Consider the following 72,089-nt stretch of genomic DNA (forward strand, 5'->3'; position numbering starts at 1 on the left):
TCTTACAACCTGTAACAGGACTGGTGCGCTCTCACAGATCAGTGGAGAGCACACGTATACTCACAACCTGTAACAGGACTGGTACGCACTCACAGATCAATGGAGAGCACACGTATACTCACAAGCTGTAACAGGACTGGTGCACACTCACAGATCAGTGGAGAGCACACATATACTCACAAGCTGTAACTGGACTGGTGCGCACTCACAGATCAGTGGAGAGCACACCTATACTCACAAGCTGTAACAGGACTGGTGCGCACTCACAGATCAGTAGAGAGCACACGTATACTCACAACCTGTAACAGGACTGGTGCGCACTCACAGATCAGTGGAGAGCACACGTATTCTCACAAGCTGTAACAGGACTGGGGCGCACTCACAGATCAGTGGAGAGCACACGTATTATCACAACCTGTAACAGGACTGGTGCACACTCACAGATCAGTGGAGAGCACACGTATATTCACAAGCTGTAACAGGACTGGTGTGCACTCACAGATCAGTGGAAAGCACACATATACTCACAAGCTATAACAGGACTGGTGCGCACTCACAGATCAGTGGAGATCACACGTATTCTCACAACCTGTAACAGGACTGGTGCATACTCACAGATCAGTGGAGAGCACACGTATATTCACAAGCTGTAACAGGACTGGTGCGCACTCACAGATCAGTGGAGATCACACGTATTCTCACAACCTGTAACAGGACTGGTGCATACTCACAGATCAGTGGAGAGCACACGTATACTCACAAGCTGTAACAGGACTGGTGCACACTCACAGATCAGTGGACTGGTGCATACTCACAGATCAGTGGAGAGCACACATATACTCACAAGCTATAACAGGACTGTGGCACACTCACAGATCAGTGGAAAGCACAAGTATACTAACAACCTGTAACAGGACTGGTGCACACTCACAGATCAGTGGAAAGCACACGTATACTCACAACCTGTAACAGGACTGGTGCACACTCACAGATCAGTGGAGAGCACACGTATACTCACAAGCTGTAACAGGACTGGTGCACACTCACAGATCAGTGGAAAGCACACTTATACTCACAAGCTGTAACAGGACTGGTGCACACTCACAGATCAGTGGAAAGCACACGTATACTCACAACCTGTAACAGGACTGGTGCACACTCACAGATCAGTGGAAAGCACACATATACTCACAAGCTGTAACATACATTATAAGTAAATTGGAAAGTTGTTTAAAATTGTATGTTCTGGAATCATGAACGTCTATTTGTGACTTTACTGTTAAAATAAGAGAGTGGCTTTGAAGAAAGCTTCAGGCAGAGGAGAAAAGACAATACCTGGGGGGGGGTATGTAGCACAGTTAGCCTTGAAAAGCTTGCAGTTTGCATTTGCAGCTGCAAGAAATACAAATTCAGAGCTAAATTACATGCAGAGGGAGCAACATAATGGTAGTTTTTTTTTCTATAAATTTTATATTAAAGTCTCAAGGTATTGTCATTTCAAGTAGGTGTTCAGCCTGGTCAGTCAGGCAAAAGTGCGATATAACAAATCCTCTAATGAGTCTTTTATTTTTGCTTTCTCACTTTCAGCTGTGATAGTGAACTTTTTGAATCCCTTTGTTAGCATGAACCATTAAATACATAAAACACTTATAAAACTCCAAAGTTAAACAAGCAAACACAAAGTGCCATTTTGTTTAACAAACATAGAATTATAAACAAATACAACAATTTTTTTTTTTATTTTTTACAATATTTAAATGCCCAAATCATTCTGGAAATTGCTAATTCAATTGTGATCTGTGCATAAACAAAACTCCATTGCATGAGCCTTTGTATGTGAAATAAGCACATTGATACCCTGATGTAAACATTTATTGTTTGTGTTTTGTAAACATTAGTTTACACGAGTTTACAAAATACAACAATGTTTGTAGCAATCTATCTGCAGCGCTGCTGTGACGCTGGGGACTGAGCAAAGTCTAGGGGAGAATAGAGCTTTAAAATGTTATAAGTTACTGGGGACACAACCACCGCAACACTGTAATACTGATGTCAGACCCCAACTGAAGCCCCATATCAATTTTTATAGTGAAATAATGTAGTATGGCTGGGGAAAAAAATAAAATAACATGACATTGCACACACACACACATATATATAATCCCCTCCATATTTAACTTATCATTCAGTCACTGCTTCTATAAACTCAAATACTGAATTTCTTTTTAAAGGTGTATATAAAGACCCCCTACCACTCCCTAACCTAGTGCTGCCAACTACACCCCTACCACTCCCTAACCTAGTGCTGCCAACTACACCCCTACCACTCCCTAACCTAGTGCTACCAACTAGACCCCTACCACTCCCTAACCTAGTGCTGCAAACTACACCCCTACCACTCCCTAACCTAGTGCTGCCAACTACACCCCTACCACTCCCTAACCTAGTGCTGCCAACTACACCCCTACCACTCCCTAACCTAGTGCTGCCAACTACACCCCTACCACTCCCTAACCTAGTGCTGCCAACTACACCCCTACCACTCCCTAACCTAGTGCTGCCAACTACACCCCTACCACTCCCTAACCTAGTGCTACCAACTAGACCCCTACCACTCCCTAACCTAGTGCTGCAAACTACACCCCTACCACTCCCTAACCTAGTGCTGCCAACTACACCCCTACCACTCCCTAACCTAGTGCTACCAACTAGACCCCTACCACTCCCTAACCTAGTGCTGCAAACTACACCCCTACCACTCCCTAACCTAGTGCTGCCAACTACACCCCTACCACTCCCTAACCTAGTGCTGCCAACTACACCCCTACCACTCCCTAACCTAGTGCTGCAAACTACACCCCTACCACTCCCTAACCTAGTGCTGCCAACTACACCCCTACCACTCCCTAACCTAGTGCTGCCAACTACACCCCTACCACTCCCTAACCTAGTGCTGCCAACTACACCCCTACCACTCCCTAACCTAGTGCTGCCAACTACACCCCTACCACTCCCTAACCTAGTGCTGCCAACTACACCCCTACCACTCCCTAACCTAGTGCTGCAAACTACACCCCTACCACTCCCTAACCTAGTGCTGCCAACTACACCCCTACCACTCCCTAACCTAGTGCTGCCAACTACACCCCTACCAATCCCTGTCCTAATGCTGTCATATAGACCCCTACCACTCCCTAACCTAGTGCTGCCAACTACACCCCTACCACTCCCTAACCTAGTGCTCCCAACTACACCCCTACCAATCCCTGTCCTAATGCTGTCATATAGACCCCTACCACTCCCTAACCTAGTGCTGCCAACTACACCCCTACCACTCCCTAACCTAGTGCTGCCAACTACACCCCTACCACTCCCTAACCTAGTGCTGCCAACTTACACCCCTACCAATCCCTGTCCTAATGCTGTCATATAGACTCCTACCACTCCCTGCCCTAGAGCTGTCATCTACACCCCTACCACTCCCTGCCCTAGAGCTGTCATCTACACCCCTACCACTCCCTGCCCTAGTGATGTCATCTACAGCCCTCCACCCTCTGCCCTAGTGATGTCATCTACAGCCCTACCACCCTCTGCCCTAGTGATGTCATCTACACCCATACCACCCTCTGCAACAGTGCTGTCATCTACACCCCTACCATCCCCTGCAACAGTGCTGTCATCTACACCCCTACCATCCCCTGCCCTAGTTCTGTCATCTACACCCCTACCACCCCCTGCCCTAGTGATGTCATCTACAGCCCTACCATCCCCTGCCCTAGTTCTGTCATCTACACCCCTACTAACCCCTGCGCTAGTGCTGTCATCTACACCCCTACTAACCCCTGCGCTAGTGCTGTCATCTACACCCCTACCAAACCCTGCCCTAGTGCTGTCATATACACCTCTACCAACACCTGCCCTAGTGCTGTCATATACACCCCTACCAACACCTGCCCTAATGCTGTCATATACACCCCTACCAACACCTGCCCTAGTGCTGTCATATACACCCCTATCAACACCTGCCCTAGTGCTGTCAAATACACCCCTACCAACACCTTCCCTAGTGCTGTCATCTACACCCCTAACAACACCTGCCCTTGTGCTGTTATATACACCCCTACCAACCCCTGCCCTAGTGCTGTCATCTACACCCCTACCAACCCCTGCCCTAGTATTGTCATATACACCCCTACTAAACCCTGCCCTAGTGCTGTCATATACACCCCTACCACCCTCTGCCCCAGTGCTGTCATCTATACCCCTACCACCCCCTGCCCTAGTGCTGTCAATGTCATCTACACCCCTACCAAACCCTACCCTAATGCTGTCAAATACACCCCTACCAACCCCTGCCCTAGTATTGTCATATACACCCCTACCAACCTCTGCCCTAGTATTCTCATATACACCCCTACCACCCCCTGCCCTAGTATTCTCATATACACCCCTACCAACCTCTGCCCTAGTATTCTCATATACACCCCTACCACCCCCTGCCCTAGTATTCTCATATACACCCCTACCACCCCCTGCCCTATTGCTGTCATCTATACCCCCTACCACACCCTGTCCTAGTATTGTCATATACACCCCTACCACATCCACCCCTACAATTGTCATATACACCACTACGAACCCCTGCCCTAAAGCTGTGATCTACACCCTTACCAAGCCCTGCCCTAGTGCTGTCATCTACACCCCTGCCCTAGTGTTGTCATAGACACCCCTACCAGCCCATGCCCTAGTATTGTCATATACACCCCTACCAACCACTGTGATCTACACCCTACCATCTCTGACCTAGTATTGTCATATACACCCCTACCCTAGTGCTGTCATCTACACCCCTGCCCTAGTGCTGTCATATACACCCCTACCAACCCCTGCCCTAGTATTCTCATATACACCCCTACCACCCCTGCCCTAGTGCTGTCATCTATACCCCCTGCCCTAGTATTGTCATATACACTCCTACCACCCCTGCCCTAGTATTGTCATATACACTCCTACCACCCCTGCCCTAGTATTGTCATATACACTCCTACCACCCCTGCCCTAGTGTTGTCATATACAGCTTTACCAGCCCATGCCATAGAATTGTCATATACACCACTACAAACCCCTGCCCTAAAGCTGTGATCTATACCCCTACCAAGCCCTGCCCTAATGCTGTCATCTACACTCCTGCCCTAGTGCTGTCATATACACCCCTACCAGCCCATTCCCTAGTGCTGTTATCTACACCCCTGCCCTAATGCTGTCATATACACCCCTACCAAAGTATTCTCATATACACCCCTACCACCCCCTGCCCTAGTGCTGTCATCTATACCCCCTGTCCTAGTATTGTCATATACACTCCTACCACCCCTGCCCTAGTGCTGTCATCTACGCCCCTGCCCTAGTGCTGTCATATACACCCCTACCAACACCTTCCCTAGTGCTGTCATCTACACCCCTAACAACACCTGCCCTAGTGCTGTTATATACACCCCTACCAAACCCTGCCCTAGTGCTGTCATCTACACCCCTACCACCCTCTGCAATAGTGCTGTCATCTACACCAGTACCAACCACTGCCCTAGTATTGTCAAATACACCCCTACTAAACCCTGCCCTAGTGCTGTCATATACACCCCTACCACCCTCTGCCCCAGTGCTGTCATCTATACCCCTACCACCCCCCTGCCCTAGTGCTGTCAATGTCATCTACACCCCTACCAAACCCTACCCTAATGCTGTCAAATACACCCCTACCAACCCCTGCCCTAGTATTGTCATATACACCCCTACCACCCCCTGCCCTAGTATTCTCATATACACCCCTACCACCCCCTGCCCTATTGCTGTCATCTATACCCCCTACCACACCCTGTCCTAGTATTGTCATATACACCCCTACCACATCCACCCCTACAATTGTCATATACACCACTACGAACCCCTGCGATAAAGCTGTGATCTACACCCTTACCAAGCCCTGCCCTAGTGCTGTCATCTACACCCCTGCCCTAGTGTTGTCATATACAGCTTTACCAGCCCATGCCCTAGTATTGTCATATACACCCCTACCAACCACTGTGATCTACACCCTACCATCCCTGACCTAGTATTGTCATATACACCCCTACCCTAGTGCTGTCATCTACACCCCTGCCCCAGTGCTGTCATATACACCCCTACCAGCCCATTCCCTAGTGCTGTCATCTACACCCCTGCCCTAATGCTGTCATATACACCCCTACCAACCCCTGCCCTAGTATTCTCATATACACCCCTACCACCCCTGCCCTAGTGCTGTCATCTATACCCCCTGCCCTAGTATTGTCATATACACTCCTACCACCCCTGCCCTAGTATTGTCATATACACTCCTACCACCCCTGCCCTAGTATTGTCATATACACTCCTACCACCCCTGCCCTAGTGTTGTCATATACAGCTTTACCAGCCCATGCCATAGAATTGTCATATACACCACTACAAACCTCTGCCCTAAAGCTGTGATCTACACCCCTACCAAGCCCTGCCCTAATGCTGTCATCTACACTCCTGCCCTAATGCTGTCATATACACCCCTACCAGCCCATTCCCTAGTGCTGTCACCTACACCCCTGCCCTAATGCTGTCATATACACCCCTACCAAAGTATTCTCATATACACCCCTACCACCCCCTGCCCTAGTGCTGTCATCTATACCCCCTGCCCTAGTATTGTCATATACACTCCTACCACCCCTGCCCTAGTGTTGTCATATACACCCCTACCAGCCCATTCCCTAGTGCTGTTATCTACACCCCTGCCCTAATGCTGTCATATACACCCCTACCAAAGTATTCTCATATACACCCCTACCACCCCCTGCCCTAGTGCTGTCATCTATACCCCCTGTCCTAGTATTGTCATATACACTCCTACCACCCCTGCCCTAGTGCTGTCATCTACGCCCCTGCCCTAGTGCTGTCATATACACCCCTACCAACACCTTCCCTAGTGCTGTCATCTACACCCCTAACAACACCTGCCCTAGTGCTGTTATATACACCCCTACCAAACCCTGCCCTAGTGCTGTCATCTACACCCCTACCACCCTCTGCAATAGTGCTGTCATCTACACCAGTACCAACCACTGCCCTAGTATTGTCAAATACACCCCTACTAAACCCTGCCCTAGTGCTGTCATATACACCCCTACCACCCTCTGCCCCAGTGCTGTCATCTATACCCCTACCACCCCCTGCCCTAGTGCTGTCAATGTCATCTACACCCCTACCAAACCCTACCCTAATGCTGTCAAATACACCCCTACCAACCCCTGCCCTAGTATTGTCATATACACCCCTACCACCCCCTGCCCTAGTATTCTCATATACACCCCTACCACCCCCTGCCCTATTGCTGTCATCTATACCCCCTACCACACCCTGTCCTAGTATTGTCATATACACCCCTACCACATCCACCCCTACAATTGTCATATACACCACTACGAACCCCTGCGATAAAGCTGTGATCTACACCCTTACCAAGCCCTGCCCTAGTGCTGTCATCTACACCCCTGCCCTAGTGTTGTCATATACAGCTTTACCAGCCCATGCCCTAGTATTGTCATATACACCCCTACCAACCACTGTGATCTACACCCTACCATCCCTGACCTAGTATTGTCATATACACCCCTACCCTAGTGCTGTCATCTACACCCCTGCCCCAGTGCTGTCATATACACCCCTACCAGCCCATTCCCTAGTGCTGTCATCTACACCCCTGCCCTAATGCTGTCATATACACCCCTACCAACCCCTGCCCTAGTATTCTCATATACACCCCTACCACCCCTGCCCTAGTGCTGTCATCTATACCCCCTGCCCTAGTATTGTCATATACACTCCTACCACCCCTGCCCTAGTATTGTCATATACACTCCTACCACCCCTGCCCTAGTATTGTCATATACACTCCTACCACCCCTGCCCTAGTGTTGTCATATACAGCTTTACCAGCCCATGCCATAGAATTGTCATATACACCACTACAAACCTCTGCCCTAAAGCTGTGATCTACACCCCTACCAAGCCCTGCCCTAATGCTGTCATCTACACTCCTGCCCTAATGCTGTCATATACACCCCTACCAGCCCATTCCCTAGTGCTGTCACCTACACCCCTGCCCTAATGCTGTCATATACACCCCTACCAAAGTATTCTCATATACACCCCTACCACCCCCCTGCCCTAGTGCTGTCATCTATACCCCCTGCCCTAGTATTGTCATATACACTCCTACCACCCCTGCCCTAGTGTTGTCATATACAGCTTTACCAGCCCATGCCCTAGAATTGTCATATTCACCACTATGAACCCCTGCCCTAAAGCTGTGATCTACACCCCTACCAAGCCCTGCCCTAGTGCTGTCATCTACGCCCTTGCCCTAGTGCTGTCATATACACCCCTACCAAGCCCTGCCCTAGTGCTGTCATCTACACCCCTGCCCTAGTGCTGTCATATACACCCCTACCAAGCCCTGCCCTAGTGCTGTCATCTACACCCATTCCCTAGCATTGTCATATACACCCCTGCCCTAGTTCTGTCATATACACCCATGCCCTAGTGCTGTCATATACACCCCTACCACCCCTTGCCCTAGTGCTGTCATCTACACCCCTACCAAGCCCTGCCCTAGTGCTGTCATCTACACCCATGCCCTAGTGCTGTCATATACACCCCTACCACCCCCTGCCCTAGTGCTGTAATCTACACCCCTACCAAGCCCTGCCCTAGTGCTGTCATCTACACCCCTGCCCTAGTGCAGGGACCCCTGCCCTAGTGCATCACTCCACAGAGACAGCAATTGTTAAGGTTACCAACGACCTATTTACAGCAAAATCAAAAGGCCACTTCTCTCTGCTTATCCTCCTTGATCTGTCCGCAGCCTTTGACACTGTTGACGACCCTCTCTTGCTCCAAACCCTCCAATCCTTCGGCATATGTGACATAGCCCTCTTGTGGCTCTCTTTCTACCTGTCAAACCGTACCTTTAGTGTAGCCTTCTCTGGAGCCTCCTCTGCCCCGTCACCACTTTCTGTCGGAGTACCGCAAGGCTCTGTCCTCGGTCCCCTTCTCTTCTCAATCTACACGTCATCACTAGGTTCCCTAATAAAGTCCCACGGTTTACAATATCATTTGTATGCAGATGACACCCAAATCTACTTCTCTGCACCAGACCTTTCTCCTTCCTTGCTAACCCGTGTCACTAACTGTCTTTCTCACATCTCCAACTGGATGTCCTCTCACTACCTCAAGCTAAATCTTTCCAAAACTGAGCTCCTTATTTTCCCCCCTTCTTCTAAACTCTCCACCCCCAATCTCTCTATAATTGTCGACAACTCCATCATTACCCCTACCCCACATGCCCGATGTCTCTGGGTCACATTTGACTCTGATCTTTCTTTCACTCCTCACATTCAGTCATTGGCTAAAGACTGCCGCTTCCACCTTAAAAACATCTCTAAAATTAGAAACTTTCTTACACAAGACACAACTAAGATTTTAATCCACTCTCTCATTCTCTCCCCCCTCGATTACTGCAACTCTGTCCTCTCTGGTCTCCCCACCTACCGCCTAGCTCCTTTACAATCCATAATGAATGCCTCTGCCAGACTCATCTTCCTTACACGTCGCTCTTCATCTGCTGCACCTCTCTGCCAATCTCATCACTGGCTTCCTCTTGCCTCTAGGATCAAACACAAAATTCTCATTCTGACATACAAAGCCCTCAACTGCACTGCTCCCCCCTATATCTCAGACCTTGTCTCCAGATACTCTCCCTCCCGTCCCCTTTGCTCTGCTCACGACCTCCTCCTCTCTTGTCACCTCATCACACTCCCGTTTACAGGACTTCTCCAGACTGGCTCCCATCTTGTGGAACTATCTGCCTCGCTCCACAAGACTCTCTTCTAGTTTTAAAAGCTTCAAGTGCTCCCTTAAGACTCTACTGTTCAGGGATGCATACAACCTACGCTAACCTTTCTTTATACCAGTTCCTCTCCTCCATCACTATCCCCTGAACCCCCTTAGCATGTAAGCCTAAGAGCCCACCTGTTTGTTGATCACCTTCTTAAGAGCTGACTACAACAGTGCAACTCTTGGCAGGGCCCTCTACCCATTTGATCCCTATAATTATTTTGTTGTACTCCGCCTTTGTTAATAGCGCTGCGGAATCTGTTGGCGCTCTACAAATAACCGATAATAATAATAATAGTGCTGTCATATACACCCCTACCAACCCCTGCCCTAGTATTCTCGTATACACCCCTACCACCCCCTGCCCTAGTGCTGTCATCTATACCCCCTACCCTAGTATTGTCATATACACCCCTACCCTAGTGCTTTCATCTATACCCCCTACCACCCCCTGCCCTAGTATTGTCATATACACCCCTACCACCCCCTGCCCTAGTGCTGTCATTTATACCCCTACCAACCCCTGCCCTAGTATTGTCATATACACCCCTACCACCCCCTGCCCTAGTGCTGTCATTTATACCCCCTACCACCCCCTGCCCTAGTATTGTCATATACACCCCTACCAGCCCATGCCCTAGTGCTGTCATCTACACCCCTGCCCTAGTATTGTCATATACACCCCTACCAACCAATGCCCTAATGCTGTGATCTACACCCCTACCATCCCTGACCTAGTGCTGTGATCTACACCCCTACTATCCCTGACCTAGTATTGTCATATACACCCCTACCCTAGTGCTGTCATCTACACCCCTGCCCTAGTGCTGTCATCTACAACCCTACCAACCCATGCCCTAGTGCTGTCATCTACACCCCTACCACCCCTGTCCTAGTGCTGTCATCTACACCCCTACCACCCCTGCCCTAGTGCTGTCATCTACAACCCTACCAACCCCTGCCCTAGTGCTGTCATCTACACCCCTACCACCCCTGTCCTAGTGCTGTCATCTACACCCCTACCACCCCTGCCCTAGTGCTGTCATCTACAACCCTACCAACCCATGCCCTAGTGCTGTCATCTACACCCCTACCACCCCTGCCCTAGTGCTGTCATCTACACCCCTACCACCCCTTGCCCTAGTGCTGTCATCTACACCCCTACCACCCCTTGCCCTAGTGCTGTCATCTACACCCCTACCACCCCTGTCCTAGTGCTGTCATCTACACCCCTACCACCCCCTGCCCTAGTGCTGTCATCTACACCCCTACCACCCCCTGCCCTAGTGCTTTTATATACACCCGCCCCTTAGCCCCTATGCTAAAGTGTTGCATGTGACTGTATTAAATAAAGTGTATTTTCTCCATATGTAAAAAAAAAAAAAAGTCAACTCAATTACTTCAAACTTTCAGGGCTTGTATAAACTCACAATCTGTGCTACACTGTTATATGTGTACCATTTCAAACTTATAAATATTACAATGATAGTAACCATTGAAGGATGAAGGAAGAGTTGCATATTTATGAACATAGCTCATGCTTTTTACAAGTGTTATTATTTTAGGATGGTAAATTATTTTAACACATTTAGTTCATACTTTTTTGTGACTATTTTATGGCCAGCACGTTTCCTTCTCTACTTGCCCGGTCACTTCACACCGCGCCCGCAGCTCGCTAGCTGTGATTGGCGTACGCCCCCGTAACACACACACACCCTGTATCTGTATAATAATGCAATTGGTGTGATTACACCAGTGGCCAGCAGGGGACGCGGCCCATAGAATCCTGGGAGTTGTAGTTTAACATCTTAAACGCTACCCAGGAAGAAGAGAGCTGCTATTCTCGCGAAGCATGCCGGGTAGACGCATAGCTGGTAGGTTTGTTTATATGGTATGGTTTGTTAGTCTCTCTGTATTATACTCTGTCCCTCTGTGTCTGTATCAGCAGTCCCCTTTACACATTGAGCTTGGGGAAGCACATCTGCCTATCACCCCACCCACGTGCACACTAAATCTAGGGCAGCACACCTTTTACCCCCCCACGTACACACTGAGTCTGGGGGCAGCACATCTCCCTATTACCCCCCACTCACATCCGCACTGGTCCTGAGCGCAGCACATCTCCCTATTACCCCCACTCATATACAGACTGAACCTGGGGGCAACACATCTCCCTATTACCCCCACCCACATTCACACTGAACCTGGGGGCAGCACATCTCCCTATTACCCCCACTCATATACACACTGAGCCTGGGGGCAGCACATCTCCCTATTACCCCCACTCATATACACACTGAGCCTGGGGGCAGCACATATCCCTATTACCCCCACTCACATACACACTGAGCCTGGGGGCAGCACATCTCCCTATTACCCCCACTCACATACACACTGAGCCTGGGGGCAGCACATCTCCCTATTACCCCCACTCACATACACACTGAGCTTGGGGGCAGCACATCTCCCTATTACCCCCACTCACATACACACTGAGCCTGGGGGCAGCACATCTCCCTATTACCCCCACTCACATACACACTGAGCCTGGGGGCAGCACATCTCCCTATTACCCCCACTCACATACACACTGAACTTGGGGGCAGCACATCTCCCTATTACCCCCACTCACATACACACTGAGCCTGGGGGCAGCACATCTCCCTATTACCCCCACTCACATACACACTGAGCCTGGGGGCAGCACATCTCCCTATTACCCCCACACACATACATACTGAGCCTGGGGGCAGCACATCTCCCCTATTACCCCCACTCATATACACACTGAGCCTGGGGGCAGAACATCTCCCCTATTACCCCCACTCATATACACACTGAGCCTGGGGGCAGAACATCTCCCCTATTACCCCCACTCATATACACACTGAGCCTGGGGACAGCACATATCCCTATTACCCCCACTCACATACACACTGAGCCTGGGGGCAGCACATATCCCCATTACCCCCACCATACTTACACACTGAGCCAGGGGGCAGAACATCAAACTTTATCTGCCCACACTTTTATACATGCACTCACTGTGGCTCCCTCATATAAATGTAAGTTATCCCCATATGCAGACTGTACTTGTCCCCTGTCACTGCCCTGTCCTCTTCCTGTCTCCTGCAGGCACTACACAGCTCTGTAAGTTACCCCCATATGCTGACTGTACTTGTCCCCTGTCACTGCCCTGTCCTCTCCCTGTCTCCTGCAGGCACTACACAGCTCTGTGAGTTACCCCCATATGCAGACTGTACTGGTCCCCTGTCACTCACCTGTCCTCTCCCTGTCTCCTGCAGGCACTACACAGCTCTGTGAGTTACCCCCATATGCAGACTATACTGGTCCCCTGTCACTCTCCTGTCCTCTCCTTGTCTCCTGCTCGTACTACACAACCCTGTGAGTTACCCCCATATGCAGACTGTAATGGTCCCCTGTCACTCTCCTGGTCTCTCCCTGTCTCCTACTCGTACTACACAACCCTGTGAGTTACCCCCATATGCAGACTATACTGGTCCCCTGTCACTCTCCTGTCCTCTCCCTGTCTCCTGCTCGTACTACACAACCCTGTGAGTTACCCCCATATGCTGACTGTAATGGTCCCCTGTCACTCTCCTGGTCTCCTGCTTGTACTACACAGCTCTGTGAGTTACCCCCATATGCAGACTATACTGGTCCCCTGTCACTCTCCTGTCCTCTCCCTGTCTCCTGCTCGTACTACACAACCCTGTGAGTTACCCCCATATGCTGAATGTAATGGTCCCCTTTCAGTGCCCTGTTTCCTGCAGGCACTACACAGCTCTGTGAGTTACCCCATATGCAGACTATACTGGTCCACTGTTATTGCCCTGTCCTCTCTCTGTTTCCTGCAGGTACTACACAGCTCTGTGTTACCCCCATATGCAGACTATACTGGTCCCCTGTTATTGCCCTGTCCTCTCTCTGTTTCCTGCAGATACTACACAGCTCTGTGTTACCCCATATGCAGACTATACTGGTCCCCTGTCATTGCCCTGTCCTCTCCCTGTTTCCTGCAGACACTACACAGCTCTGTTACCCCATATGCAGACTGTACTGGTCCCCTCTCACTCTCCTGTCCTCTCCCGGTTTCCTGCAGGCACTACACAACTCTGGGAGTTACCCCATATGCAGACTATACTGGTCCCCTGTTATTGCCCTGTCCTCTCCCTGTTTCCTGCAGACACTACACAGCTCTGTTACCCCATATGCAGACTATACTGGTCCCCTGTCATTGCCCTGTCCTCTCCCTGTTTCCTGCAGACATACAGCTCTGTGTAACCCCATATGCAGACTGTACTGGTCCCATCTCACTCTCCTGTCCTCTCCCGGTTTCCTGCAGGCACTACGCAACTTTGTGAGTTACCCTTGGGCAGGAATAAGCCTCGCACACCTGGTACACGTGTATACAGTAAAAGGAAGTCATGTTTTCTGTAGTGATTGTAAAGGTAAGTGATGTGGGTAACGTAGATACATGTATGTCGTGTGCTGCTCATGTGCTTTTATTTGCTGATGAAAAGTTTTGGTGACTTCAATCTTTGGCAAATAATAGGGTCAGTCTATTATTAACAACATAGCTGCTAGAGAACTGTAAACTTCCTATCAAATAAATTGCAGACCTCTTGCAGGTGTATGTTGTTAGCTTGTCATTCAACGTGGTTTTTTTTTTTTAAATGAGAGCAACCTTGGTGTCCAAGTGACTTGAATCCAAGTGCTGTCCCATGGTGAACTGTGTCCTCCCATACTGTATGTCCGCGCACCCTGTGCCTTGCCGTATGACCTTGCACCCTGTGCCTAGCCCTTGCAATGTGACCGCGCACCCTGTGCCTTGCCATATTACTGCGCCTTGCCGTATGACTGGGCACCACCCTGTGCCTAGCCCTTGCAGTGTGACCGCGCACCCTGTGCCTTGCCGTATTACTGCGCCTTGCCGTATGACTGGGCACCACCCTGTGCCTAGCCCTTGGCGTATGTCTATAATAAAGATATGGTCAGAACTTGTGTCTTTGTTGTTTGTGTGCAAAGCAACAGGATCTCTGCAGGAATCCAAGTAACTGCAATAAATACGAAGAAGTAGCGGCACTGTTTCTGGTAAAAACAGCTTTATTCACAGAAAAGTGCAAACATAGTGACTACATTTTGCGCCCCATGCCCTTAGTCATGTCATAAAAACGATGTACAAACACAGCTTATGCGCTCCATGCTGCTACTTTGACAGAATACCACTGTGTTAAGCGCATGTGACTGCCCCACTCTGCTGACTGACAACCAAGAATATTGCCAAAAAATGTAATACATATTTAATAGATGCTCCTTTGACATCATTGTATTAGCAGTGGAATATTTGCAGAAAACGATTGAGAAACAGAAGAATTGAATACAATTGAGGTTCTTTTGAGAAATATGACAACCAATATTGAAAAATGTCTTAGCATTGTAAAGAATACAGTTTCTGACTTAAGAAATGCTATCAAAGAGAACAAGAGGAAAAAATTCCTCCATGAGGAACAGGACTATATGTCCAGATATATCGTTGGTCTAGAGATCTGACTGGAAGGGAAAGAGGAGGCAGTTCTGGTCCCAAACGACATTCTTTCCGGAGAACCTCATCGGGGGAATTCGAGGCAAGCAGCAGAGAGGGGAGCAGCAATGAAGGTGGCCCTTAAACAAGTGGGGCATACAATGCATGACAAAGTGCAATACGCAGAGTGAAAAATCACTTCTAGAGAAAGGACTTTCGTTTTGTCTGAATAAACCTTTCTTTCAGCTGGAAGATGATCTTTTTTAGGTTCTTTGAGATCGGTGTTTCTCAACCTTTTTGTTGTAAGTACCCCAGTCGCCATTTGTTTTATGTTTTGCGGAATGTAATATATGGCAATATTACCACAGAGGAGAATAAACACACAAAACACAGATATATAGTCCATTGCTATTAATAATTAGATGCAATTACTTAGCGTCTTACATTAAAAGAGAGGAAAATAAACTATTTCTGCATGACGAGGAAAGTAATATTATTTATGGTACCATCTTCATATTTTTAATAACCATTTTCATACACATTTCCTGTGTCGTTTTACTGTATACTTCAGTATGATACACTTTACCTATTTCACAGTGGCACATTTAACTGCCTCTCGTCTCTGACACTTGGTCACAGTAATACACTTTCTCTGTTTATATCAGTAAAGCTCAACTCCAGCCCTCCTATATCATTAACAAGCCAGATCTAAGCCAATCTAAGGTTTTACTAATTTTAGGTGAATAAGTGAGATTATTATATAAAGAGTATTATGTTAATGACATTAGACAACCATGATTCTCTGCTTTCTATAATTAGTGCAAATATATATATACAGGTAGCCCTCAGTTTACACCGTGGTTAGGTTCCAGAAGGAATGGTTGTAAATCGAAACCCAGTTTATAATGTAAGTCAATGGGAAGTGAGGGAGATAGGTTCCAGGCCCCTCTCAAAATTGTCATAATAACCCCTAATACATTTTTTTTAAAGCTTTGAAATGAAGACTTTAAATGCTAGACAGCATTATAAGCCTAATAAAATAATCACACAGCACAGACTTCACTTGCATTTTTCTGCAAACAGTTCTTTCTATGCATTCCAATCTGGACTGATTTATAGACAGGAAGATCTTGTTCCTTTGAAATCTGCTCGATAGCTCAGGTCTAGTTAAACTGATTAATTTCAGCTTGCTTGGCTTTGCTGCAACACAAGCGGACAGCTCCACCTAGTGGCTATTTTAATAAATGCACTGCTTCTCAATGCTTTTTAATAGCAGTCACATGACTGGAAAAAAAGGTTGTTATTCTGAAACTGTGTAAATTAAACCGTTGTAAAACGAGAGCCACCTGTATATTATATATTGTTTTCTTACAGACAGAGAGGGTTTTCCTAAATGTGTGTGTTATTATTTATTATGAATACAAATAAAATAAATGGGAAATACCTTGTGTAGAATTATCACCTATTTTTTGGCACTTAAAGGGATATGAAACCCAATTTTTTTTTCTTTTTACTATTCAGACAGAGCATGCAATTTCAATTAAGTTTCTAATTTACTCCTGTTATCAATTTGTCTTCATTCTCTTGGTATCATTTGTTGAATGAGCAGCAATGCACTTCTTGTTGCTGACTGAACACATGGGTGAGCCAATGACAATCGGTATATATATGCAGCCACCAATCAGCAGCTAGAACCAAGGTTCTTTGCTGCTCCTGAGCTCTCCTAAATAAACCTTTCAACAAAGGTTAACAAGAAAGAAAGCAAATTAAATAATAGAAGTAAATTGGAAAGTTGTTTAAAATTGTATGCTCTGTCTAAATCATGAAATAAAAATGGTGGGTTTAATGTCCCTTTAAAGGTCACCTACATTATTGTTTTAAAACTACGATTTTTGAAAATGTAATATGCTACGTTTTTTATGCTACCTAAAATTGCTACAAAAGTGTATATATTTTTAAAAAGACATTGCAGAGGTTTTACATTTGGTAGTCTTGACATATTCCATATGGTCATTTGATTAGCAAATGTGTTTTTCGCACACAAATTAAAATCCTGATGTGTGCCACTGCAGACAAATTCCTCTATGTGTTCAGCTACATCTCCTGAGTCTGCCGCTACCCCACATGTATAGCTTTGTCAGATATTAGTGAAGTGATAGGGTTAAATTAGGAACCAGGCATTTTTATTTGAAACTTAAAATTTTGATGCTGGGCCTCTGTGATTTTTGGGAATTGATAGGAGTATAGAAAGACCAAATTGTTAGATAATTGTCAGAAGTTTGTATAGATTCTACTATGTAGCAATTATTTATCTTAAGAAATATGTTTTTGTAACAGTTATATTTGATGGTCTGTAAAACAACAAACCAGTACAATATAGGTGGATGTACTATGGCCACAACAACTATAGTGTTAACACAAAGATAAATATCAACCCTTAGTTTAATTGGCAAATTAAATGTCAAGCCATAGAAAAGTAAGACCGTAATGTTAGACTTTGGTTTATGCTTGGATAATATGGTTTGAGTCACATTAACAGAATTACCACATATGATATACAGCAACAATGTTTGAGATGAAATCACTGAATAACTTAATCAATAGTATAAGCAGCTGCAGTAACCAGTTGGAAATATCTGACACGTAGTCAGAACAGTTCTTTTGAATTTAGTACTCGCGACACAACCAAGACAACTTGCACAGCGTTGAAACAGCCGGATGAATCCGAATCTGCAAGAGAGCTCCGTGAAGCAGCTGGGAGTTGTTCCGGCGTCTGTGAGATGCAGCTGGTGTCGGGTGACGTCACAAAAGCGGCAGCGGTCAGAGCCGATTATTGCAAGGAAAAGATTCTATAGCAAATGTAGTTCAGGCTCAAAGTTTTCTCTTGAAACGATAAGGGCTGGAGAGGTGACTTAACAGTGCACTTCACCAGACCAGCAACGAAGTGCCGGGGGAGGTGCCCCCCACAGGGCCACTGAGGCCTGAGAAAAGACCAAGGTGGCACGGACAGACAACGGTCATCCAAGGAGGATTGACCATGACACAAATACACCCTAAAAAAATATGGATTCTGTTGACTGGAGTTCATTTTCTTCATCTGTTTCTTTCACTTGCTGCAATTCTTAGTAATTTGTAATAGGTAGTGCATTTTATAGCTTTGTGGTAATTTGAATGGTGCTGTGTCTGCTATTGGGATATTTAAAATATTTTTATATTTTTTTTTAAACTCGGATATCTTAGATTTGCTCTGAGTAGTTAAGGGTGTGATAGTCCTCTGAAACAATTATTAGACAAGGCAAAGAAGGACAGTGATATACTAGACTGAGTCCCTTTGGACACCTTTTTTTGCTGCAGACTCTACACTGCTTTTGGTGGGCTTGTTTGAGTGCAATAGGAGGAATCCTACTCGAGAAATGCCTTCCAGAAAGTCTGATGTTCTTGGTTTGAAAACACTGGGGGTTTGGAGGCTTCTACTCAAATAAAATATTTGTGACTATTTTTTTTAAATAGTCCAGGTAAGTTACTTTGCAGTCTGTGTCTGACTGCTTGTATAATACATAGGAGTTAAAGACTCCCATTTGTGTGAGGTATATGACATCTTTTTTTTTATACCAAATGGGGATTTTGTGAATGTACCAGGTTTGGCTTCAAACACTGGTCAGCCAGGTCGACTTTCCCCATATATTTATTGTAGTCAAGGACACGCTTTGGTTTGTTGATTGGCTCGTGCCCTCCTCTTTCAGTTACCAACTCTGTGGCCTCAGAGTGCATCATGGATAAAAAATGGACATCTTTCTTGCCCGTAAATCTGAGCGCCAAAAGTTCACCCTGAAGCAAATTCAGAAGTTTTTGCTTGGGTCGCACAAGGTGTTGGGGGAATCCTCCTCTTGTTTTTTCAGATTGTGCTACAAGCACAAGTGTCGTTTTTTTTTTTTTTTTTTTAATAACTCAGTAGTTGTATAAATGGTAGCCTTTGTTAATGTACGGAAGGATAAGGTCCCATAGTATATTTTCACTTGTGCTTAAAGATTCTGGGGATCGAACATGCTGTCTCTGTCAGTGAGCTCTGACTGAAGTGAGAAAATCCTGTTCCCAGTTTAAAAGCTGTTCAAACACCAGACGCTAAGAAGGTTTAGCAGTTTGCCGGTTCTGGTAACTACCGAAGAAAGGATCAACAGACTTACAGCATTATCGCACTACAAAGCTGTGTGATCTAAGGACAACACCTCACAAAGCTGGAGACGCCGCTTTCAGACTGTGGGAGATTTTCGACACCCTCCGGTGTAAGTAAAAGTAAACACCTTTTATTTGGATATTTATTTGCTTGTGACAAGGATCTCTTGTCTCTCTCTTTACTCAACAGGAAGTTTTTATCTCTTGCCGTGCAAGATTGAAGTTCTAATCCAAAGACTTTTGATTTGAAAGACTTTCTGTCTATAAAAAGCACACAGGCTGTGTGTTTGAGCACTTTTTTCTGCTTACTACACTTTAGCATATTTAAAGGAATATCTCCGTTTAGGTAGACTTGTGTTTTGTGGTTTTTGACATTTTCTTTTATAACCAACTATATTGCCTTGTGAAAGGTCTTTTTACTTTGTTTTTTAATGTGTTTTATATGAATTGTTTTATGAATTATTCTGGGGCTGTTTTGGATTATATGTTCAATTAAATTGATTTTTATATGAATTCCAATACCTATTTATCAAATTACACATATTGCTTGTGAGAATAATAGTATTTCAATACCCTTTTATCAAATTATACTGCAAAAACTAGACCTAAATTATATATAATCTGTACCTTACTTTATTATCTACCTGTCCCCATTTTCAATCAGTAACACATAACAACCTGTTCAGTCTTATAGTTTCTATTAATTTAATTTTTTAGCGCCACAGATTATAGATTGCATATTTTCCTTTATTGGATTTGTGCTCTCTTACTTCTATATATTCTGAAGCTACAAGTATATCCTACTGTACTTTAACACAGTTTGTAGAATTTCACCCCATAGTGAGCCCTTTTTGAGGGAATGTACAGCTCGATCAGCAGCCTCCCCTTAAATATGTTGCTTGGGAACATACACTTTGGAAAATCTTTTAGGTAAATATGTTAAAAGGGGGGATTTTAACAAGCCTGTCATAGTTTGGATCACTTTTGGGGGGCACACACTATTGTCAGTAAATTGTAAAAACCAGAGGGGCATCTGGTGTCCGATCCTAGATATGATAGCTGGGACATGGTGGGTAGTCAGAATTGGGTTTTTGCTCCAAAACATTTTGATCAGTTTTTGTTTTTTTATAATGCCCATAACAAGTAACAGCGCCCAAAATCTTTTCATTTCTGCCATGTCAGTGCTGTGCCATAGCTTACAATTGGCATAGCTGGGTTCTGGATTAGCTTCTAAGAATTGTTGAACATAAAGGTTTGTTTGCTCTGACAAATTTTTAAAGAAGTTGTCTGGCAGAAACAGTTTCAGATACTCAACTGGCGCAACAGAAGGCATGACACGGGTGATGCCAGGTTTTACTAAAGGTGAGGTACCCACACAGATTCCTCTGATGCCAGCTCTTGGGAGGCACCAGAGTGGCTGGATAAGTCATCCACATCAATGTCGGAGGCAGTCTGTTTCTTATCAGACGCAGCGGCAGTTTCACTATTTACTCTGCACATATTCTGTAAGCCAGCTCGGCAGTATATAAACTGCAAAACTTTTTTTTTAAATTTTTGTATTTTCTTATAGTCCCCTTTTTTTATTTATTTATTTTTAAGATTTTTTTTTCCCTTTCACTACACATTTTACCAGGTTCAAACTGTAACTCTGGGGGGCGGAGCCAACTTTGAAGCAAGACGGCCGCATATCTCCACAGCTCTGAACATATACATTAAAAAATTAAGCTTTGCGGCCGTCTATGACCTCTTATTTACTCTTTTGCCTTCTAGAGAAGACCAGAAACTGTGGCTGCTTTCAGCAACGAATTTTAGTGTGAAAAATTCTACAAAAACGGACCTCCATAATCTAAGCGCGCTCTGCGCTGAATACGCGACCTGAGGTAGCCATTTTACGGCCTAAACAGCACATTCAATAGGGAGCTACAGACTATCACGTCTAACCTCTAATTCAAGGATCTACTATCCTGACTAGATATGGAGGATGCGGAGCACATTTTGGGGCAGATGCACGCCCTTTTAGACACTTGTGGAGACGTGTTCGGATGCCAAGTTGCAATGGAGCCCCGACAGACAGTTGCAGCGCTAACAGCACATGCTGTTCATTCACGCACTTGCCATGAAGCCCCGAAGTTTGGGGAAGATCATGGATCGCAAAATCCGACATCCCCTCCGCATCAAGTACGGATCTCCTTGGAAGGGACACGCACAGCAGCAGCACTCTACATAACAGTAATGGATTTAGGCGACAAAACTTCTGTCATTGAGAACCTGCGCTCCACATGCAAAGTTGGCCGAGCATATACATTGTTAGAGGAGGCAGACCACAGTACTGTGCCGAAAAGATATCCTCGGCCAGTGTCAGAGCCACTTCCACAGGGTCCGCGACTACTACCACCCTGCATCCAGCAAGGGCCATTACATGGTAAAGTTCAGCGTCACGAACACACTCAAGTACCTCCTCATATGATACTGCAGCCGGACACAGATGTCATGATCCCTAGAGGCATTGGATAAAGGGTCAGTTTTAAAGTTTACCAAGTCCATCACATTTTTTGGGGACTTCTGAGCATCTCTGACTATGGTGGCGGCGTGTTTGACTATTTCTGAATTGTCCATCATGAGTCTACACTTATATCTGCTCTGTTCAATATTAGGAATTATAGCAGTTACATATTGGGGACTTCAGACATGACCATCCTAATCTTATGCATGTGGAAGGACTATGTTTGCAAATTGTCATTACAATTTTCATAGTTGCTTGTCCTATTATTTTGTTTAACCCCTTGTTATTGTTTGACCCTGAACATACTTTTTAGATGCACAGCTGCCTGTATCACTCTTGGGTTTTTTTATTACAGCATATCTGCTCCCTATCAGAAGCTCATTTTGCTCAGTTATTATTGCTCCTAGAGTGGACACAAGTTAATATAGCTCTACATCCTTCTATTCACCTCATAAGCAGAACTCTTGCTCTATAGAATTGGGACTACTCAAGTTAATATGCTAAGGTCACATCTTCTGATTGCAGCTTAAATAGGCACCCTAATTATCAAAGTTTCTTGCTGAATCGTTCAACTATGTTTTATGCATGCTAACTGGATTGTTTCATGGGATGTTGATAATGTTTATATACTGTGTTATATCATATTTATAGGCTCCTTATTGTTTGCACTCACCGTGAGATTCAAAGCATTTCAATGTTTCACTATATAGTTTTCCCAAATTTTGCAAGCTCTCATACTGTATGTATATTCATTGTGCCTAGGCGCAATTTGTGTGCGTGGCTCGTTGCCACCAGCGGCCGAGTCGGCGGGATGTCATAATAACAAATCAGATAGCCTTTTCTAAATATTTATACTAGAGTATATACCTAGGAATGCTTTAATCATACTGTTAACAAAAGCCTTTGCTATGCTCTGATCCCAATCGCCTCAGGTTGCCCCACCTCCTAGCGCAGGCCGGACCTGCATTCATATCTAGCTGCACAGCGTCTTACCTCTACAATTATTACGAGCACTATACGGCTCTTTCTATTGGTTCCATATTTAATTCCTAGGTTTTAGTATGTGGAATATAGCTACCATTTATGCCCACCTAGTCCTCCCCACAAACATGAAATCTTGTTTTATTGCAAATAATATACTCCTTGCTAAGATATAGCGCTATCTCACAATATTCCTCTCAATTTAGTCTCCTCATCCTAACAATTATATGGTTGGCTATTAATGTGTACATCTCATTTGATATAAGTCCACTTCTTATATTCAAATTCCCACCTCCCCCCACCACTCCCATCACCCCCCTATAATATACCTCCCTATGTGGGAGATCTCACTACGCGGTTTATCTTGTGCATACCGCACCCTAGATATTTTACCATACTTACATATCATACCACAGTATTTAAGGTTACTATATGGTAAAATTTACTTAAGCATGTTCTATACCAAACCTATAGTGCAATTATACTAAAATCTGAGGTTTTCATGATGGGGTCCAAAAGTGGCCTCTTCCCCTTGGGTCAACCTTGCGCTATAGCTGTTTGATATTGTCTGTTATGAGGCCCAAGAGCGGTAACTTAGATAAATATGAAGGTTCTATACTTTTATTGGCATTTCCGTGAACTACTGTATTCCCTGTCTTTTATTTATGTGGCAGATGAAGCTGTTTTACGTTTTGCTTAGCGTGATTGAGACCACATGTAATGTTTACCAACCTAGAATTCACACATTGTACCCTGTTATAAGCCAATCTAGATATCTACTGTATACTGCTGCAATTTTTTGTTTGTATGCCAACTTATCACCTCAATAAAAATTATTTAAAAAAAAAAAACAAAAAAAAAACTATAAGCAAAACCCCTCAAATAACTTTTAAAACAACCCTAAAGACCTTAGGGCAGTGAGGGACTGCAGTCTGACTTAACACTAATCTAAACCCTCAAATTACCCCCAATTAATTATTAAATAAAAAAAGGCTAAATAAACTTAAAAATGTATTTTAAAAGGGGAACTTCCGGGCAGCGGCCATGATAGGTCGCACTTCTGCAAGCTTCTCCAGCTTACTAGTGTAATCTATTTGATATCACCCTTTACATGAAACATCTGAGCCAGAGACTAACATAATATCTGCCTACTAAATAAAATCTACCTAACGAAACCAATCTTACTAAGATAGCTGCTGGCTTCAGAGCCCGGAGCTTCATTGTGGGCTCCAACATCAGCCATGTGGAATACCCCCCGGCAGGATGCTCTCTGGCTCCTGTCGTTAACGAGCACTGTGACTGCACCTACAACAATCTGACAAGCAAGCTGACAATTGACAAAGGAGCCTTTTATAAACTGATCCCCTCTCTATACAATGGCAATCACAATCCGGACTCTTTAGAGGAGGTAGAACACCTTCTGAGTTTCCATTACTCACAATTCTGCATACAGCTAAAATCGGAATGGGGAACACTTTGTAATGATGCCGCTCACACTGTTTGCCTAGAAACGAGACAGAATCGTGTGAGTGGCTGTTTATTCCTCTAAACTCTGTATATGCCACACATATCCCTCAGAAGGATTGACGCTAACTTCCATTCAGAGGTGATATGACAGCCCAATCACATAGACTCAAAGCACCTAACTTCTAAAGTATTGTGTTTTGTAGTTCAATCCTCCTCATTTAATATATGTTGCACTTTCTTTTTATTGTTTATAATCCAATATGGCATTTGAAGATTAGAAATTGTTTGGTGTATAGTATTAGGGGATACAAGTAATTTTTGCACTTTATTTATTTTTATACCGCCGCTGCATATAGACAGCTAATATATCTGTTAGACCTTCATTGCAGCTATCCCTGCTCAACACATTATAGTACTGCACAGTAGCCTTTTCCTTTTTTTTTTTTTTTTTTTTACAAGATGGGGTTGTTAAGTTCAAATTATAGAGGTCCTGATTATTTGCTGGTCTCCCACACATGTCCCCATTTTTGAAGTTCACTTATCCATAATCATTCTCTTATATCTTTGCTTAGTTTCATGCTATCCATATTCCCTATGAGGATTAATACAAATTTCATTGCAGGGGTGAAGCCTTATTACGTAGAACTGAAGAAACTAACCCTCAAAAATGTTCTGTTAAGAATCTTGTTACCTTTCTTAACATACGTTTTCATTATCTATCAACCGCTGCAATTCAATATGGCTTTGAGTGTATTGTACAGTGAGATACGAGTAACATCTACATATATTCCATACCACGGATTTATGTCAATTTATGTACTTGATGGGTCTTTAAAACAAATATCTGCGCCAATCACATTTATATTACTGCACTGCAGTCCTACCTATATATATAATTTATTTATAAAATATTTTACCAGGAAGGATACATTGAGATTTCTCTCGTTTTCAAGTATGTCCTGGGAATATATATATATATATATATATATATATATATACATACACACACACCACACTAAACGAAAACATTCTCAGGACTTGTAAAAAGTGGGTCAAAAACCAGTCTTTATTGACGCTTCAGGGTTCACACAGACCCCTTCATTCTGATGAAGGGGTCTGTGTGAACCCCGCAACGTCAATAAACACTGGTTTCTGACCCACTTTTGACACGTCCTGAGAGTGCTTTCGTTTGATGTGGTATGCTTTACATGTTTGCACCCAGGCAGTGTATATATATATATATATATATTACACACACACTGCCTGGGTGCAAACATGTAAAGCATACCACATCAAACGAAAGCACTCTCAGGACGTGTCAAAAGTGGGTCAGAAACCAGTGTTTATTGACGTTGCGGGGTTCACACAGACCCCTTCATCAGAATGAAGGGGTCTGTGTGAACCCTGAAGCGTCAATAAAGACTGGTTTTTGACCCACTTTTTACAAGTCCTGAGAATGTTTTCGTTTAGTGTGGTGTGTGTGTGTAAACTTGAAAACGAGAGAAATCTCAATGTATCCTTCCTGGTAAAATATTTTATAAATAAATAAATTATATATATATATATATATATATATATGTATGTATATATGTGTCTACACACCCCTGTTAAAATGTCAGGTTTCTGTGATGTAAAAAAATTAGACATAGATAAATCATTTCAGAACTTTTTCCACCTTTTAATTTGACCTATAAACTACACAACTCAATTGAAAAACAAACTGAAATCTTTAAGGTGGAGGAAAGTAAACAAAAAAAACTAAAATAATGTGGCTGCATAAGTGTGAACACCCTTTTATAACTGGGTATGTAGCTGTGTTCAGAATTAAGCAATCACATTCAAAACCATGTTAAATAAGAGTTATCACACACCTGCCATAATTTAAAGTGCCTCTGATTAACCCTGAATAAAGTTCAGCTGTTCTAGTAGGTCTTTACTGACATTTTCTTAGTCGCGTCCTACACAAAAGCCATGGTCCGCAGAGAGCTTCGAAAGCATCAGAGGGATCTCATTGTTAAAAGGTATCAGGAGAAGGGTACAAAAGAATTTCCAAGGCATTGGATATACCATGGAACACAGTTAAGACAGTCATCATCAAGTGGAGAACATATGGCACAACAATGACATTACCAAAATTGATGAAAAGACAAGAAGAAAACTGGTCTGGGAGGCTACCAAGAGGCCTTCAGCAACATTAAAGGAGCTGCAGGAATATCTGGCAAGTACTGGCTGTGTAGTATATGTGATAACAATCTCCCGTCTTCTTCATATGTTTGGGCTTTGGGGTAGACGGCAAGACGTAAGCCTTTTCTTTCGAAGAAAAACATCCAAGCCCAGCTAAATTTAGCAAAAACACATCTGAAGTCTCCCGAAAGCAGGTGAGAAAAGGTGTTATGGTCTGATGAAACCAAGGGTGAACTTTTTGGCAATAATTCCAAAAGCTATGTTTGGCGCAAAAACAACACTGCATATCACCAAAAGAACGCCATACCCACAGTGAAGCATGGTGGTGGTAGCATCATGCTTTGGGGCTGTTTTTCTTCAGCTGGAACTGGGGCCTTATTCAAGGTAGAGGGAATTATGAACAGTTCCAAATACCAGTCAATATTGGCACAAAACCTTCAGGCTTCTGCTAGAAAGCTGAAGATGAAGAGGAACTTCATCTTTCAGCATGACAACGACCCAAAGCATACATCCAAATCAACAAAGGAATGGCTTCACCAGAAGAAGATTAAAGCTTTGGAATGGCCCAGCCAGAGCCCAAACCTGAATCCAATCAAAAATCTGTGGGGTGATCTGAAGAGGGCTGTGCACAGGAGATGCTCTCGCATTCTGACAGATTGCGAGTGTTTTTGCAAAGAAGAGTGGGCAAATCTTGCCAAGTCAAGATGTGCCATGCTGATAGACTCATACCCCAAAAGACTGAGTGCTGTAATAAAATCAAAAGGTGCTCCAACAAAGTATTAGTTTAAGGGTATCCACACTTATGCAACCATATATTATTTTTTTTTAAATCGGCTTTATTAATAAATTAAAAATATAACAATACAGAGTGTATTCAGTTCACATTGAAAGAAATTCAATACACTTGACAATCTGTACTTGCAGAACATCGCTGACGTAAAACCAATTTTAAAATAACAAGGGAAATCACGTATTTGTAATGTACAGAAAACACGGGAAAAGGAAATGCAAATAATGCATAATGTCATTGTGGTATACTTCGAATATTTCTGGTGAGATAAAGAGCAGTGTATCTCATCGATCAACATTCCATATGCAGGATACTAAGATGTATTAAGTGTACCCTGAAACTCTCCTTGTATAAAAGACTCCCAGGAGGCTTTTAGCTCTATATATAGGGGTTCTTGCCTGCGCAGCATATAGGCATATTCTTCTAATTCTAGTATCTGATTGACTTTCTCATACCATAAAGACAGGATTGGAACCTCCCTACTTTTCCATCTCTGGGCAATGAGGGATTTCATGCTATTGCTCGCAATGAATACCATTTTTTTCTGATGGGCGGAAAATAACCATATTATTTTTTTATTTTTACTTCCCTTCACCTAAAAGATTTCAGTTTGTTTTTCAATTGATTTGCATAGTTTATAGGTCACATTAAAGGTGGAAAAAGTTCTGAAATGATTTTATCTTTGTCTGGTTTTTTTTTTACATCACAAAAACCTGCCATTTTAACAGGGGTGTGTAGACTTTTTATATCTGTGTGTGTATATATGTATATGTGTGTGTATATGTGTGTGTATATATGTATATGTGTGTGTGTATGTGTGTGTGTGTGTGTATATATATATATATATATATATATATATATATATATATATATATATATATATATATATATATATATATATATATACACACACAGCACAGAGGATATATCTTTTACTAGTTATGTAATGGTCAATATACGATAATGCATTTTATTCGCTGTGTCTCCCAATGTAATCCGTCTGTTATACCTATAGTGATCATATAATAATTAAATAGTAATAGTGTGAAATAGTTTTGTGAAAATGTATTCCGATTTTATTCACAAACTGTATCGCATGTTCTGGTTTGGTTTTGGTAATTAGAGTTAGACCACCAGCGGCCGAGGCGGAACAACACGTCCAGATCTTGACTAATACATTTAGTTTTACACATTGTTTGGAAATTACTCTCTCTAGTCACATTATATACACGTCACCTTTTAGACCTAGATCTATATCACTGGGGAATTTCATCAAACAGTAGGAATCTAGTTACAAACCTGAATATAAGCAGGTTCACATATGTACCAGACTCCTACCCACCTTCATTCGTATATCCTTTGATGCATTACCCTAAGCTCCATTGCCCTAACCACACTGGGCAACAGACCCCAAGGCAGACCATGCTGTGATCTGAGATGTCATCGCTGAAAGAATGGGACACATGCAAGAACTGTTAGCACTTTCACTTTGCAGCACAGATCCAAATTAGACTGTTCTCTTCAAACAGAGCTTTGCTCTGGCTGCACTGTGTAAGTTTTCCTTAACACAGTGCATCCAGAGCAAAGCAGCAGTGACTGTCTCTCAGGGATTTTTTCAACCACGCCCTTTAGCCTTTCCCAGTCTGCAAAGCTATGACTTCTGAATGCCAGATGTTTTTGAGAGCATTGCTACATTTCTACCTTGTAACAGAAAGGGGAAAAAATAGATCTTACCGCAGAAAGTGAAGAAAAGTTCTGCCACTGGGCCGACAGATATCTAGACAGATATTACTTTCTATGTAATTATAGCTGCTAAAACAAACTAGTTTTTTGAAAACCCTCCAACAATAAAAAATAGCTGTCAAATTTTATTTTTCTTCCCGTTAAGCTATAAGCTACTCTTTAAGTAAACTCAGCTCGGTCATTGATGTTTGGACCCTTAGCTTCTCATTTGGCGACCAGGGAGAAACTAGCGTTGGTACCTGGAGGCTCCTTTGCTAAACCATTAGATCACTATTACTAAATTGTTTTAAATAACAGTTAAAAGGGATTAAATCTGGTCAACATTACAAAAATGAGGTTTATCATCTGAGATCCACAAGTGGTCTCCTTTTTACCTTCTGGAGGTCCAAGAGTGGCCTATTGTGTCATTTAGAAGGTTTCTAGTTAATTGGCATCCTATGTATATAATGCTCACATGGTACACATCATTAGCTTTGTGTTCCTTATCTTTTAGTTTTACTGTTTACATTGCTTGTAAAGCTGATATCTTATTTCATGTGACATAAGAATTTACTTTTACAATGTTGTTTGCCTTTAAATGAACCTTGAATTAAAAAAAAAAATGTATAAAAAAAAAAAAAGTCAGGCCTGATCACCAATGATCACAGTGAAGGTTCTGGGATCAAATGATTAACGTTACGCTAAAACCTTGAACCTTTACCCTAACACTATATAAAGTATTAACTATTTAAGTTTTTTTTTTTAACTATATAAAGAGACATTGTACACTATTTAACTGAGCGGTATTCTTCAGTTCCGTGTATGAAATGACCCCCATGACGAATAAAGCTCAGTTGAATAGCGGTTGTCATATGCGGCGGAAAAAAATGAATTGCACATGCGCAAAGTACATGCACGAGCAGGATTGTCACGGAGCTGCTATTTTCAAGTGAGCCTTAATTTAAGATGACGTCCGGGAAAGAAGGGGTCTGGCGGTCATTTTAAAATGGCCAGAGGAGTGCTACTAAGTGATTTTACACTAAAACTATATGCGCATTAAACATGGGCTACAAGGTGAGTAAATCAGCATTACATACTACATGGGAATAATTTATTTTGGGTTGACTTTCCCTTTAATAAATTAACTATTAATAAAAAAAAATCTCCCTGATAACCACAGATCACTGTAATGATCACAATGGAAGGGCTATTATGAAGGGGTTAATTATTTTTGTGTGTGTGAGACACTTTTATGCAGCAATCTCCAAAAGATTGTGGCAACAGCTCTGCCTCTCTCAACTCTCTCTAGAACACTAAGAGATCGAGAAAGGCAGAGCTGCACTTCTAATGTTACTGTTATGGATACAGTAACATTGTGATCGCTGTAATTCATGCTCACAACTGTCTAGGCTGTGACTGACCCCGGACACATTGCCTCAGTTGCGAGGTATGTTCAGGGCAGGTGGGATAAAAAGGGAGGACGTACCATTATGTCACTGGGGTCCTTAAGACCTGGTATTTTCGTGACCTAATGGTCCTATAATCCGAAGGGTTTAATCTATAATGTAATCCAACCAACCAGATTGTGAAATAGAGAGTTGTATAATTAAGGCATAGAACAGTGGTCTTCTTGATGGGGAAGCTAAGAAATGTTTTTATTTTAAAAGAGGGCATTGTACCAGTGTTTTTATAGTTTGTCCAAAATACACGAGAATGAGACCCCCCCCCCCCTGTAAGACCCATTGTTGCGAGCACTAACGCACCAATATTTTATATTTATCTCAATTAGAAAATTGAGACCTTACCCCAACATTTGTGGCTAGGAATTATGGAATCGGAGAGTACTTATCGTTTTGTGGGTTGGGCTTTCAGAAGGGGCGTAGTCTTGAGTTTCTGAGTGGTCATTTGAATGTTTCTGGGTAGTTAGTGGGTCTGTCGGGCAGTTTGTTTGTTTGTTTAGTTTGTGGTGGGTCTAAGGAAATCCTTCAAATAGGGATATATGGCTGTCTCATAGGGACAGCGGAACACAGCTCAGAATCGGGGACTATCCCTCTCAAATATGGACAGTTAGCAGCTCTGCATACGTTTTACAATCATCCTCCAATATCAAAGAAACCAGTGATTTCTTATGTAAGATACAATCTTTACCATTGCCCACTGATAGATATATATATGGTTTACAGTAGCGGACCTGCTCAACAGAGGGCCCCGGTGCAAGATTTTTTGGTGGGCTCATTAGAAAGCAAAAGTATTTAATGCACATTCTGCACTGTATAATGATTTTGAGGATACCTAGATAGATGGACCTACAACCTGCATTAATAAAAGGCTCCCCTGCATTAGGATTGTACACATTCTGCACCTGCCTATGTATAGACTTGCTGTTATGGGCCCCCTCCAGCTCTTGGGCCCTGGTGTGACTGCACCTGCTGCACCAATGGTAGTTCCGCCTTTGATGGTATACCCTTGACATTGTTAGCCTGTATGCATCTATAAGCCATGGGGAGTGGTCTAAGTGCAGTTGGCAATATACTATATACACATAATTAGTTAAATCAGCAATAGCAACAATTTATTATTGATTTGTTGAATATTATATTATACTGCAATTTGCAATTATACTGCAATTTCTTTGTTTCAGGATGTATTATTTGTAGAAGCAGGGTACTGCTATGGGGTCCAATGTCGCGCCCACCTATGCAAATGTATTCATGTATTATTCTGAGGAATGGTATATTTATACCAATTAATTGTTCCTGGTGGCGATATATAGATGATATCTTTGAGATATGGTGGGGCAATGTTGGATCCCTTGAACGATTTGTTAAGCAGTTAATTGTAGTTTCTGAACATATTACGTTTACATTCTTTTGGAGTAAGACTTCAGTAAACTTTCTAGATGTTATAGTTAATAAAGATGTTGATGGACTTGAGACAGACTTATACAAGAAGACAACAGATCGTCATAGTCTACCACATTTTTCAAGTGCCCATCCATCCTCTCTTAAATACATTAACTGGTATTATTTTATTATTCTTTTTATTTATGAAGTGCCAACATATTCTGCAGCATGGGTACAATTCATTTAAATAAAACAATGATATAAAACTTGTAATAGACAAGACAAAATTTGACAATCGCATACTGGAGGAATTAAGGGCTCTATTTCCGTTGGAATTTACAATCTAGAAGGGTAGGATGTTGATAAACAGATGCTGAGGACTGCAAGAGTGAGAATGATGTTAATACAAAGTTAGATAAGGGGTAATATTAGGTAAGTGGAATTAATTTATTACTGAGTTGGGTGGTAGGCTTCTCTGAACAAAAATGTCTTCAGGGAGCATTCAAAAGAAGAAAGATTAGGGGAAAGTCTGACAGCACGAGGGAGAGTGTTCCATAGGGTAGGTGCTGCACGACAGAAGTCCCGCAGTCTAGCATTGGAAGAGGTGATAGTTGAAGATGCAAGGAGCAGGTTATTGTTGGATCTTAGTGGGCGGGCTGGAGTACGTGTTGATTAGAGAGGACAGGTAGTGGGGAGCGGCGTTGCTGAGAGCAATGTATGTAAGGGTGAGAATTTTATATTTAATTCTGCTGTGAATGGGGAGCCAATGAAGGGACTTTCAGAGAGGTGCAGAAGATGCAGAGCAACAGAAAAGGTGGATTAGCCTTGCACAGGCATTTAGGATGGATTGAAGGGGGTAGACACGGGGAAAAAGTAAGGCCAGTTATTACGTGTCAAGAGAATAGTACATGATGACCATCAAGTGCAAAAGAGATTTAATGAGATAGGTCAACTATTTTAAGAGGGGTTACCCGCAATCACTTATACAGGATGCAATAAAATAGGTAAGAAAAAGATACCTAGGGAAAAGTTATTGAAAGATAATGATTCTAAACAACAAAAGTCAGGCTAGTGTTTGTATCTATGATTAAACAAATACATCAAAATCTTAGGTGATACTGGTGTATCTTGAGGGAAAGCCATCCTCGGGATATAGCCTTTAAGGATCCCCTTATGCCTGCCTATAGGAAATCTGTGAGTTTACGAGATAAATTAGTAAAAGGTGATGTAGGTAGTGCAAACATAGGATATTTAACAACTAAAATAAGGGTTGTTATCCTTGTTTTGGCTGTTCAAATTTTAATGGTATGATAAAAGCAAAATCCTTTACAAATCCAAAAACTGGTGAAATATTTTTTTTTATAGATTGTTATTATATATGCAACACCACGTTTGCAGCCTATTTACGTGCCCATGTGGTATAAGCTATATTGAATAAACGACTCAGAGAGAGAATAACACAACATAAATCTAATATCTGGAGAAATAACATTGGAGGCACTAGTTGCTTACCGTCTTTTAACAACAGGCCACACTATATCCCAGTTACAATATCAAATCATAGATTGTATTCCAGTATTACCTAAGGGTGGCAATAGGGGAAAAGCTACTTATAAACAGAGGCGTTTTGGATACATAGACTTGAATCTATGTGTCCACAGTGCATGAATAGGCAGTTGGAATTGAGCTTGTTTTTATAACAGTATATTTATTTGGTTATTTCTATTTGTGTGCCAGAATGATAATACAATTGAAGTGGCTTCTATTCCTATACTGCCCTCTAGTGATAGCTACTAGAGGACAGTGTTTATAAAATATTTTACCTGTATAGCCTATGAAGAGTTAATAGATGTTGTATCTTATTGGAGCCAGCTGCCACTCATTAGCTATTTAAAGCTATGATTGTACATTGTTTTATATGACATGACCAAGGGCATGAGGACAAAAACGTTTTCACTATGTTTGCACTTTTCTGTGAATTAAGCTGTTTTTTTATCAGAAGCAGTGCGGATAGTTTGTATTTTTTTGACATATGACAATACACCTTGTGCCCCCCCTTGCCATTTGACTATGCATCCTGTGCCCACCCCTTGCCTTATGACTATGCACCATATGCCCACCCCTTGTTGTATGACTGTGTACCCTGTGCCCACCCCTTTCCATATGACTGTGTACCCTGTGCCCACCCTTTGACGTATGGCTATGTACCCTGTGCCCACCTCACTATACAATTATGTTCATTTTGCCCCTGACCTTTGCAGTTCCCTGTGTCCTTTGATGAAGTTGCTGTGTATTTCTCAGAAGATGAGTGGCAATATCTGGAGGATTGGCAGAAGGATCTGTACAAAGAAGTCATGCAGGACAATCTAGAGGCTGTGCTTTCATTGGGTGAGACTCTGTTACCCACTGCATGTATAATGCTAACACTGCCAAGTAAATAAGTAGTGATAATGACTGTAACGTGAACAGAGGATAAACAAGGGCACTTCTTGTAATATTTACTTCCTGTTTGTGCAGGTATAAGGCAGCCGGTGTCCATACCTTTTGCACTTATGCTGGGATTGGCTTGGGGGTGGGGCCAAATTACGTTCTACTCACATCTATGCTAAAGATAAATCTTCAGAATAAAATTACATTATAATATTATATTTTAGTTAAAAATGACACGGGTAAGGAAATTTATTTCCTCTTTATTAATTTAACTGTATATAATAATCAAGTACACAAATATTAGTGCAAATACATGTGCTTAATGAGACAGTGAACACTTTGAGATTGTAATAGAAAATGCTTAATTATGCGTATTGAAACTATTTTAAAATATACTTTCATTATTAACCTTACTCCTTTTCCTGTAATTTAAGGCTGCAAATTATGTAGTCGTAAAAAACTGAAAAAGTACATGGCAGTCCCTTATATGCTATTTGCAAACTTATCTTTTCTGCTGAAGCCAAACTATAGAAACTTTGTAGCACAAAGGCAGTGTCAAGCCCTTTTTTTCTCAAGTACTGAAAGTGGTGAGTGAAGTTTGACCATTGAAAAACAACTGCAGCAAACAAGACGTTAATCTATCCTAATATAGTTTAGACTTTGCTTATATGTTGATATTTTGGAAGACTGCATAAAAATGTTTTAATTACAAGGTTTTGCTTTACTTTGCAATTTACTTCTGTTATCAAATTTGCTTCATTATGAGCTAGCTGAACACATCAGGTGAGCCAATTACATGAGGCATATATGTACAGCCACCAATCAGCAGCTTGTTCCCAGTAGTGCACTGCTACTCTTGAGCCTACCTAGGTATGCTCCTTCAACAAAGGATACTAACATAACAAAATAAATTAAATGGATAAATAGGAAGGTTGATTAAAATTGCACACACTATCTGAATCATGACTTTACTGCCCCTTTAATTATGTAATAAGACGTCTAAAATTGCCTTTTCTGAGGTCTTGTGGTGCTAATGGTCACACAAAAACCATTGGAGGGATAGATGGGGCCCTACATCCATAATCTGGGCAACACTGGGCCAAGGCATTTGTTTTTATCTTGTAGGTTTATTGCCAGATTAGGATTTTTCCTCGGCATGCTGGGAGTTCTAGGCAAGTAGGACACTGTTGTCCGCTGACACCATTTATGGTTACGCATTTGGTTACATTGTCTGACACTTTTTAGAGCGCCAACTTGATTTATTCACAACTAATTTAACAATGCTATAAATGTTTTAGCTATTAATAAATTTCTGAATAACATAAGTCTAGTGATTGACAACGCTTAGAATGTGTAAAGTTGGTGCCCACACTTATGACAAGCCTCTTTTAAAGGGATAGTAAAGAATTTGAGGATGATTTATAAAATGTTTATTTATGCAAATGTTTTACTTTTGCCCTCTTTTCCTATAATGTTAGTCTAAAAATTAAAGGGATATTGTATTCTAAAGTTTGTCTCGCTTTTAAAGGGACAGTCTACTTGATTTTAGTTTTTTTTGTGTAAAAAAGAAAGATAATACCTTACTACCCATTCTCCATATGTGCACATCAAACATTGTCATATTAATATACTTTATAACCTCTAACCCTCAGCCTGTTTCTAAGCTCCTGCAGGCTGCCTCTTATCTCAGTCCAATTTCCCATATATTTTAATACTATGCAGTTGGTATATCAAGTAATTTGGAGCAAACTAAGGGAAAAATAAATGTTACAGAACAGTGTCCCTTTAAATACAGTAGCATTGCATAATCGACAAATACATAAGACACTTCCTTTTGAATTTTAAAGTAGCAGATTTTTTTTCTGCCAAATCTCAATTATATTTTCCTTTCACCTGGATCATGTGACAGCCATCAGCCAATCACAAAACAAATATACATACATTATATGTTCAGTAGTAGATGGTGCCTCAGGAAGTGTGCATATAAAAATACAGCACATTTTGATAATGCATTTAAATAGTTTTGGTTTTTTTATTGCATGCGGCTTCTGAATAATTTCCTTTTGACTTTAGTGTCCCTTTAAGAGTTTTCCAGTTCTGAGGGTTGGAAGTTTCTATGGCTGGCTTCACAACCCTAACCCTGACACTGGTCTGTCCCTAATTAGTTTCAGCAGAGATGATCAGATGATAAACTCCAAAAAAAATCATTCAGGAGTTTGTCTATTAGAAAAACAATTACAAACAAACAAGGTGTTAATGCATTCAAAATGTAGTCACACTTACATAGTATGTTTTTTTTGGGGGGGGTTTGCGAGACAGCCGGGAAATATTGTAGTTACAAGGTGTTTACTGTCTCTTTTTATTGCTTTTAGATAACTTTTTACTTTTTTTTTTTTTTATCTATTTCAGAGGACTTTTTTAGGGTAAAAGAGGAAAGTGATCCTGATGGATTTTCTGTCAAGCCGGAGCCAGCGGATGAATACGAGATCTCTAATGGAACATCTTGTATTGAGTTTGACAGCACAGCCTATAATATATTAGAGAAGTTATCTTATATATGTTCAGAATGTAAAGAACAGGTGGACAGTTGGTCTCTCCTTATTGCACACAAAAAACTTCACCTTCATGCTAGAAACCAGGAGCTGGATTCAAGTGAGATGATTCCAGCACGGCAGCAAATATACAATATCCAAAACTTTATTAGTCCATGCAATCGTATTGAACAGGCCTTATATAGTCAGACATTGCATCAGAATATGTACCCTGAGCAGAGTTTGCACTCATACGTAAAATGTAACAGAGGTTTTATTGGAAGATCTCGGCTGGATGCCCACATAAACCCCCACATGAATATGACTAATCTGCACTCAGGGCTGCTCCGTCATCCAGTGGCAGAAGTAAACGGTGGACCGTTGATATATGCGCAGTCTGACAAACCATATTCTCACCGCTCTGTTCCAATGGAGCATCAGAAAAACAATGTAGCGGGCCAGTTCTATTCTTGCAAAGATTGTGGGAAGAGCTTCTTTAAAAAGTCCTCACTTTTTTTTCACCAGCAAACACACACCAGAGAAAAGACCTTTCCACATACCAACTGTGTGAAAAACGGTAGCCAGAGGTTTAAGCCGGCCATTAACCTGAGAGAACGGCCCTGTGATAGCACCATACAAGCCATATATGAGCCAGGCTTCCTATACAAGCCAGTTCTCTTTAATCATGAAAAACAAACAGATTATAGAAATACTACATCCAGTAGAAAATTTCATTCTATTCCAAAAAATGACAGTCCTAAGTATGCTAACCCTTTGACTGTTCCTCCATTGTCCTTGCTTCGTTCTGTCTGCCAGGAATCTGTCAGTCAATCATCTCCCCCCTTTTACGTGGCTTCACCGTCTCCACCTCTGCCATTGTTGCCTCCCTTAATAATCGAGAACCAGTATATAGAGAGAGTAGTCAAAGCATTGCCTCATTTAAACAACACTATAGATAACCATGAAATGAATAGACAATACCGAGTTACTCTTGATCACAATGGAGAGCAAGTGGCAAATCCATTTAAATGTGGCCAGTGCAAGAGAGCTTTTTTTCACTGGAGTGAGCTAGTGGAGCACCAGAAATCGCACAATGAATTACAGAATACATGCTGCAAGTGTAATAAAAGCTTTATTGGAAGGTCCACACTCCCCCATCACCAAAAAACATACACAATAGAGAGACCTTATTCATGCATGGCGTGTGGAAAGAGATTTAGCCAGCGTTTCAGATTTCTACTTCATCAGCGTCTTCACAAAGAACATGGCCCCTATAAATGTACGGAGTGCAATAAAACCTTTCAATATGGAGCAGGTCTCCTCAGACATCAGAGATGTGTACTGTGTGTACGGAAACAAATTGCTAGAGGTTGTCCTGTTGACGGTCTAAAAAAGGCACCAAGGCCTTCCCCAAAAAATACCTATGTTAATCTTCCATCTAGGCCTCCTGGAATTCTTTCATCTTTGTGTACTTCTTTGTTTTTTGGTTTGTCTAGAAGAGAAAAAAGACACCCACTGTTACAAAATTTTCAGTGTTCTCAATGTAAACAAAATTTTGTTGAATTTGCTCAACTTAGAGAACATCAGAGATCACACAGAGAAAGACAAATGACCAAAGAATATGGTAAAACATTCATGAGGAGGAACATACTCAGTCTACACCAAAGATTACAAAGTGAGGAGAAAACATCAGCCTACAAGGAATGCAAAAAGCAAAGTAACCTCCAAAACACTGAGCTTCACCAGGGCAGTGATGGTGGAGATAGACCCCGTACACACATCCAATGCGATAAACCGTTTTCGTATGAGGATGCGTGGATTAATAGTCGGATAAATGCAAGATCATTGAAAAATCCTTCCTGTAGATCTCAAATATTGAAAATAAAGCATCCTCCTGGCCGTAAAGCAACATCTGACCCCCTTATCACCAAAGTTTCTGCTGGTTTCTCTTGTCCTCTTGTCTCTAAATCACGCAATCTTCTGTCTCCTCCTTCCTCTTTCATACCTGTGCTGCCCCCTCCACTCATTCCCATAATCATGGGCAGCGCATGTTTTGAGGGCACAACTGATTCTAGTTGGTTGAAGGAAGACAGGCTTGTTGACTTTGTTGGCAAGTCAAGTACCAATAATCAGATACCACATATAAGCCAAACAGCAAACACAGGAGATAATCAGTTGAAATGTTATTACTGTAAAAAATCTTTCTCTCATTGGATTCAGTTTATGGAACACCAGAAAACTTGCCCAGTGGCACAATGTAAACATGCAGACTGTGACAAGAACGTTAATAACACGTCTCAGCTTTTTCCTAATCAAACAAGTCATAGAGCAGATAAGCCATATGTCTGTATTAAATGCAATAAGCGGTTCAGTCAGAAGTTCAGTTTGTTTATACATCAGAGAATTCACAATAGGGAGAAGCCTTTTAAGTGTATAAAGTGTGCCAAATCCTTCCGGTATCAGTCAGATCTTCACAATCACAACAAATATGGGCTTTGTTTGTAATAGAATGAAATTTGGGAATTTGATACCTTAAAGGGATATGAAATCGAAATTTAGCCACCAATCGGCAATCGCTACCCAGGTGCTGAACCAAAAATGGGCCAGTTCTTAAACTTAAATTCCTGCTTTTCAGATAAAGATACCAAGAGAACGAAGGAAAATTGATAATGGGAGTAAATTAGAAAGCTGCTTAAAATGGCATGCTCTGTCTGAATCATGAAATAAAAAAAATTAGGTTTCATATCCCTTTTAAAGGGACGTTAAACAGTAAATACATTCTAGACATGAGGATGTATTCAAAGCAAAGATTAGCCTTAGACTATTGTGTAGATGCATTTTTACAATTATTAGTTGTTTAAAGGACCACTCAATGAGCTAGAATTACATAACTAACAAGTGCATAATAAAGACAATGATTTAACAACTACTAATTTCAAATAAGCAGTAAATTCTTTTTTTTTCTTTCTGACATTTATTTTGTCTCCTATTTTCCGGCCCCCTGTATCATGTGATAGACATCAGCCAATCACAGATTAGTATACGTATACCCTGTTAGCCTGTGCATATGCTCAGTAGGATCTTGTTCCCCAGAAAGTGTGAATATAAAAAGACTGTGCACAATTTGATAATGGAAGTAAATTGGAAAGTGTCATAAAACTGTGTATGATCTATCTGAATCATGAAAGAAAAAAGTGTTTCATATCCCCTTTAAATTACAGGAAAAAAATAAATAATAAAAGTATGTTGCAAAGTTTTTTTTTAGCTACATATAATTAAATATTTTTATATTACAATCTCATACTGTTTAATATGCACTTTATTATTATTATTATTATTATTACTGTATGTGCCCCTCAGCTTTGGCTCAAAATTACTTTAGCCTATTACCAGAGTGCAGAAGAGACTGCAGGGTCATTTTTAAACAATATAGCTTCATAAGACGTCATTTTATTAAACACCAAGAGCTCTGATGTATTATTATATATAAATAATATAGCTTCATAAGACGTCATTTTATTAAACACCAAGAGCTCTGATGTATTATTATATATAAACAATATAGCTTCATAAGACGTTTTTAGGGTAAAGGGAAACATTCATTTCATGTAATAGTTACTCTCTAACTCCATTGATCTGGAAAAGGTACAGTAAGAAAATACAAGGATGCCTGGTAAAACAATGCAATTTGAGTTTATTAGAGGACCATTTTTGCAAAAGAACACAAAGAAAATTGTATTCATAAGTACAAAATACCAAGCATATTTTTTTTTAAATATTTATCATTTTTCAAATCAACATAACATAGCATTACAATTACTTTATATTACATAAATCATGTAGACACGGCTCGTATTCAAACTGCTTCTAACCTGGAGACACAGCTCGTCATCTAGAATACATCTCTTACATTGGTTTAATGCACTCTTATAACCCATTTGTATAAGTTAACTTATGTTAACCCCTTGTGACCACCCAGCTTAATCCTCTAGACCGTCACAATGGGTCTCACCTTGCCATATTGCAAATGACCTAATTAAGACATAATTCCATGTTTAACAATTATAATTTGCTATTTACCTTTAACTCAACATTTTTTTTCTTTTATAATCCTATTAGCAGTCTTACAGCACACTGTAACATTACAGCAACAGCAATACAAAACCAAAATTTCCTTTCCTTAAGGAACAGTATCAAATAATTAAAAATGGTGTCTCAGACCCAGATTAATCATAATTCACTCATTATCTAATCATAAAGGGTGGCCTTTGTACCACTGAGACTTAAACGTCATAGTTTATACCCATTTAAAATGTAAGGGAAAAAAGGGGGGGGAGGACCCCCTTTGACTCCAAATGATGTGGGTGGTGGAGAAAATAACTAGCCATTGTATGCTCAAGGTTGTATCAAAATCGAAGGACATTGAGTCTTATTATTCTAGACAATAATCGGGAAACCGTCCGTTTTTTAAAACCGAAATCCAAAGGAAGTCTGAATTTTGGAACAATCTTACTTTTTGTCTTTGTGTTCTTTCGGGGTATGAAAGTATCACCTTACCTCATTTATCAAAAAATTATGTGACTCCCAATTCTTTAGTTCTATTTGGATCATGCTGTTCTAACATAATTTGATACTGTACTTTATTAATGAATTCCTTAATGCTGGGACTGGCTCTGGACTTCCAGGTACGTGCAATTATATTTCTACCCATCAGTATACAAGTATTTATCAGATCCTGATTTATGTCAGCTGCATATCCGTTATAAAGAAAACATATATCTGCTAAGTTAAGTGTCTCCTTCCTTGTCAGAAACTTGTTCAGCCAGAAATTTACTATATGCCAAAATGTCTTCACTTTTGGACAAGACCAAAAACAATGTATCAAATAGGCCTTTGGGAGAGAACATCTAGAGCAAACCACAGTCTTCCGTGGAGACCACTTAGATATTTTTTCTGGAGTCAAATATGCTTTGTTTATGACTTTCATATGACCCTCTCTCCACGCTTGCACATTGGTACAATTAAGAAATATCAATAAGCTATCTAATGTCTTCCGCTGTAATTTCCATAAACTCCTCCTGCCATTTAATTTGTAGTCTCTCTAAATTTCCTGAGCCCAATTTTTGCATAAACAGGTTATACCAAACTGAAAATGTGGTAATCCCTGCTTTGTATAACTTTATCTCTTGATCCAACTCTCCAAGTGACCAATTCCTTCCATGATTCCTAATTAAGGAATTATAATAATGCCTAACCTGCAGATAAGCATATAATTCTTTTGCTGCCAATCCAAATTCTTGCCTGAGAAGTTTGAAGGGTTTGATTGTCACTAAAGACAGATCTTCTAATTGATACATAAACATCAAACCCTTCTGGTTCCATTTTTTTTTTTAATTCTCGTGACCAGACTAGGAGCGAATTCCACTTTACCCCAGATCGGTAGATATTTGGATAGCTGGTTATTTACACCTAAAAAAAAAAATATTTTGTTTTCAGCCAGGCTGTTACGATATTGTATATTACTTTCCTGTCTTTTATCACTTTTGTAATGTCCTTTTCTCCAACATAGGTGTGTCCGGTCCACGGCGTCATCCTTACTTGTGGGATATTCTCTTCCCCAACAGGAAATGGCAAAGAGCCCAGCAAAGCTGGTCACATGATCCCTCCTAGGCTCCGCCTACCCCAGTCATTCTCTTTGCCGTTGCACAGGCAACATCTCCACGGAGATGGTTAAGAGTTTTTTGGTGTTTAAATGTAGTTTTTATTCTTCAATCAAGAGTTTGTTATTTTAAAATAGTGCTGGTATGTACTATTTACTCTGAAACAGAAAAGAGATGAAGATTTCTGTTTGTAAGAGGAAGATGATTTTAGCAACCGTTACTAAAATCGATGGCTGTTTCCACACAGGACTGTTGAGATGAATTAACTTCAGTTGGGGGAAACAGTGGGCAGACTTTGCTACTTGAGGTATGACACATTTCTAACAAGACTTGGTAATGCTGGAAGCTGTCATTTTCCCTATGGGAACCGGTAAGCCATTTTCTTAGTTTAGTATAAGAATAAAGGGCTTCACAAGGGCTTTAAAGACTGGTAGACATTTTTCTGGGCTAAAACGATTACTTTATAAGTATATTTAGTGGATTATAACTATAAATAGTTCTTTTAATCTTGGGGATGTATTAAAAAAACGGCAGGCACTGTATTGGTCACCTTTTTCACTGGGGGCCTTTTCTAGTCATAGGCAGAGCCTCATTTTCGCGCCACTAATGCACAGTTGTTTTTGGAAAGCAAGGCATGCAGATGCATGTGTGAGGAGCTAAGAACCACTGAAAAAGCTTATTGAAGGCGTCATTTGGTATCGTATTCCCCTCTGGGCTTGGTTGGGTCTCAGCAAAGCAGATACCAGGGACTGTATAGGGGTTAAATGAAAAAAACGGCTCCGGTTCCGTTATTTTAAGAGTTAAAGCTTTCAAATTTGGTGTGCAAAACTTTTAAGGCTTTAAGACACTGTGGTGAAATTTTGGTGAATTTTGAACAATTCCTTCATACTTTTTCACATATTCAGTAATAAAGTGTGTTCAGTTTAAAATTTAAAGTGACAGTAACGGTTTTATTTTAAAACGTTTTTTGTGCTTTGTTATCAAGTTTATGCCTGTTAACATGTCTGAACCATCAGATAGACGATGTTCTGTATGTTTGGAAGCCAAGGTTCCTCCCCATTTAAATATATGTGATGAATGTGACATAGTGTCCAAACAAAGTAGGGACAATGATGCCACTGATAATGATGTTGCCCAAGATGATTCCTCAAGCGAGGGGAGTAAGCATGGTACTGCATCATCCCCTTCTGTGTCTACACCAGTCTTGCCCACACAAGAGGTCCCTAGTACATCTAGTGCGCCAATCCTTCTTACTATGCAACAATTAACGGCTGTAATGGATAATTCTATTAAAAATTTTTTGTCCAAAATGTCCACTTATCAGAGAAAGCGCGATTGCTCTGTTTTAGATACTGAAGAGCATGAGGACGCTGATGATAATGGTTCTGACATACCCTCACACCAATCTGAAGGGGCCAGGAGGGAGGTTTTGTCTGAGGGAGAAATTTCAGATTCAGGAAAAATTTCTCAACAAGCTGAACCTGATGTTATTACTTTTAAATTTAAATTAGAACATCTCCGCGCTCTGCTTAAGGAGGTGTTATCTACTCTGGATGATTGTGACAATTTGGTCATTCCAGAGAAATTATGTAAGATGGACAAGTTCCTAGAGGTCCCGGTGCCCCCCGATGCTTTTCCTATACCCAAGCGGGTGGCGGACATTGTAAATAAGGAATGGGAAAGGCCCGGCATACCTTTTGTTCCTCCCCCTATATTTAAGAATTTTTTTCCTATGGTCGACCCCAGAAAGGACTTATGGCAGACAGTCCCCAAGGTCGAGGGGGCAGTTTCTACTCTAAACAAACGCACTACTATCCCTATAGAAGATAGTTGTGCTTTCAAAGATCCTATGGATAAAAAATTAGAGGGTTTGCTTAAAAAGATGTTTGTTCAGCAAGGTTACCTTCTACAACCAATTTCATGCATTGTTCCTGTCACTACAGCAGCGTGTTTCTGGTTCGAAGAACTAGAAAAGTCGCTCAATAAAGAATCTTCGTATGAGGAGGTTATGGACAGAGTTCAAGCACTTAAATTGGCTAACTCTTTTATCTTAGACGCCACTTTGCAATTGGCTAGATTAGCGGCGAAAAATTCAGGTTTTGCTATTGTGGCGCGCAGAGCGCTTTGGCTAAAGTCTTGGTCAGCGGATGTGTCCTCCAAGAACAAATTGCTTAACATCCCTTTCAAGGGTAAAACGCTGTTTGGCCCTGACTTGAAAGAGATTATTTCAGACATCACTGGGGGAAAGGGCCACGCCCTTCCTCAGGATAGGTCTTTTAAGGCTAAAAATAAGCCAAATTTTCGTCCCTTTCGCAGAAACGGACCAGCCTCAAATTCTACACCCTCTAAGCAAGAGGGTAATAGTTCTCAAACCAAACCAGCCTGGAGACCGATGCAAGGCTGGAACAAGGGTAAGCAGGCCAAGAAACCTGCCACTGCTACTAAAACAGCATGAAGTGTTGGCCCCCGATCCGGGACCGGATCTGGTGGGGGGCAGACTCTCTCTCTTTGCTCAGGCTTGGGCAAGAGATGTTCAGGATCCTTGGGCGCTAGAAATAGTTTCTCAAGGTTATCTCCTGGAATTCAAGGAACTACCCCCAAGGGGGAGGTTCCACAGGTCTCAATTGTCTTCAAACCAAATAAAAAGACAGGCATTCTTACGTTGTGTAGAAGACCTGTTAAGAATGGGAGTGATTCATCCTGTTCCATTAGGAGAACAAGGGATGGGGTTTTACTCCAATCTGTTCATAGTTCCCAAAAAAGAAGGAACATTCAGACCAATTTTAGATCTCAAGATTCTAAACAAATTTCTCAGGGTTCCATCGTTCAAAATGGAAACCATTCGAACAATTCTTTCTACCATCCAGGAAGGTCAATTCATGACCACGGTGGATTTAAAGGATGCGTATCTACATATTCCTATCCACAAGGAACATCATCGGTTCCTAAGGTTCGCCTTTCTGGACAAGCATTACCAGTTTGTGGCACTTCCATTCGGATTAGCCACTGCTCCAAGGATTTTCACAAAGGTTCTAGGGTCCCTTCTAGCGGTGCTAAGACCAAGGGGCATTGCAGTAGTACCTTACTTGGACGACATACTGATTCAAGCGTCGTCTCTGTCAAAAGCAAAGGCTCATACGGACATTGTCCTAGCCTTTCTCAGATCTCACGGGTGGAAAGTGAACATAGAAAAAAGTTCTCTGTCCCCGTCAACAAGAGTTCCCTTCTTGGGAACAATAATAGACTCCTTAGAAATGAAGATTTTTCTGACAGAGGCCAGAAAATCAAAACTTCTAAGCTCTTGTCAAGTACTTCATTCTGTTCTTCTTCCTTCCATAGCGCAGTGCATGGAAGTAATAGGTTTGATGGTTGCGGCAATGGACATAGTTCCTTTTGCACGAATTCATCTAAGACCATTACAACTGTGCATGCTCAGACAGTGGAATGGGGATTATACAGACTTGTCTCCGACGATCCAAGTAGATCAAAGAACCAGAGATTCACTCCGTTGGTGGCTGAACCTGGACAACCTGTCACAGGGAATGAGCTTCCGCAGACCAGAGTGGGTCATTGTCACGACCGACGCCAGTCTGGTGGGCTGGGGCGCGGTCTGGGAACCCCTGAAAGCTCAGGGTCTATGGTCTCGGGAAGAATCTCTTTTCCCGATAAACATTCTGGAACTGAGAGCGATATTCAATGCTCTCAAAGCTTGGCCTCAACTAGCAAAGGCCAAATTCATAAGGTTTCAATCAGACAACATGACGACTGTTGCATATATCAACCATCAGGGGGGAACAAGGAGTTCCCTGGCGATGGAGGAAGTGACCAAAATAATTCAATGGGCGGAGAATCACTCCTGCCACTTGTCTGCAATCCACATCCCAGGAGTGGAAAATTGGGAAGCGGATTTTCTGAGTCGTCAGACTTTCCATCCAGGGGAGTGGGAACTCCATCCGGAAATCTTTGCCCAAATAACTCAATTATGGGGCATTCCGGACATGGACCTGATGGCGTCTCGTCAGAACTTCAAGGTTCCTTGCTACGGGTCCAGATCCAGGGATCCCAAGGCGACTCTAGTAGACGCACTGATAGCGCCTTGGACCTTCAACCTAGCTTATGTATTCCCACCGTTTCCTCTCATTCCCAGGCTGGTAGCCAGGATCAATCAGGAGAGGGCTTCGGTGATCTTGATAGCTCCTGCGTGGCCACGCATAACTTGGTATGCAGACCTGGTGTATATGTCATCGGCTCCACCATGGAAGCTACCTTTGAGACAGGACCTTCTTGTTCAAGGTCCATTCGAACATCCGAATCTGGCTTCACTCCAACTGACTGCTTGGAGATTGAACGCTTGATTTTATCAAAGCGGGGGTTTTCAGATTCTGTCATTGATACTCTTGTCCAGGCTAGAAAGCCTGTAACTAGGAAAATTTACCATAAAATATGGAAAAAATATATCTGTTGGTGTGAATCTAAAGGATTCCCATGGAACAAGATAAAAATTCCTAAGATTCTATCCTTTCTACAAGAGGGTTTGGAGAAAGGATTATCTGCAAGTTCTTTGAAGGGACAGATTTCTGCTTTATCTGTTTTACTTCACAAAAAGCTGGCGCTGTGCCAGATGTTCAAGCTTTTGTTCAGGCTCTGGTTAGAATCAAGCCTGTTTACAAACCTTTGACTCCTCCTTGGAGTCTCAATTTAGTTCTTTCTGTTCTTCAAGGGGTTCCGTTTGAACCCTTACATTCCGTAGATATTAAGTTACTATCTTGGAAAGTTTTGTTTTTGGTTGCAATTTCTTCTGCTAGAAGAGTTTCAGAGTTATCTGCTCTGCAGTGTTCTCCTCCTTATCTGGGGTTCCATGCAGATAAGGTGGTTTTGCGTACTAAACCTGGTTTTCTTCCGAAAGTTGTTTCTAACAAAAACATTAACCAGGAGATAGTTGTGCCTTCTTTGTGTCCGAATCCAGTTTCAAAGAAGGAACGTTTGTTACACAATTTGGATGTAGTTCATGCTCTAAAATTCTATTTAGAGGCTACAAATGATTTCAGACAAACATCTTCTTTGTTTGTTGTTTATTCTGGTAAAAGGAGAGGTCAAAAAGCAACTTCTACCTCTCTCTCTTTTTGGCTTAAAAGCATCATCCGATTGGCTTATGAGACTGCCGGACGGCAGCCTCCTGAAAGAATCACAGCTCACTCCACTAGAGCTGTGGCTTCCACATGGGCCTTCAAGAACGAGGCTTCTGTTGATCAGATATGTAAGGCAGCGACTTGGTCTTCACTGCACACTTTTACCAAATTTTACAAATTTGATACTTTTGCTTCTTCGGAGGCTATTTTTGGGAGAAAGGTTTTGCAAGCCATGGTGCCTTCCATCTAGGTGACCTGATTTGCTCCCTCCCATCATCCGTGTCCTAAAGCTTTGGTATTGGTTCCCACAAGTAAGGATGACGCCGTGGACCGGACACACCTATGTTGGAGAAAAAAGAATTTATTCTTACCTGATAAATTACTTTCTCCAACGGTGTGTCCGGTCCACGGCCCGCCCTGGTTTTTTTTAATCAGGTCTGATGAATTATTTTCTCTAACTACAGTCACCACGGTATCATATGATTTCTCCTATGCATATTCCTCCTTTACGTCGGTCGAATGACTGGGGTAGGCGGAGCCTAGGAGGGATCATGTGACCAGCTTTGCTGGGCTCTTTGCCATTTCCTGTTGGGGAAGAGAATATCCCACAAGTAAGGATGACGCCGTGGACCGGACACACCGTTGGAGAAAGTAATTTATCAGGTAAGCATAAATTCTGTTTTTCTTTAAATGGAGTAATCCTGTAACTGAAGCTATCTCGATAAAATCATTTTCTATCTTAGTATAGGACACCAAATTGTTTCCTGTGATCCAATCACTGGCCACTTTCATCATACAAGAGAGATTATAAAGTTTTTAAGATGAGGAAAGCCCAGCCCTCCCCATTCCTTTTTTTTTTTTTGCGATAGTTTCCTTAAGGCTAGCCTTGCTTTCTTCTTGTTCAATAGAAACTGAGAACAGCAAGAGTTAAAAATTTTTATATCTCTATCTTTAATATAGAATGGCAGATTTTGACAAAGGAACAATATTTTTGGCAGCAGGATCATCTTAACCAGCTGAATCTTTGCAGAAAGAGAGAGGGGAATACTTCCCCACTCCAATATATTTGTGAGGATTGCCTTCCATAGTTTTCTGTAATTTAGCTTGTACCATTCTGATGGATTTTTGCTTAGGGTAATATCAAGATATGTAAACTAGTTCTGTGCTTTTTTAAAAGGCACATTCTTTAGACTTTTCTTGTTTTTGGTAAGCCAGAAGATCTCTGATTTTTATATATTGATCTTATACCCCCAAAAGGCACTGACGCTTTGAACTATCTTCAATGAAACAGGAATATTTTTCCTTTGAGTTTTCCATAAATGAAAACAGATCTGCATATAGAGCCAATACTACTCTTGTTTTTCCTATTAGTATTCCTTCTAGATCCTTTCTAAGACAAATTGCCAATGGCTCTATGGATAAATTTAAATAGTAAAGGAGAAAGTGGACATCCTTGTCTGGTGCCTTTTTCTAATATAATTTTTGGTGTAAGAAGACCATTTACCAAAACCATAGAAGAAGGGTCGTTGTACAATAATTTAATTAATGTGCTAAAGTGACCTATCAATCCAAAATTTGTTAATGATGTAAATAGATGGTTCCAAATGATCAAATCAAATGCCTTTTCGGCGTCTATTGAAATTAGGGCTGCATCCTCTCTCTCTACCCTTGCACCGTAACTCTTTAACCCATGTTTTTTCAATTACTAAAAGGACTCTGCGCATATTTTTTGTAGGGTTACGACCGTCCATAAAGCCTGATTGGTCTGGATGTATCAAGGTCTCTAACTATTTTGAGCCTATTTGCTATGATTGCTGTTAGAAGTTTATAATCATTTAACATAGAAATAGGTCTATACAAATCCACTAACTCCGGGTCTTTGCCTTTTTTTAAAATAAGATTGACCGTAGAGGAAGTGAAGTATGGCGAAGTCATGTTATTTTGTATGAAATATTTGTTAAATAGACTCTGTAAGGTTGCGACTATTTTGGTCCTTTAAGATCTTCTAAAATTGGATAGGGACTTGGTCTGGGCCTGGAGCTTTATTTGCCACGGCGAGATTAATAGCACTTCAAATTTCTTCCTTAGTGATAGGTGCATTCAGATCTTCCAGCTTTTCCCTGTCTAATCTACTTACTCGAATATTCTCCCAGAAAGTCTGTTTGCTTAGACTATCAATGTTTTCTGCAGAGTATATTCTTTTAAAATAATTATAGAAAGCCTCTTTAATTTGAGATGTTAGTATATCTTTCGAATTTTACTTTTATTACATCTATATTATTTTTCTTTTCCTTCCTAAGATAGGGAGAGTCCACGGCTTCATTCCTTACTGTTGGGCAATACAACACCTGGCCACCAGGAGGAGGCAAAGACACCCTTGCCAAAGGCTTAAATATCCCTCCCACTTCCTCAATACCCCAGTCATTCTTTGCCTTTTGTCACGTTAGGAGGTAGCAGAGAAGTGTCAGAAGATTCGGAGAGTCCTGAAAAAGGGTATCTACCCTTCGAGATAGGACTGGAGTTTTAAGCAGTCATGTCACCCTCTCAGTGAGAATATTGATGAAAGTTACATTCTGGAGATGCAGGGAAAAAAATTCTGCAAAACCATCCAGACTACTGCTAACGGCTCCTGAGCAATCAGTGTTGATGAGTTTCACTGCCTGCTTTCTCTCACTCAAGTCCATGTCAGGAGCACTACTATAAGACTGTCACATTTGAGAGGCTGTGTTCTGTTCCACAGCATGGATCCTGGAGGTAAGATTGTTTAAATTTTTACACTTAACACGCTAAAACAGGGTCACAGTGTGGTTCATTTATACCTTGATAGGATCCAGGGTTAATATCCAATGAAGGGGGTTTATTGAACAGTTGGGGTTAAGTAATCAGTGTATTCATTATTTACATGCTGCTTTGTGTGATTTTTTTTTTCCTGGGCTGTGTGTTTTTGGCTGGAATAAACAGGTTTCACTTTTAAGTTTCACTTTCGTTTTTGAAAGTGTTGCACAGCTCCTATTACTTGCTGTACTTGTAATAACAAGGGAAATACTGTCTTGCACTACATGTGACTGGGTGTGGTCATGTTCATTTCCTCCATTCTGGCTTAGACTTAAACCTGAGGAGAGCGTTTCCTCTGTTAACTGTCTGGGTCTAGGAGGTGGTGAGTGCCCCAGCCAATAGGAGTACAAAGGTGCAGTTTTCTATAATAAAAAACGTTATTTGTGTCCTTCTGTGGGTATAACCTGTGCTATGGAGGACTCTTACATGTTAGAAGGTACTCCTGTACTAAATCACACCTGTTTATATTGTGAGGGGGCCGTGGTTTTCCCGCCCACTCAATTATGTTCCACATGCTTTAACACTGTTATAAAGTCTAAGAAGGGAGACAAGCCTGCTAAGGCTCTTAGTCCTTCTGAGCCGTCTACCTCTCAGGACTCGGCATCCCGTGAGATTACTACCCTTGCTATATTATCCACTCCACATGCAGTTCCCCATAGCACATCTAATCCTCCATCTGGAGGGGGCCTTCTTCCTGCGGATTTTGCCGTGCAGTTACAAACAGCGGTGTCTGCAGCCCTAAGTGCATTACCTCCTTTTAACAAACACAAGAGAGAGACTAAACATAGCTCTCCTGACCCATAGTCATCTAAATATTTATAGGATTTAGCTATTATGTCCAGTTATCCGATGATGAGCTAACCTCTGTTGCTTCAGAGGGTGAACTTACTAGGTTGGAGTCCTTAGCGTCTAAGCCTCCTGCTGTGGAGGAACCGTCCTTTAGATTCAAAATTGAGCACTTGAGTTTTTTATTAAAGGAGGTTCTGTCTACGTTAGAGGTTCCAGAGGCCACGCTGCCTGAAGAACCTGAGATACCTAAATTGGACAGTTTACGAAGACAGGAAAGTTACTTTTGACTTTTCCTGTGCCGGTTAAGATGGCGAACATTATTAAGAACGAATGGGAAAGAATTGGTTCTTCCCTTTCCCCCTCATCTACTTTTAAAACCTTTCTGAGAAAGATGTTTCAACATACGGGATTTTTGTTTCAACCGACGGCTGCAGTTGCCGCGGTTGCCGGAGCAGCTACCTACTGCTGAGACTCTTTGTCAGAACTCATTGAGGTGGAGTCTCTCCTCGAGGATATTCAAGACAGGATTAAAGCTCTGAGAATTGCTATTTTTTTTTAATTTATGATGCGAACATGCAAATAATTTGCCTAAAAGCAAAGGCCTCTAGCTTTGCTGTCCTAGCCCGCCGGGCGCTCTGGTGAAAGTCTTGGTCTGCATATATGACTTCTAAGTCCAGACTCCTTTCTCTTCCCTTCAAGGGAAAGATTTTATTTGGTCCAGGCCTGGATTCCATTATTTCTACGGTTACCGGAAGCAAGGGTGCCTTCCTACCGCAAGATAACAAGTCTAAGGGACAACAATCTTCTAATTTTCATTCCTTTCGTTCTGACAAATCCCAATGGCTACAATCCTCCTCCAAGCCCAAGCAACTCAAGAGTAATTAGAAGCCGGCTCAGTTCTGGAATAAATCCAAGCAGAATAAGAAGCCCACTGAAAACAAATCGGTATGAAGGGGCGGCCCCCGATCCAGGATAGGATTGTGTAGGGGCAGATGGTCTCTTTATTTTCAGATGCCTGGTTCAAGGACGAACAGGATCCGTGGGTCTTGGTGGTGGTATCTCAGGGATACAAGATAGGCTTCAAATCTCATCCGCCAAGGGGCAGATTCCTTCTCTCTAATCTGTCTACCAGACCAGAAAAGAGGGATTCCTTTCTAGGGTGCGTTCAGGATCTATCCTCCTCAGAAGTTGTCCCGGTGCCTATCGAAGAAAGAGGTTTGAGGTTTTTTCAAACCTTTTCGTGGTCCCAAAGAAGGAAGGAACTTTCCGCCCAGTTCCGGACCTAAAGTGCTTAAACAAATTTCTCAGTGTCCCTTCAATATGGAGACGATAAGGTCCATCCTTCCTTTAATTCAGAAAGTCCAGTTTTATGACCACTATAGATCTAAAGGACGCTTACCTTCATGTTCCAATCCACAGGAAACACTTTCAGTTCCTGAGGTTTGCATTCCTGGACCAGCACTTCCAGTTCATTGCCCTTCCGTTTGGCCTAGCTAATGCTCCAAGAATCTTTATGAAGGTTCTGGTGGCTCTTCTATCTGTTGCCACAACTCAGGGTATTGCAGTAGCCCCATACTTGGACGATATTCTGGTGCAAGCACCATCCTTTCGTCTTGCAGAAGAATTCTCGGAGTCCCTTCTTGGTCTTCTTCGATCACATGGATGGAAGATAAACTTAGAAAAGAGTTCTTATCCCAAATACCAGGGTGGAATTCCTGATATTTCTAACAGACCAGAGATGTTGTAAGCTAACTTCGGAATGTCTTGCCCTCCGGACCTCCTTGAGTCCCTCTGTGGCTGTGTATGGAGGTGACTAGTCTCATGGTGTCCTGCTTGGTCATCATTCCTTTTGACAAGTTCTGTCTCTCCCCTTTACACCTGTGCATGCTGAGGCAGTGGAACGGCGATCATTCAGATCTGTCTCAACAGATTGTATTTGACAGCCGGTCGAGAGAATAGCTCCCTTGGTGGCTCTGTCCAGATCATCTGTCCTGCGTGACATGCTTCTTAAGATAATCATGGGAGATTGGGACTATGGATGCAAGCCTATCCGGATGGGGAGCGGTTTGGGTTGGTTAGAAAGGCACAGGGGTTGTGGACTAGGGAGCAGTCCTCCCTCCCGATCAATATTTTGGAACTACGGGCAATCTTCAAGGCTTGGCTACTTCTGGGTTCGTCCCAGTTTATCAGATTCCGATCAGACAATATAACCTCGGTGGCTTACATCAACCATAAGGGGGGAACGATAAGTTCCTTGGCGATGAAGAAAGTATCTCAGATTCTGGAGTGGCCGGAGGCCCACAGCTGTTCGCTGTCAGCGATCCACATTCCGGGTGTGGATTTTCTCAGCAGGGAATCCTTCCATCCAGGGGAATGGTCTCTCCATCCCGAGGTGTTTGCAGAGATATGCAGCAAGCGGGGGACGCCGGAGATAGATCTCATGGCGACCCGTCTAAATACCAAGCTACCCAGGTACGGGTCAAGGGATCCCCAAGCGGATTTAATAGATGCACAAGCAGTGCCCTAGAGGTTCAAACTCATATCTTTTTTTCCTCCATTACCGCTTCTTTCTCGAGTGGTGTCCCGCATCAAGCAGGAGCGGGTATCCGTAATCCTGATTGCTCCATCGTGGCCGCGAAGGACGTGGTTCGCAGATCTAGTGGGGATGTCCTCATCTCCTCAGTTGAAGTTATCTTGTCGCAGAGACCTTCTGATACGAAGTCCATTGTTCATCAAAATCTAGATTATCTGAGGCTGACTGTGTGGAGATTGAAGGCTTAGTCTTAGCCAAGAGAGGTTTCTCTGAGAGTGTCATCGATACTCTTATTCAAGCTTGTAAACCAGTTACTCGTCGTATCTACCACAAGGTGTGGAGGACCTACTTATTCTGGTGCGAAGAGCGTGGTTTTTCCTGGCACAGAGTTAAGGTAGCCAGGATCTTATCTTTTCTCCAGGATGGGCTTGAGAAGGGCCTTTCTGCTAGTTCCCTGAGGGGACAGATTTTGGCCCTGTCGGTTTTATTGCACAAGAGACTGGCTGAGCTAAATCTTGGAACCTAAATCTTGTTCTTCGGGTTTTGCAACTGGTTCCTTTGAGCCTCTGCATTCCGTTGACATTAAATTATCTTGGAAGGTTCTCTTTTCTCTTGTAAGGTGTATCCAGTCCACGCATCATCCATTACTTGTGGGATATTCTCCTTCCCAAGAGGATCACCCACAGCAGAGCTGTCTATATAGCTCCTCCCCTAACTGCCAACCCCCAATCAAAAGTTTATTTTTTAAATGGTACCGGAGTTGTACTGTTTTTACCTCAGGCAGAAATTAGAAGAAGTGTTTTGCCTGAGGTTTTTGATGATCTTAGCAGGTTGTAACTAAGATCCACTGCTGTTCTCGCACATAACTGAAGAGTATGGGAAAAACTTCAGCTGGGGGAACGGCCTGCAGAATTAACTGCTTTGAGGTATGTTCAGTATATTTATTTCTAGAGAGATGATAAGAAGTCTAGAAAATGTTGACAATGCCTGATATATTTGAGGTAAGCCTGATTGCAGTGATTTATTAAAGACTGGCATCATGCTTACAGTAAAGGGTAATTTTATGTTACTTGCTCTTATGGCTTAGTATGTTAAACGTTTACAGGATTTATAAGAAACGTTTTTTTTACTAAGGGTGATAAATCTTTATTTGGGGCCTAGTTTTCCACATAGCTGTTATTTGACTCCTAGGAGTAGTTTTTTTAGGCCCTCTGACTTTGAGTGCATGGTGGGAGGGGCCTATTTTTGCGCTCTAATTGCGCAGTAGTTTTTACTCTCTGAGACATCCAGCTTCCCTGAAGGAGTCCATATTGGACCTCTGTAAAGGGTTTTTGTACCTACAAAAGTCGTTTTATGGGAATGTAGGAGCCACAGTAGAGCTGTGGCAGTTTGCCTGTGACTGTTATTACGGTTTTACCGTTTTTTTGCTTCGTTTTTGAGCCTATGGGGTTAATCATCCATTTGCAAGTGGGTGCAATGCTATTTTAGTCTAGTACATACACTGTTCAAATTTCATAGAGTTAACTGCTTTTTTCACTGTTTTGCAGTTTTTGTGTTTGTTTGTTTTTCCCTTAAAGGCACAGTACCGTTTTTTATATTCTGCTTTTTTACATTAATTAAAGTGTTTTCAAAGCTTGCTGGTCTCATTACTAGTCTGTTAAGCATGTCTGACATAGAGGAAACTCCTTGTTCATTATGTTTAGAAGCCATTGTGGAACCCCCTCTTAGAATGTGTACCAAATGCACTGATCTTACTATAAGTTATAAAGATCATATTCTGGCTTTAAAAGATTTATCACCAGAGGAAACTGACAAGGGGGAAGTTATGCCGACTAACTCTCCCCACGTGTCAGAACCTATAACTCCCGCTCAAGGGACGCCAAGTAAATCTAGCGCGCCCATAGCGTTTACCTTACGAGACATGGCGGCAGTTATGGATCATACCTTTACAGCGGTATTGTCCAAACTACAAGGGTTACAAGGAAAGCGAGACAGCTCTGGAGCTAGAAAAAATACAGAGCTCTCTGACGCTTTAGTAGCTATGTCTGATATCCCCTCACAATATGCAGAAGCTGAGGAAGGAGAGCTTCTATCTGTGGGTGATTTTTCTGACTCAGGGAAGATGCTTCAACCTGATTCTGATATATCTACATTTAAATTTAAGCTTGAACACCTCGGCGTGTTGCTCAGGGAGGTTTTAGCTACTCTGGATGACTGTGACACCATTACAGTCCCAGAGAAATTGTGTAGATTGGATAAATACTATGCAGTGCCTGTTTACACTGATGTTTTTCCAATACCTAAGAGGTTTTCAGAAATTATTACTAAGGAATGGGATAGACCAGGTGTAACGTTCTCTCCCCCTCCTGTTTTTAAAAAGATGTTTCCCATAGATGGCGCTACACGGGACTTGTGGCAAACGCTCCCTAAGGTGGAGGGAGCAGTCTCTACCCTAGCTAAGCATACAACTATCCCCGTCGAGGACAGTTGTGCTTTCCTAGATCCAATGGATAAAAAATTAGAGGGTTACCTTAAGAAAATGTTTATTCAACAAGGTTTTATTCTCCAGCCCCTTGCATGCTTTGCCCCTGTCACTGCTGCTGTGGCCTTCTGGTTTGAGTCTCTGGAAGAGGCTCTACAGGTAGAAACCCCATTGGATGATATACTTGACAAGCTTAAAGCTCTTAAGCTAGCCAATTCATTTGTTTCTGACGCCGTTGTTCATTTAACCAAACTAACGGCTAAGAACTCAGGTTTTGCTATTCAAGCGCGTAGGGCGTTATGGCTTAAATCCTGGTCAGCTGACGTTACTTCAAAGTCTAAGCTTCTCAACATTCCCTTCAAGGGGCAGACCCTATTCGGGCCCGGACTGAAGGAGATCATTTCTGATATTACTGGAGGAAAAGGTCACGCCCTTCCTCAGGATAGGTCCAACAAATTAAGGACCAAACAGACTAATTTTCGTGCCTTTCGAAACTTCAAGAGTGGCACAGCTTCAACTTCCTCTAATGCAAAACAAGAGGGAAATTTTGCCCAGTTCATGCCGGTCTGGAGACCTAACCAGGCTTGGAACAAAGGAAAGCAGGCCAAAAAGCCTGCTGCTGCCTCTAAGACAGCATGAAAGATCACCCCCCGATCTGGTAACGGATCTAGTAGGGGGCAGACTTTCTCTCTTCGCCCAGGCTTGGGCAAGAGATGTCCAGGATCCCTGGGCGTTGGAAATTGTGTCCCAGGGATATCTTCTGGACTTCAAAGCTCCTTCCCCAAAAGGAAGATTTCATCTCTCACAATTATCTGCAAACCAGTTAAAGAGAGAGGCATTCTTACATTGTGTTCAAGACCTCCTAGTTATGGGAGTGATCCACACAGATCCAAAGGAGGAGCAGGGGCTAGGCTTCTATTCAAATCTGTTTGTGGTTCCCAAGAAAGAGGGAACCTTCAGACCAATCTTAGATCTCAAGATCTTAAACAAATTTCTCAGGGTCCCATCCTTCAAGATGGAGACTATTCGAACCATCCTACCTATGATCCAGGAGGGTCAATATATGACTACCGTGGACTTAAAGGATGCTTATCTTCACATTCCGATACACAGAGATCATCATCGGTTTCTCAGGTTTGCCTTCCTAGACAGGCATTACCAGTTTGTGGCTCTTCCCTTTGGGTTAGCAACGGCACCAAGAATCTTTACAAAGGTTCTGGGGTCACTCCTGTCGGTCCTAAGGCCGTGGGGTATAGCATTAGCATAGCAGTGGCTCAGTGTATGGAAGTAATCGGCTTAATGGTAGCGGCAATGGACATAGTGCCATTTGCCCGCCTACATCTCAGACCGCTGCAACTCTGCATGCTCAGTCAGTGGAATGGGGATTACACAGATTTGTCCCCTCTACTAAATCTGGATCAAGAGACCAGGGATTCTCTTCTCTGGTGGCTATCTTGGGTCCATCTGTCCAAGGGTATGACCTTCCGCAGGCCAGATTGGACAATAGTAACAACAGATGCCAGCCTTCTGGGCTGGGGTGCAGTCTGGAACTCCCTGAAGGCTCAGGGCTCGTGGACTAAGGAGGAGACACTCCTTCCGATAAACATTCTGGAACTAAGAGCGATATTTAATGCTCTTCAGGCTTGGTCTCAGCTTGCTGCGGTCAGGTTCATCAGATTTCAGTCGGACAACATCACGACTGTAGCTTACATCAACCATCAAGGGGGAACAAGGAGTTCCCTATCAATGTTGGAGGTTTCAAAGATAATTCTATGGGCAGAGATTCACTCTTGCCATCTATCAGCTATCCATATCCCAGGAGTAGAGAACTGGGAGGTGGATTTTCTAAGTCGACAGACTTTTCATCCGGGGGAGTGGGAACTCCATCCGGAGATATTTGCACAGTTGATTCAACTTTGGGGCAAACCAGAACTGGATCTCATGGCGTCTCGTCAGAACGCCAAGCTTCCTTGTTACGGATACAGGTCCAGGGATCCCAAGGCAGCGCTGATAGATGCTATAGCAGCGCCTTGGTCCTTCCACCAGGCTTATGTGTTTCCACCGTTTCCTCTGCTCCCTTGTCTGATTGTGAAGATCAAGCAGGAGAGAGCTTCAGTAATTTTGATAGCACCTGCGTGGCCACGCAGGACTTGGTATGGAGATCTGGTGGATATGTCATCCTTTCCACCATGGACTCTGCCGCTGAGACAGGACCTTCGACCATCCGAATCTAGTTTCTCTGCGTCTGACTGCTTGGAGATTGAACGCTTGATTTTATCAAAGCGTGGTTTCTCCGAGTCGGTCATTGATACCTTAATACAGGCACGAAAGCCTGTCACCAGGAAAATCTATCATAAGATAAGGTGTATATATCTTCATTGGTGTGAATCCAAAGGTTTACTCATGGAGCAAAGTCAGGATTCCTAAGATATTATCCTTTCTCCAAGAAGGATTGGAGAAGGGTTTGTCAGCTAGTTCCTTAAAGGGACAGATTTCTGCTCTGTCTATTCTTTTGCACAAACGTCTGGCTGAGGTTCCAGATGTTCAGGCATTTTGTCAGGCTCTGGTTAGAATCAAGCCTGTGTTTAAACCTGTTGCTCCGCCATGGAGTTTAAATTTATTTCTTAAGGTTCTTCAAGGGGTTCCGTTTGAACCTTTGCATTCCATAGATGTTAAGCTCTTATTTTGGAAAGTTCTGTTTTTAGTAGCTATCGCCTCGGCTCGAAGAGTTTCGGAGTTATCTGCTTTACAATTTGATTCCCCTTATCTCATTTTCCATGCAGATAAGGTAGTGTTACGTACCAAACCTGGTTTTCTACCTAAGGTGGTATCTAATAAAAATATCAATCAGGAGATTGTTGTTCCGTCACTGTGTCCTAATCTTTCTTCAAAGAAGAAAAGTCTATTACACAATATTGACGTGGTTCGTGCTTTAAAGTTTTATTTACAAGCTACTAAAGATTTTCGTCAAACATCTGCATTGTTTGTTGTCGACTCTGGACAGAGGAGAGGCCAAAAGGCTTCGGCAACTTCTCTTTCTTTTTGGCTAAGGAGTATAATACGCTTAGCTTATGAGACTGCTGGCCAGCAGCCTCCTGAAAGAATTACAGCTCATTCTACTAGAGCGGTAGCTTCCACATGGGCTTTTGAGAATGAGGCTTCTGTTGAACAGATTTGTAAGGCGGCGACTTGGTCTTCGCTTCATACTTTTTCTAAATTCTATAAATTTTATACTTTTGCTTCTTCTGAGGCTATTTTTGGGAGAAAGGTCTTACAGGCAGTGGTGCCTTCCGTTTAAGCGCCTGCCTTGTCCCTCCCTTCATCCGTGTCCTATAGCTTTGGTATTGGTATCCCACAAGTAATGAATGATCCGTGGACTGGATACACCTTACAAGAGAAAACAAAATTTATGCTTACCTGATAAATTTATTTCTCTTGTGGTGTATCCAGTCCACGGCCTGCCCTGTCATTTTAAGGCAGGTGTTTTTTATTTTTAAACTACAGTCACCACTGCACCCTATAGTTTCTCCTTTCTCTTGCTTGTCTTCGGTCGAATGACTGGGGGTTGGCAGTTAGGGGAGGAGCTATATAGACAGCTCTGCTGTGGGTGATCCTCTTGCAGCTTCCTGTTGTGAAGGAGAATATCCCACAAGTAATGGATGATCCGTGGACTGGATACACCACAAGAGAAATAAATTTATCAGGTAAGCATAAATTTTGTTTTTATTGGCCATTGCCTCTGTGCGCAGAGTTTCTGAGATCTCTGCTTTGCAATGTGAGCCCCCTTATCTGATTTTTCATTCAGATAAGGCAGTTTTACCTACTAAATTTAGGTTTTCTTCCTAAGGTTGTGTCAGATCGCAACATCAATCATGAGATTGTGGTTCCTTCCTAATCCTCCTTCATCAAAGAAATGCTTACTTCACAATTTGGATGTGGTTTGCGCCTTGAAGTTCTATCTTCAGGCTACTAAGGAGTTTAGACAATCTTCCTCTTTGTTGTCTATCCAGGGAAGAGTAAGGGGCAGAAGGCTACTTCGACTTCCTATCTTTTTGGTTAAAGAGTGTCATCCGCTTAGCTTATGAGACAGCAGGATATCGTCGTCCTGAGAGGATAACGGCTCCTTCCACTAGAGCAGTAGCTTCCTCTTTTGCCTTTAAGAACGAGGCCTCTATGGATCAGATTTGTAAGGTGGCTACCTGGTGGTCCTCACATAGTTTTTCAAAAGTTTACAAGCTGAAGCAGCTTTCATGGGAAAAGTTTTGCAGGCTGTGGTGCCTTCAGAATAGGGTTCGCCTCTTCCTTTTTGTTCCCTCCCGTTATTTATGTCCTCTGGAGCTTGGGTATATAATTTTCCCAAAAGTAAGGAATGAAGCCGTGGACTCTCCCTATCTTAGGAAGGAAAGCATAATTTATGTTTACCAGATAAATTCCTTTCCTTCCGGATAGGGAGAGTCCACGGCCCCCACCCATTTTTTCTTGTCTATGGACGGTCTCCTATTATTTATTTTATTATTCTGGCACCATTTATACCCTAATGTTTCTCCTACTTTTCCTTGTTCCCTCAGCAGTTTGACTGGGGTAATGAGGAAGTGGGAGCGATATTTAAGCCTTTGGCTGGGGTGTTTTTGCCTCCTCCTTGTGGCCAGGTGTAGTATTTCCCAACAGTAAGGAATGAAGCTGTGGACTCTCCCTAGCTTGAAAAAAAAGGAATTTATCTGGTAAGCATAAATTATGTTTTTACGGGAGTTAACTAAGAAAGAAATGCATATTAATGTATTTCCATTAAAATTCAATAATGAAGAGCTTTTTTTATATCGTTTATACAATACTTGATTAAGAAGCTCTCTCTTTCTGACTTGGCTTTTCTATATTTATCCCATAATCTTTTTTGGGAGGTTTTCAAATACCTCGCAAAACTATTCCTTAAGGTGTTATTATTGTAGTGCACAAATTCTCTCAATTTTTCTACCATCCATTTCTGAAAATTTATATTATGTAACAAATTTCTGGGAAAGAAGTAATTTGCACTAGATTGTATGTGCCTGAATTTCAATGTAATTGCTGTGTGGTCCGATAGATACATGTCCTTTATGTCAGTCTCTAGATCCAGTCCCAACATACTTTCTCCTACCAGAAAAAAAAATCTATTCTAGAAAAAGCCTTGTGTGACTTGGACTCACAACTGTTTAGCTTCTCACAACTGTTTAGCTTCTTATCTGGGTTATGTGACCGCCAAATATCTTTTTGTCTTTAGTCTTTTACACATATCGGCTAGAAGATGTGCTTCTCTGTTATGTTTCCTCATGCACTTCCCTTTCATCCTATCTAAAAGTGGATGCATGGTCATGTTAAAATCCCCTGCAATAATAAGATTGGAATCGGTGAACGGTAGTAGTTTTGTATTCATTATTTCCCCAAATTTACCGTCAAAATGTTTAGGAGCATATATATTACAGAGAGTATATCTTTTCTTATCAATCTCTATTTGAATTATTAAGAACCTTTCCTCTTTATCTAATTCCTGCATTTTTTCCTAGTCCTTCATAGCATCGCTACCACTTCCCCCTACCCATTTTATTCTTAATTTAATTATCTCTTGGCAATTTAAGTGGGTCTACTGGATAAAAACAATATCCAGTTCATAGTTTTGCAGATATTTGATAACCCTTTTTTTTCTTTTAGTGGGGGAGGTGAAACCTCCCACATTCTATGAAACCAGATTTAGGGCTCTTCTAAACATCTAGTATTTAACCAAAGCCCCAGAAAGGGGAAAAAAAGGGAAAGCGGAAGGGGGGAACGAGTATGTCCTCTTGGACCCTTTAGCTCTGTCAATTTCTAATTTCACCTTAACCCATATTATTATTATTTTATTATCAGGTATTCGTAGAGCGCTAACAGGTTCCGCAGCGCTATGAACATAGGTGGTATATAAAAACAATTACAGGGATCAAATGGGTAGAGGTTCCTGATAAGAGTTGCGCTGTTGTAGTTGGCTCTTATGAAGGTGGACTACAAACAGCTGGGCTCATAAGCTTACATGCTATGGGGTTTAAGGGGATAGCAGTGGAGATAGGAAATTTAGTGTAGGTTGTATGCGTCCCTGAATAGTAGAGTCTTCAGGGAGCACTTGAAGCTTTTCAAACTAGGGGAGAGTCTTGTGGAGTGAGGCAGAGAGTTCCATAAGATGGGAGACAATCTGGAGAAATCTTGTACACAGAAATGTGAGGAGGTAACAAGAGAGGAGGAGATCATGAGCGGAGTGAAGGGGTTGGGAGGGAGAGTATCTGGTGACAAGGTCTGAGATGTAGGGGGGAGCAATGCAATTGAGGGCTTTATAAGTCAGAGTGAGCATTTTGTGTTTAATCCTGGAGGCAAGAGGAAGCCAGTGAAGGGATTGGCAGAGAGGTGTGACAGATGAAGAGCGACGTGTAAGGAAGATGAGCCTGGCAGAGGCATTCATTATGGATTGTAAAGGAGCTAGGGAGACCAGAGAGGATTGAGTTGCAGTAGTCGAGGCGGGAAAGGATGAGAGTGGATTAAAATCTTAGTTGTGTCTTGTGTAAGGAAATGTCTGATTTTAGCAATGTTTTTAAGGTGGAAGCAGCAGGCTTTAGCCAAAGACTGAATGTGAGGAGTGAAAGAAAGATCTGAGTCAAGTGTGACCCCAAGACATTTGGCATGGGAGGTTGGGGTAATGATGGAGTTATCAACAGTTAGAGACATGGGGTGTGGAGATTTTTGAAGAAGGGGGGAAAATAAGGAGCTCAGTTTTGGAGAGATTTAACGAGGTAGTGAGAGGACATCCAATATGAGATATGAGAGAGACAGTTAGTGACACGGGTTATCAAGGAAGGAGATAGTTCTGGTGCTGAGAGGTAGATTTGGGTATCGTCGGCATACAGATGATAGTGAAACCCGTGGGACTTTATTAAGGAACCTAATGAGGAAGTGTAGATTGAGAAGAGAAGGGGACAGAGGACAGAGCCTTGCGGTACCCCAACAGAAAGAGGTAATGGGGCAGAGGATGCCCCAGAGAAGGCTACACTAAAGGTACGGTTAGACAGATAGGAAGAGAACCAAGAGAGAGCCGTGTCGCAGATGCCGAAAGATTAGAGGGTATGGAGCAAAAGAGGGTGGTCGACAGTATCAAAGGCTGCAGACAGATCAAGGAGAGAGTAGTGGCCTTTGGATTTTGCTGTAAGTAGGTCATTGGTAACCTTAGCAATTGCTGTCTCTGTTGAGTGAAGGGGGCGAAATCCAGATTGCAGTGAATCAAGGAGGGAGTTTAATGTAAGGAATTGGGATAGACGTGCATATGCTAGTTTTTCAAGAATCTTTGACGCAAGAGGGAGTAGGGGAAATAGGGCGGTAGTTGGATGGGGAGGTTGGATCGAGAGAAGGTTTTTTGAAGATTGGTGTGACTAATGCATGTTTAAGAGATGTGGGAACTATACCAGTGCTGAGGGAGAAGTTAAAGATGTGTGTGAGTATAGGGGTAAGGGTAGAAGAGAGGGAGGGGAGTAGTTGTGAGGGGATGGGGTCGAGGGGACAGGTAGTGACGTTAGAGGATAGTATAAAGGCAGAAATTTCTTCATCTGTAACAGGGGCAAAATAACTAAATTTATGGCTATGTGGGTTTTGGATGATTAAGAGCTTTTGAGGTAGTGGGAGACCGGTAGTATGTTGAGAGCTGATTTCATTTCTGATGGAGTCGATTTTGTTGTTGAAGTAGCTGGCAAAATCTTGAGCTGAGAGAAAAGTTGAGGTGGAGGTGGGCGGAGAAGAGTATTGAATGTGGAGAACAGATGTTTTGGGTTTGAAGAAAGGGTAGAGATGAGTGGAAAAGTAATGTTGCTTATATAGATTAAGGGCAGAATAGTAGGATTTCAAGATGAACCCATATTATAGGAAGTGTAATAAGTAATATTGACCAAAGCAAAATCATAAACACAGTGAACAGGTAACCTATAAGCATCTGCTTATTCTTCTTTTCCACAACTGCAAATATTTTAAAACGTAACCAAAATCTCAATCAACAGCAAAGTCAACACCCACATATTAACATGGTTTTCCTTTAAAACAAACAAAAGTAAAAAAAACTTTTTCTTCGTCTGATGTCGCCAGTAAGACGGTTAGGTTTTTTAAGAGAACATTTCCTAGCTTAAACAATCCATAAACCGCTTTGCTTCCTGGGTTGAATCTAATAAAATAACTGTAGTTATGAGATATTCTCAGTCTGGCTGGATACAAAATAGTTGCCTGAATAACCTTCTGAATTAATTGTGTACAAAATGGTGCCATTTCTCGTCTTTTGTTTGAGGTATCTATGGAGAAATCTTGAAAAATTAAAATGGTATTCTCACCTATTTTCAGGGGTATGTTTTTCCTATAGTGTCTGAAGATATTAACTTTATCCTGAAAATTTCAGGTATTTTATTATCACAGTTCTTTTCCTGCTATTCCCCTGTTCCTGTTCTCTATTCTGGATGATTCTATGAGCTCTCTCTCTCAACTGGAATATCTTTCACTTGCATCCCTAGGATCTTAGGTAATTTATTGGCGCCAAAATGTAAGAGGTCCTGATATTCTACTGTTTCAGGAAGACCTACTATTCTGACATTATTTCTGTCCTGTAAAGTTTTAATCTTGGTTTCCTGATTTTGTAATACTTGTTCTTGAGAATACGTTCTATCCTCTAAGTCGGATACTCTTTCCTCCACTTCTCCCAATCTTGCAGCAAACGGTCTTCTGCAGAAAGTTGAGATATCTTTTCTTATCTTATCAAACTGTGGCGCCATCATCTCTGAAATTTGCTTCACCAGCCCTTGAGAATCTACCATTGATGGTATTTGCTCTATTTCAGAGATGATGTCTGCTGAAAATTCTGCATTAGCTTTATTTTTATTTTCCCTCTGTTTAGGGGCCATCCCTGGGGATTTAATCTTTGTGCTGAAAATGTATTTCTCCATAAGGAGAAAAAGCCAATCCAAAAACAAAATAAAATGTGCCCTTTATTACTTTTTTATATGTGACTTCCTGTAAGTACACCCCTAATAAGGGGTGTAAAAGTGACTTAAGCTTTCTTAATGTGTCTAAAAGTCCCGTTTTAATATTCAAGAAAACCATATGTAGTGCTTAACCTTCTCCAATCTCTAAGAAGTACTTATAATTTCCCTAACTGGGAACACACTTAATTATTCCGTAACAAACAATAAAAAAAAAAAGTAAATATGTGAATGACAGTGAAAAAATGTTTAAAAACTAGTGATTCCTATCTCTCCCCCTGACCCCACAGAAGAAATTGTAACAACTTATAACATTCAGTCAAGCAATGCAGCTTAACCACGCCTGATTTCTGTTTTTTGTCTGTATAAAAATCTCCACCAAAATCTTATATTATATCCTATATATAATAGGTGGAATCGCATCTTTTAAATCTTCACCAACAAGCTTATCTTAAAGGGACACTGTACCCAAATTTTTTCTTTTGTAATTCAGAAAGAGCATGCAATTTTAAGCAACTTTCTAATTTACTCCTATTATAAATTTTTCTTCGTTCTCTTGCTATCATTATTTGAAAAAGAAGGCATCTAAGCTTTTTTTTTTTTGGTTTCAGTACTCTGGACAGCACTTTTTTATTGGTGGATGGATTTATCCACCAATCAGCAAGGACAACCCAGGTTGTTCACCAAAAATGGGCCGGCATCTAAACTTACATTCTTGCATTTCAAATAAAGATACCAAGAGAATGAAGAAAATTTGATAATAGGAGTAAATTAGAAAGTTGCTTAAAATTTCATGCTCAATCTGAATCACGAAAGAAAAATTTGGGGTACAGTGTCCCTTTAACTCTATACAGGTGGGGCCCCTGTCTCTGTATAAGAATATTGAATATCACTTGCCTAGGTTCATCAATTTACAGTAATCGGATTGTTAGTAATTCTAGACAAAAGATTAATACAAATAACAGATTCTTGCGCCTAAATTAGTAAATGCAGTTATAGTCCAGCCAGGTTGTCTCTCGGCAGCTGTTCACTGTTGGATGCAGACCCCTTCATTAAACCTCTTCTTTTTTCCAACCTTCTGCACTCACAAAAAGGGTAATGATGACAATAATACACCAAGCTCTAATATACCTGACAGGATTCAAATGATTTAATAATCATCGCAAAAGGCACAGTAATGACGTGCCAAAGTGCCTGATATTTCTACCACCAAGACCAATAGTCTCCTTTTTCTTTACTGTTAAAACATGCCACCTGTGGACAGTATCTTTTTTGGAGACAAGATAGTGATGATTCCGAACCTCTACTTACTGATAAATCCTTTTTTGTTGGGTTTTTTATCCTCAATTACCCCCTAAGAAGGGCATGACAAAAATGAAAAAAAGAAAAAGCCTTTTTTTCTCTGTCCGTGCAACAACGTTTTTAGAGTTCAGCAGTCTTTTTAAGGAAACCAGCCTTTGAGATATGGCCAAAGACTGAGCCCAGACGTTTTTCAAGTGCCTCTCTGGACTCTATCCCTCAGTGGTTGCCGGCCGATGTCACTTGTTATCAAATATGGACTGAAAAAACTGAGTTATGGCCAGTATTTTTTTTTAAATATATATAATTATTCTTTATTATTAAGGACAAGCGATCAAACAAAATTTAATATAAGTAAAAAGCTTTGATCTTGAATAATATTATCATTAATTGACAATAGCTAAGCCAAGTAATATACATCTTCATCAACATTGTATAGTACTGTTAAGTAAGTATAATACATAAATACAAAGATTGAACATATTCTCTTCATATGACATTTGTGTTATATAGAAATATATTTCGCATTGTCCTTAAGACTTTTTTTTTTTTCGGTAGAAAACGAAAGAACCTCTAGAGTCAAAATATTTATTTCTTATTGGAGGTAGAAGGGGGCAACGGGTTGGGGGAGAGAAAAAAAAAAAGAAAGGGGAAGGAAGGGATAATAATAATAAACCTGTTCAGATTATCAACTGATCACATGTATCTATTTTTATAGCGGAGACATAAGCTGCGTTTGTGTATTATTTTTATATAATTTAATAAAATCTAACCATTTGCGGGCAAATCTATGTTGCTGATTTTCTGCGTTATTAGCACTATCAAGCTGTTCTATTATGTACTGTGATTGTAATAGAAAAGTTAAATTATTAATCGTTGGTTCTCTCTTTGACTTCAAATTTTTCAGAATACGGTATCTTCCTCCTAAAATTGTTGTGTTAATAGAATCAGCATTACAGACATTATCTCTTGTATCCATTAAGAAAATAATATGCTGTAATTGGAAAACTATATGCGAAGTAAGCACCCTATTCAGCCTAAATTGCGTACATTTCCAGAATTGTTGTATTTTCGGACAACTCCAAAACATGTGAACCAGGTCGGCATCAGGAAAATTACATCGGGGACAGAGATTTAAAGAATTACGAAACCATTTATTTATTCTAGCAGGTGATATATATACTCTATTTAAAATTTTGAAATGAGATTCCTGCCACGATGCAGATAGAGTAGCATTTTCGACAGCTATTATACTATGTTTCACTTTATACATATCAAGCGTTGGAATGACTTCGGATCATTTTGTACAGATATCCAGCATACTAAACTCACCAGATTCTGATAGAACCATCTTATACCAATAGCTAATAGAATGCTTACCTAATTTATAAAGGGATAGTTCCATTTTTATACCTGGATGTATCCATTCCATAATGGAATCTTTAATTATTTCGCTATACCAGTGCCGTACTTGTAAATATGCATAAAAGTCTGTGTTTTTAAGCTGGAAACGATTTCTAAGGTATTCAAATGTGTGTACAGTTAGGTTTTCAGGCTCAATAAATTTAAATAAATAAGACCGACCCAAAGAGCGCCCATCTATTGAATAGTTTATTGTTAATACCGGGAATAAAACGGGTTCCCAGTAATGGGTAATAGATCAGAGATTAGGGATTACCTTTAAAAATCGACCGAGGGGGGGCGGAGTTTAGCCAAGCTCTAAAATGGCAGCATAACTTGGCAGCTCCCTGCAGTAACAAAAGCCATGAGGAAGAAAAGCATGTCTGGAGACTTCGTATAATGTCTAAAAGTACCCATGGGTGATCACTAAAACAAGCGGACACTTTTGGCAGAGTGTCGTCAAAAATACTGGCAGAGAAGACAACAAATTAGACTGAGAGCCATGGCACACAATTCTCCACTGCCTCGCCACAGCACACACGCCATCACGGACAGATGAGCGGGGAGACTAACCGTGACCCGGACCAGAACCCATTACCTGCTTTATGTGGACCAGCGGGTGAGTGGTAGCCGAGATCTCCTGCCGCGATACTTAGAGGAGGCTGGAAGGCAGAGAATAAAGCAGCACACAGCAGGGCCTGGCAAGAAGCCATATCGCGGCCGCCATTAAGCTCCAGCTGGTCCGCGGGTAAAAGTGGAAGTGAATAGGAGGCCATTACCTCCCCCACAGCTCCATCAGTAACAGTAACCGCAACGCCTGACAGGAGGGGTATGTAAATACTGGTCATTAACATCCAGGCCACATATAACACCCGAGGGGACAGTGCACATTACCTTAAAGAATCAAAAAGGCCCCACACTAGTACCGCCACAGATTTGATCCCAGGCTGTCATGCTCCTTATTGCCAAGTGAACAGTGGAACCTTTGAAAAAAATCAGTCTGCCACCTTTTTTGGGGTTTGTGAGGGCTTCCCATATAATAACCCTGACTGCTAGTGTGTCAATAAAGACCTCATATTGTCAATCAGAACTGTGCCACCATGACAGCTAAAAAGCTTAACAAATCTGATAAAAACCTAAAATCCACTGCACTGGACAATTATCTAAGATCTACTAAAAGTCTGGTTACAGGAGAGATTGATGATGAATCAGAAGAGGGGCACCAGGCACACACTTTAAACATAATGGAACCTCCAAGGGAAGGTGGGAGCTGATCTCCACACCCTGGTATCCAAAGAAGACATGGCTGTGGGTCTGGAGAAACTAATGAACAAAATTGATAGTTTGCACTCCTCAGTCACGAACAGCTTGGCGGAGATAAAACAGGACTTATCTGAGCTGGGAGATAGAGTGGAGGCGGTAGAAACTGAACATGAATCTCTGACTGAAAATATAACATCCAACTCTGAAACTATCACATCCCACCAACAACAGCTTCTAGACCTCCAAGACAAAATGGAGGATCTAGAAAATAGAAATAGAAGGAATAACATCAGGCTAAAAGGGGTCCCAGAGATGGTAGAAGCCACAGATCTACCCTCATATCTACTAAGCCTTTTCAAAGCTGTCACAGGCGGAGAGGGTGAGACAGACTTTGTGATGGAGAGAGCTCACAGAGCCCTGAAACCAAGACCAAAAGAGGGACTCCCACCCAGAGATGTCATAGTCAGAATGCCCTGACAGAGAAAGCATCATGTCGGCGGCCAGGAAGCACCAACCTTTCAAGTTTCAAGGAAAAATTATTCAATTTTTTCAGGACCTTTGTGCTCGCACCCTACAAAGAAGATATGCCCTTCGTCCCCTGACATCTTTGCTGCGGAAGCAAAATATTTCATACAGATGGGGATACCCTTTTGCGCTGCACATCTCCCACAACCAAAGGATGCTCACCATTAAATCAGCACAGGACATTCCAGAAATATGTCAATATTTAAATGTAGAGACTCCAGTACTTCCTGAGGAACCTGTTTCATCACAACACGCTACAGGTAAAGAGCCACGGACCCCGGCAAGTAAGCCCAGGTGGTCCAGAGTGGCGAAGAAGAAAAAAGTGAAACCATGAACTGGACTGCTAGGTAATATTGTCACAGTCTTTGCCTATTACTTATCCATGAGCGGGTTTGCGAGCCCGCCTTAGATAACCTTTCTAATAAATGCTTGTATTACCCATATCTATAATCTGAAAGTTCTAGACATGTTTACATTAGAACTACTGCAAAACCCATTGTTATTAATAGACACATGCTTAGTTGCTATAATGTTTATAATGTTATTTTTGTTCAATCTAGAGTTAAGTTTTTGTTTTATTTACTGCTATCCTGTTTTTATGTAACTGTCAGATGCGATAGAAGAGTCATCCCTAGTCTGTCTAATGCGAACCTTATAATGACTAATTCTTACCCAGACCTAGAGCCCTCACATGTGCCCCCCTTACACTCACGCCACCTACGGCCTCCAGATGTTAGGTCACACACCCTAGAAAACTCTAATGGCCCTACCAACAATTAATCTAGTCTCACACAATGTGAGAGGACTAAACTCAGACACTAAAAGACGCACGGCATTTAACCACTACAAACGCCTTCGCGCAAATGTGATCTTTTTACAGGAGACACATCTAATTAAACCACAACTCCCCAAGTATTGGTCCAGTGGCTTTCATCAACACTATCATTCTACTGCAGGGGAGAAAAAAAGAGGGGTGTCGATACTACTACATTCCTCACTACACTTCGTACACATAGACTCGTCTACTGACAGAGAGGGAAGGTATTTGTTGGTGAGAGGCCAGATTCAAGGAGTAGAAGTCCTGTTTTACAATATATATGCCCCAAACGAGAAGCAGGATGCTTTTTTCAGGGAAATTACAAGACTACTAACGGGTTGGTCACAAATTAGAATAATTCTAGCGGGGGACTTCAATATTGACCTTCAGGCGCTCAGATATGTTGGGGCCCCACACTCTTCTAAAAAATTAAATCACCTAAGAAAGGTAGCCGACACAGTTTTAAACTTGTTGTCCCCGCACACCCTAGTGGATTCCTGGAACTCTTTATATGGGGTCACAACAGACACAACATTCTACTCGACAGCACACAACACTTATTCCAAAATAGACTACATTATGATCAGCCAAATCCTACGCCCATTGCTGTTGTCAGCTAAAATCCACCTGTGCACATGGTCAAACCATTCCATCACACAAATATCACTCCAAGGTATAAAAAATCCCAACAGGATACAGACCTGGACATTTGACCCATCCTGCCTTCAAAACCCACTGACAAAAGGAAAATTGACACGAGCAATGGAAGAGTACTGGGCTCTTAACCAGAACTCTACACACAATCCAACTTCATTTTGGGCCGCCCATAAAACTGTAATCAGGGGGATGTTAATTAAAGAAAAAGCACAGATTAAAAAGGCAGCAAATTTAGCTATGGAGAGACTGACTAAGGACATTGAGAACCTAGAGAGGAAACACAAACTAACCCTATCCAAGTCCACCCTAAAACAATTAAACCAAAAATGAAACCAGCTTAATGAGATCCTCAATAATCAATCGATAAAATATGCCCATAGACTGAAGACACAATACTTCCTTTATGCCAACAAGCCAGATAAATACTTAGCCAAAAAGATCAGAGATAACTATGCGGCGGTGTCTATACCCCTCATATGTAAGGAAGAAGGTGGTGAGACTGGGCATCCCCAGGAGATTGTGGATGCCTTCGCCTCATTTTATCAGGAGTTGTACA

At 41.8% G+C, this 72,089-nt stretch overlaps 1 protein-coding gene across 1 annotated transcript; it reads left to right on the plus strand.

The window, feature by feature from the left end:
- Window positions 1-11,820: 11,820 nt before the first annotated feature.
- LOC128660071 (zinc finger protein 189) lies at window positions 11,821-40,379 on the plus strand. The gene is made up of 4 exons (XM_053713683.1): window positions 11,821-11,840; window positions 14,333-14,438; window positions 34,436-34,562; window positions 37,014-40,379. The coding sequence occupies exons 2-4, from the start codon at window positions 14,415-14,417 to the stop codon at window positions 39,638-39,640; spliced, it is 2,778 nt and encodes a 925-aa protein (XP_053569658.1). The 5' UTR covers window positions 11,821-11,840; window positions 14,333-14,414; the 3' UTR covers window positions 39,641-40,379.
- Window positions 40,380-72,089: the final 31,710 nt, after the last annotated feature.

The sequence above is a fragment of the Bombina bombina genome, chromosome 5 (genome assembly GCF_027579735.1).
Source record: "Bombina bombina isolate aBomBom1 chromosome 5, aBomBom1.pri, whole genome shotgun sequence".
NCBI classification, from domain to species: domain Eukaryota; kingdom Metazoa; phylum Chordata; class Amphibia; order Anura; family Bombinatoridae; genus Bombina; species Bombina bombina.

Bases quoted from the DNA above. Each gene is read 5' to 3' on its own strand.
- LOC128660071 (XM_053713683.1), top strand. From the start codon at position 14,415: ATGTTTTCTGTAGTGATTGTAAAG. The intron at 14,439-34,435 runs GTAAGTGATGTG...TGACCTTTGCAG, and splicing joins TTTCTGTAGTGATTGTAAAG to TTCCCTGTGTCCTTTGATGA. The intron at 34,563-37,013 runs GTGAGACTCTGT...TATCTATTTCAG, and splicing joins AGAGGCTGTGCTTTCATTGG to AGGACTTTTTTAGGGTAAAA.